This window comes from Sorex araneus, chromosome 2 (genome assembly GCF_027595985.1).
Source record: "Sorex araneus isolate mSorAra2 chromosome 2, mSorAra2.pri, whole genome shotgun sequence".
NCBI classification, from domain to species: Eukaryota; Metazoa; Chordata; class Mammalia; order Eulipotyphla; family Soricidae; genus Sorex; species Sorex araneus.
Window position 1 is genome coordinate 309,494,927 of NC_073303.1, and position 72,089 is coordinate 309,567,015.

A 72,089-nucleotide genomic window follows, 5' to 3' on the forward strand; every position below is an offset into this window, starting at 1 on the left:
TCTGCAATTGAAATCTTGAAACAATCAGGGAATGGTTGCTTATTAAATTATATCAATACTTTCCACAAAATCTTGTCATTTCTATTGCTGAAAGAAAACTGCAACAGAATTCTCTTATCAAACAAAATCCATCCTGCGTTTGAAATAACTGCAGCAAATATTATGCTTCCTTCACAAAACTGGTTGGATTAGTTGTAAAAATGTCAAGGAACAGGTTGATAGTTTAGCAAAACATCTGCCTGACCCACAAAAAAGGCATTGACATTTATACACTTTTAAAGGCATTGTTAGTGTTTTCAGTGTTGTTAGAGCAGGTGAATGAATTTCTAGTTTCTAATTCAGGCAGCTGATAACATAGCTAACCTAGGAAGAAGTATTTTTTCTTTTTGCTTTTTGAGTCACACCCGGCTATGCTCAGGGGTTACTCCTGGCTCTGCACTGAGAAATTACTCCTGGTGGTGCTCGGGGGATCATATGGTATGCTGGGAATCGAACCCGGGTCGACTGCATGCAAGGCAAACACCCTACCTGCTGTACTATCGCTCCAGCCCCAGGAAGAAAATTTGAGACATAACATACACCTAAATTTTATCTTTATTTTATTGTGCAACACATCTTTTAAATTAACTGAGGTGGTCTACAACATTATGAGATAAATATTTAGAGTTGCTAACTCAGAGAATTTATGGACCCAGTTAGGTCAGAGAGAAACAGCAGAAGGTCTTATGAACACAGAAGGAAAGTTGTTTCAACGCCATATGCTATGTACAAGTTGTAGGTTGTGCATCCTAGGTCAGAAGAGGTCTGTGCCCTTGGGGAAAATGAACTTATGGCCTTATTTCTCACAGTTCTTGGTATAACTTCCCCAGGCTCTTGGATCCATGAGTGGAAGACTGGGTGAGATGACCGTTGTAGGAGAATTGAACAATTTACATGAAAGTATGATTGCTTCACCATTATACAAGGTCATGGGGAATACTAAGTGAGATGCTCTGAATTTAGCGTTGGTACACTTAGCGTATAGAGGCAGAACAAAAGAAGGCACATTCATTGTCAAAGTGGTCGCAAGGAAAGAAATGGCCCCTCTCCAGAGTCAGGTGGGTGAAACTTCCAAGAATACAGAGATTCTTTTAGTGATCAAAACTCTTTGGAGATGAGTTTGGTTGTCTAGGAAAATATTGAGAGCATGAAACCTGGATTTAGGAGACTAGTGATATGATTCTACCAGGAGGATTGACTGGGAAGGGGAGAAGACACAAACAAGGCATGGTTGATAGTCTACCAGGTGCCCCTGGGAACGGTGCCTAGGGTGATCTTCCATGATCCGTTAACTGCCATGGCTATGAGCAACTAGACAGTAGACTGGGTTATATCTGCCTTGATTCTCCTTCTTATGGTTCTCCTCCTTGTTCACAGCTTCCTTCCCGGGGTACTTTGGGTCAGACTCTGGATAGATTTGGAGGCAAATAACTTATACATTCTAGGAATCAGGTCACAACAACCAGTGTTACTCATGAGTGGCACAGGCTTGATTTCTAAAATGGCATTCAGGGACCCAGTGAGAATCATTTTTTGTAAAAACATCGAGTGGCAGGACTGGGCCATGGATGGGGATGAAGAACATGTTCACTGGCCCAGAAGCATACAAGCTGGCAGCTGATCTCTTTTTTTTTTTAAATTTTTTTTCTTTTTGGGTCACACCCAGCGATGCTCAGGGGTTACTCCTGGCTTTGCACTCAGGAATTACTCCTGGCGGTGCTTGGGGGACTATATGGGATGCTGAGGATCGAACCCGGGTTGGCCGCGTGCAAGGCGAACGCCCTACCCGCTGTGCCATTGCTCCGGCCCCCTGGCAGCTGATCTCTTGAAAGAAGATACACTCTGTGTGTGTGTGTGTGTGTGTGTGTGTGTGTGTGTGCACTATGTGATGGGTATGTGCAGTGTGGTGTGTGTGTTTGTGTGTGTGGTTGGTATGTGTAGACTCTCTCCCTGCTGCCGTTGCTGTGCTCTGTGCCAGAAGCTGTGCCACAGCCACACTTGGCCTGCATGGCACGTCCTGAGGAGATTCTGACCCTTGTGGGCTTAGATGCTTGTTACAGCCTCCTTACCCCAAGTGCTCTCAGAGGCCTCCTTCATCTGCCCCTGGGTCCAGCCTCTAGGCAGTTAGGCAGCTAGAAAGCTGGGCTCCTGGAGAAGCTGGTGGCAGATGAAAGCTCAGCTAACTGCCCGGCAACAGGAAGGTAATTGTGCAGTTCTCTCCAGCCCTGTCATGCTCCTCATTGACTGCAGCCATCCCCTTGCTTGATCGGGTGGCCACTAAGGGTGAGGCAGATTGCTTCTAAATGGACGCATCCAGGTTTAGCCTCCCTGGCTGCAATCAGCGAGGGCCTCCGTTTCAGGTTGCAGAACATCCCACCAACGTCTCTGCATGCCCGAAACTCTGAGAGAAACGTGATAATACCCGAGGATGCAACTTTCAAATGACGTGTGTGCCAGGCACCAGGTTAGTGACTTTATGCCGGGTTACCATCATTATCTCTTCATGAATATCCATGATCTTTGCTGGAGGGAGAGCACAAGAGGCAGCTGCTGGCCGAGCGGCAGAAGCGCATCGAGGAGCAGAAGGAGCAGCGCCGGCGGCTGGAGGAGGTGAGGGCGCTCACGGTGCCTGCGCGCCCGGGGCTCGGCCACCTCCGCCCACGGGCACACGGCCCCGCACCCGACGCTGCAACGGAGGGAGGTTGAGGCCCCGATGCCCCCCCCCCCCCCCGAGCGAAGGCCTTCCGGGCCCCAGTGGTGTGGCGTGGGCCGGTGACTGGGAAACACGGGTGCAGGCCGGGGTGGTCCAGGCCGGGCAGGTTCTCTCGGCCAGGCCGCCTGAGCCGGGCACGGACACCCGCACCTTCCCGCAGCGTCCCCGGCCTGCGCTCCTCGCCGCTCTGCGCCTTTCGCTCCCTGCCCGCGGCAGTCTCTCCCCGCTGGTCAGGGGTGACCTCCGGTGGAAGGGAGTTTACAAGCCCCGAGGATGCCAGGGCAGGCCGTGGTGCTGGGGACCGCCAAGGCCACACCCAGCAGTGCTCAGGGGCCTCAAGGGCTGGCAATGCCCAAGAGGCCGTGCGGTTGGGGACGGGGACTTTGCATGCACCCCAGCCCTTTCCGAGGCCCTGGAAGATGGGCAGGGTTGCCCTTTAACCCAGTGTAGCCCAAGTGCCTGGAAGAGAACCTAGCACACAGCAATGCCTCAGGCACCTGCAGGCACGAAGGAGAGAGCAGGACAGTGAGCCTCAGTGAAGGAGAGGCGCGAACTGGGCCAAGAGCCTGAGTGACCGGGCTGGTAAGTGAAATGCCAGGTATAGAAAACGTGTCTTCTTTGTGACACCTTATACCCTGAGGAAAGCATTACCCAAGTTCTACCTCAGCTGGTGTGTGTGTGTGGGGTGGGGGCGGGGGGGAACGGCAGTTTTCTGAAAGCATACTCTTAAAAGGGAGTTGATTTGGAGCATTATTAAAAAGTAGAATTTTTAGGTTTTCATAACAACTGTTTTATCATCTTTTCTGTAACCTTCTCATTCTTTGTGAAATGTAATTGACTATTTTCTATATTCAACTGTAAGAGTTCAATTGTGGGAAAAAAAAAGGGGGGCAGATACCTGTTTATTCCTTCCAGAGAAAAAGCACTGCAGGGCATTTAATACTGCCAATTAACTTTCAGATATCAAAGAACCCAAGAACGTTGCAAGAGGACAGTTAGTAAATGGACTGATGAAGCTGTTATGGACTAAAAGTTTGTATCCTCTGAAATTCACATGTTGAAATTCTAATCCACAATGATAGCATTAAGGGGTTGGATTTGGGGAGAGGTGATGAGGTGGGGCCAGTGGTTCAGAAAGAGAATAAGAGCTTATTCTGGCTTTCTGCCTTGTGAGACACAGTGAGAAGTCAGCAGTCTTCAACCTGGAAGAGACCCACATCGGAATCTGACCACGTGGCTCTCTAATTTCAGCTCACACTCCTCCAGAACCGGGAGAAACAGGTTTCTGTTGTTTATAGGCCACCTAATCTATGACATTTTGTGATAGTAGACAAAATGGACCAAGACAAAAGGTGGTAAGACTCTTTTTGGAATGTAATACATTGTTTTTCTAGACCCTTGCCTTCATTGTTTAATTTTATGAAAATAACTTCTTAGCAAAATTAAAGAAATAACCCTTTAACGCAGTTTAACTTTCAGTTAGTAAAGGTGTTTTTTGTTTTTGTTTTTTGTAATTCTAGATTGCTAAATAAAATTGCTTTTAAGAGAAAGAGATGAAGTACGTGGTGGTGGTAAAATCTTTTGTATATGCAGTTTTTAAAAATGTGCAGAGTCTAAATGTATTTAGATTCTCTTTTTCAAATTGGCCATCAGTGCTGTTTAAACTTCCTGGTGAAAGTAACTTCTCACAGCTGAACAATGACATTTTGTGACTTTTAGCAGATATATTAAAGACCCTGGATCTTGTGTTGTCAGATATTAAGATAAATTAATTTTCCAGAGTTAACTTGGACAATTACAGTAAATTTATTACAACTCACTATAAAACAGATCTTTGTTATAACTATAATAAAATAGCAGCACATATTTTTACCCTAGAAAGAACTATATTTGTGGGGCTGGAGAGATAGCACAGCGGATAGAGCATTTGCCTTGCATGCGGTCGACCCGGGCTCAATTCCCAGCATCCCATATTGTCCCCTGAGCACCGCCAAAAGTGATTCCTGAGTGCATGAGCCAAGGGTAACCCCTGTGCATCGCCAGGTGTGACCCAAAAAGCGAAAGAAAAAAAAAACCCTATATTTGTGTGAAATATTGTACTGGTATCAATGGCAAGAATAAAATGCATCTCATTAATTTTAAGCAGTAAATACCTATTTTTGAATGTTCTATTTTATTAAAGAAAAATTTGAGTATACATAAATGATATATGATTATGCCTTAGTAAGTAGCATTTAAAAACTTTTGCTATGGGGCTGGAGTGATGGCACAGCCGGTAGGGCGTTTGCCTTGCATGCGGCCGACCCGGGTTCGATTCCCAGCATCCCATATGGTCCCCTGAGCACCGCAAGGGGTAATTCCTGAGCTAGTGCAGAGCCAGGAGTGACCCCTGTGCACCGCTGGGTGTGACCCAAAAAGCAAAAAAAATAATAATAATAATAAAAAAAACTTTTGCTATGAAGAATTTTCATATTTTCAAATATACTAAGCAATATAGTGAACCTTATGTACATATACAAATCCAGCCACATGTACCAACTCAGGGCCAAACTTGTTCGCCTATATTCCCACTGACTTACCTATACTGTCCTCTAATAGATTTCTTTTTTCTTTGTTTTTAATTATTTTTCTAATTTTATTGAATCACCATGAGAGAGTTACAAGCTTTCATGTTTGGGTTACAATCACACAATGATCAAACATCCATTAATAATGTAGGAATACTGCTATTTGTTCAGCCATTGATTAAGCTGATTGAATTGGACAAGAACTCCACATTACTTTTTTTTTTTTTTTGGTTTTTATTTATTTTATTTTATTTTTTATAATTTATTTATTTTTAATTAGAGAATCACCGTGAGGGTACAGTTACAGATTTATACACTTTTGTGCTTATACTTCCCTCATACAAAGTTCGGGAACCCATCCCTTCACCAGTGCCCATTCTCCACCACCCGTAAACCCGGCGTCCCTCCCACCCTCCCCACTCCCATCTCCCCCCCACCCCACCCTGCCACTGTGGCAGGGCATTCCCTTCTGTTCTCTCTCTCTAATTAGCTGTTGTGGTTTGCAATAAAGGTGTTGAGTGGCCGCTGTGCTCAGTCTCTAGCCCTCATTCAGCCCGCAACTCCCTTCCCCCACATGGCCTTCAACTACAATGTAGTTGGTGATCGCTTCTCTGAGTTGCCCTTTCCCCGGAACGTGAGGCCAGCCGCGAAGCCATGGGGTCAACCTCCTGGTACTTATTTCTACGGTTCTTGGGTATTAGTCTCCCACTCTGATATTCTATATACCATAGATGAGTGCAGTCTTTCTATGTCTGTCTCTCTCTTTCTGACTCATTTCACTCAGCATGAAACTTTTCATGCCCATCCACTTAACTACAAAATTCTTGACTTCCTTTTTTCTAACAGCTGCATAGTATTCCATTGTATAGATGTACCAAAGTTTCCTCAACCAGTCATCCGTTTTGGGGCATTCGGGTTTTTTCAAGATTCTGGCTATTGTAAACAGTGCTGCGATGAACATACATCCATTACTTTTTTTTTAAATTGTATCGCCACAGGATAGAGTTGCAAAGCTTTCATGTTTGAGATTCAGCCATACAATGACGGAACACTCATCCCTCCACCAGTGCACATTTTCCACCACGCACATCCAAGTCCTCACCCTGACTCTACGGGCAGACAATTTCCCCAATACTCTCTCTCTAATTTTGTGCATTATGTTTTGCTCAAAATTTCCCACCACCATTCAAGCCTACCTGCCAGGGGCAGATGCTAGGTAATTTATTTTCCATTGTTCATTTTGAGTATCAAGAGAGCTCACATGGCTGCAATTGTAAATGTAAATTTCTAGATTGTAAATGGCTGGGTTCCAGAGACATCTCTATATGGCACTAATACACTTTGGGATTCAATTGGGAGTTGCTGGGCCAGGGCTGTTAGTGTGCTAAGATGGTGCCCGGAGGCAAACTATGGGTGTGACAGCCATTCTCCTGGGTAGGCAGCGACCTGGAGAGGGAAAACCCGAGTCCCCTGCCACCATGCAGCCTGGAGATTCAGTCCTGGAACCCGCATACCTGGGCCTTGCTTGTGGAAGCTCTTGGTCACTGGGATTCCATCTAGAGTAGGTGGGGAGGGCAAGCTTGCTCCATCTGGGGTGCCCCAGTAAGATTGGCCCGGTATGGGGCCTGGAGAGATCTGTGGTGTTGTGGTGTCGTCCAGGACTTGCTGGTGTGTCTCTGGGTCAGGGCTGTTGGTGCAGTAAGATCCACATTACAAAATTTTCAGCAGATTATATTTTCATGAGGTCCATCCTGAGACAGTGCAGTCAGGCTGGGGGTATGGCAGCAATTTTGAATTGTGGAAGCAAGTGGCTGCGCGGGGCTCTCCTTGGTGGGCACAGGCCAACCCACCCCCCTCCAATTTATCCCAGTCTGTTCAGCTACGCATGGGTCTGAGCTTTTCTGTGGCTTTTGATCTCTTTTGAGATTTATTTAGGGGTCTCTGAAGCAAGGCCCAGAAGCTGGCAGTAGAGCTTACAGGGTGGCATTAGAGTTGGCTCGTGGGGGTGACTGTCAGTACTTCCATGTGTATTGGGAAGTGGGGGGAGGTAGCCCATCCCGACTCTGAGAAATTCTGGAGATTTCAGTCACAGAATCCGCATACCCGAATTTTCAGCAGATTATGTCTTGCTGAGGTCCGTCCTGACATGGTGGAGTCAAGCTGGGGATATAGCAGAGATTTTGGATTATGGAAGCAAGAGGCTGCTGGGGCTCTGCTGGGTGGGCACAGGCCAACCCGCCCCTCTCCGATTTAGCCTAGTCTGTTCAGCCATATGTGGGTCTGAGATTAACTGCGGCTTTTGATCTCTTTCGAGTTTTATCTATGGGTCTCTGAAATAAGGCTGATAAATGAGCTTGTATAGCTGAACCAAAGGTGGTTTGTGGGTGTGGCTCCCACATACCTAACTTTTGGCCATTTAATTTTTTGATAAACGTGGCCCCAAGTTGTTGAGGTCTGGCTAAAAGCACAGCAGCAATTCTGGGGTATCTGGAAGTCTAAAGACACCATCAGGGTGCTGATGCACTCGCCCCGCAGGTACAGGTTGACCTGCTGGTGGCACCATACCCCCAATATATTTCTTTTGGAGAGCACAACTGGCAGTGCTCAGGGATCATTCCTGAAGATGCTCAGAGGTCTATATGTGATGCCAAGGATCTTACTTGTGTTGGTACAAGGCAAGCGTCTTACCCATTGTGCAATCTTTTCGGCCATTTAATGGATTTTTTAAATCAAATCCAAGTCATGGTACTTGGAAACACTCTTCTTTGGCCTCTTTTGTTCCTACAGATATGCTGGGTGGACCAACACTACAAAGTTGGCCCTGCCTTTTTTTTTTCACAAGGGCCACTCACGGTTGTTTATGTACATGGTAACCTGAAAAAGTGAGATAATATTTTCTCCTCAGTCCTTCACATTTCAGCTCTGGACAAGGGGCAGGCTTGCAATAAGGTACATTCTGTGGGGTTATGGAGCCACCAGCAGATCAACCTGTGCCTGTGGGGTGAGTGCATCAGCAGCCTCATGGTGCCTTTAGGCTTCCTGATACCCCCAAATTGCCATTGTGCCTTTGGATGGACCCCAACAACTTGGGGCCAAGTTTACCAAGAAATTAAATGACCAAAAGTTTGGCATGTGGGAGCCACATCCACACACCACCTCCAGCTCAGCTATACAAGCTCATCTACTGGCCTTATTTCAAAAGAGATCAAATGCCACAGTCATGGGGCTGGAGTGATAGTACAGCGGGTAGGGCGTTTGCCTTGCATGCGGCTGACCCGGGTTTGATTCCCACCATCCCATATGGTCCCCCAAGCACTGCCAGGAGTGATTCCTGAGTTCAGAGCCAGGAGTAATCCCTGTGCATTGCCAGGTGTGACCCGGAAAAGCAAAAAAAAAAGAAGCCGCAGTCAGGGCCAGCAGAGCTGCACCCTACTGGCGAGTGGGCGCGCCTTGCAGGGCATATGCCAATAGTTTATTTCTCTGGAAAAGATGGAAACAAGGGCCATGATCCAAAGGCACACAACATAATCTCTGAACTGAGCAGCTTTCTGCAGAGATGCCCCTGGATTTTAAGCCAGGCCAACTTCACTGGGGTGCCTCAGATGGGGGCAGGCATCATCCCACCACCTGCCCCCTTTTTAGCCCCTGGCAACGCTAACTTTTAGGACCCAATGAGAAGTGCAGGTACTCAGGCTCAGTAACAGCAAATTCCAGGCTGCAAGGGATAGGGGATGGGCCGATCTCTCTCATCCCCCTGTCCCATGGGACCCTGGAGGTCACGCCCACAAACTCCTTCAGCTGCTACTTTAGCTCCTTAATGGCCATGACCCAGAGACACACAAAAGGATCTCTGAACCGAGCAGCTCGATGCAGAGAGGCCTCCAGACTTTAAGCCAGGTCGACTACACTGGGGAGCCTCAGACAGGGGCAGGCCTTGTCTCTCCACCTGCCCCCCAAAAAACCCCACCAGTTGTCAACTTTCAGAATCTCCAAACTGAACAGCTCGCTGCAGAGATTTCTCCACACCCAAATTATCTAAAATTTTAGAATTCCAGGAGCATTCAGCTGCTCTTGCAGCCATGCGACATCTTATGCTATTCATAGCAAGCAATACAAAAGAGAGTATGGGGGAGACTGTCTGCCATAGAGGCAGGGGAGGGATGGAATGGGGGGATGCTGGGGACATTGGTGGTGGAGGATGTGCACTGGTGGAGGGTTGGGTGTCCAATTATTGTATGACTGAAACTCAAGCAGTGAAGCTTTGTAACTGTATCTCACGGTTATTCACTAAAATAGTAATAAAAATAATAAAAATAAGTAATGTGGAGCTGATGCCCAATTCAATCAGTTCAACCAATGGCTAAATAAATAACAGAATACTCCTACATTTAAAAATTAAAAAGTACATTCTGTGAACACAGTGTTCATCATCTGTGAAGAAACCTCTGCTGGTATGGTCATTCCATGGGCCTACCTTTCCCTCTGTAGCAAAGACTTACAGAGAAATCTAAGTTCCTGTTGGGATCATTTAGATGCCCATATGGCATTTGAGAGCAAAGGATACCACCAGGAATATTCTGAGGTTTGGGCTGATTCCTGAGTCATAAGTAACAAAGTCTTCTCTTACTCACCCAAGAGTTTCATAAAATAGTAGCTGGTTACATTTAATAGGTTTCAGATAAAATAAAACCAAATCTCAGACCCAACATGTATCACTTTTATTATTTCTTCTTCTTTACTTATTTCTGTATACAATTGTAAGGGATAATACATAGTACCTATTTCGAATGACATTTATATTGTACACTTAAAATACTCAGAGGGAAATTTTTATGTTATATGTTCTTACCACCCTGCCCTTGAGCCAGGCTGTCTTCACCAGGGCCCCCTCTGAGTGGGTGGGTTGAGTTTCCCTCCCCACCCCAAGCAGAGCCTGGCAACCAAAAACCTCCAGAATCCAGCCACAGCTATGCTCAAGGCCACTCTCCACATGCTCGGATGAGCCTCATGCATGAAGGAACTGGCAGAGGAACCCATGGCTGAGATCTCTAAGCCTGCTTGGATCGGGACTGGGCCTCCCCCACCCAGATCACCAGTTTTCTAGTAGCTTGGCAGTCACACCCACAAACTGCCCCCAGCGACATGTAATCTCATCAATGGCCAACAAAGCTCCCAGAAGAGGGCCATGAAGAATCTTGTACAGCAGAGCCTGGCAAGCTACCCTTGGCATATTCAATATGCCAAAAAAAGTAACCATAATAGGCCTCATTACCCTGACCCTGAATGCGACAGGGACAAATGGAGACATAATTAATTGGTGCCTGCTCGAGCAAATTGATGATAGTGGGACAACAGTGATACAGTGATGTTCTTACCACAATTTTAAAAAATCACAGTACTACTAGCACATCATCAAAAGATTGATTTTTTTGGTTTTGTTTTGGGCAACTGGTTGTGCTCAGTGGCTATTCTTGGGTCAGTGCTCAGGGTCACTCTTGAAGGTCTTGGAGGTATTCAGGTGTCAGGGATGTGCCAGAGATGGAACCCATGACTCCTGCATACCAAGCATGTGTCTGAGCCTGTTGACCTATCTTTTTCATCAAAAGATAATTTTAAAATAGCACTGAATACCCTTAGTTGTGTTCAAAATACCTTCATTGCTTCAGGATTTTTTTTCAGTGAATTAAAGTAGGATCTAAAGAGTTGTAATTGGTGATTTGAGATTTCTTTAAAAAATATTTGTTGTGGTAAAATACATACAGCAAACTTTAAAATTTCTGATTTTAACCAGTCTGAATTCTCTGGCATTGAATATATTCACAATGTTGTGTGACCATCACATGCACGGCATTTCCTTGAACGAGGTGATTTTGCTTTTATTTCAGTTTCACAAGGAGATGAAGACAACTAAAAACTAATTCAACATTTGCAGAAAATGTTCTCCTTTTCTCCAGCCCCCTTCTTCTTCTTTTCCCTCTTCCTTTTTTCCCCTCTCCTTGCCTTCCTTTCCACACCTGCTGGTGTTTAGGGCCTGTTCTTGTCTCTGGGTTCGAGGATTGCTCCTGGTAGTTCCCAGGGGCCCATGTGGTGTTGGAGATGGAACCTAGGCTCTCTGCTTTAAAGCATATGCACCATCCCACTGGGTGATATATATCTCTGGTCCTAAAAACCATTTCTGCATGTGAGTTTGCAAATTTCTGCATGTGAGTTTATAAATGTGAGTAAAAATTTCACTCTCCAAAATCATATCTTTGAGCATTTGGGATGTCATTTATTCATTTTGAATTGGAAGAACAAATTTTTTTTGCTTTTTGGGTCACACCTGGCAATGCACAGTTGTTACTCCTGACTCTGCATTCAGGAATTACTCCTGGAAGTCCTCAGGGGACCATAGGGGATGCTGGGAATCTAAACCGGGTTGGCTGCATGCAAGGCAAACGCCCTACCCGCTGTACTATTGCTCCAGCCATGGATGGACAATTTCAATTCCCCTTTCTTTCAAACAAGAGGACTAAAAATTAGGAGAGACTCCTTTGCTGGAGTTTTTGGGTTCTTATTTTAGGCTTGGATCCAAAGTGAAGTTTAGTGCTTTATTTTGTAAGTGTATATGCAATGGTGGCAAATTTGAACATTTCCCTAGATAACACTGAGACACATTTGTTCAAGAAAATCAAAAGTTACAAATTCAAGGGTCTCATTTAGCAAGATGAAGAATTTTAAAAGGCATCATATGGATTAAACCATATAATCCCACTTAAAAATATTAACTATGAAGAGAAGTTGCTGCTGTGTCGAATCTGTTCAGCCCTGTCTCTGAGTCCAGATTAGTGGAGCCTTCTCGGGATGGGGCAGGCCTGAGATCCTGCCCTGTTAGAGAGACCAATGCTCCACTCACCCCACCCAGCATTTGCTCATGTTTGGCCCCAGGGATGATGTCTGAGAAAAGCTGCAGCTGTGCTGAACCTGGGAGGGCAGGGGCGCCATGGCACTGGGCCATCCTAGTGGCAAGTGGCAGAGCCTGGGGCTGCCTGTTGGCAGCACCTCATCCTCAAAGTTCACAGGACCGACTGCCCAGTAGGGTGTGTCCCACTTCTGCCCCTTCCCCAAATTAAAAAAATAAATAAATAAAAGGTCAATTAAATGAACATGATTTTGGTTTCTGGTGGGGAGGGAAAAACATGCATGTTTAGTATCTCATTCCTGTTTCTAGGGAAGAGGAATCTAGGGGTAGCTTAGCTGGGGGCCCCTGGCTCAGCATTTCTCATGAGGCTGCCATTCAGCTAGGAACAGGCGCTGGATTGTCATCTTGTGGCTCAACAATGTCCCCCATGAGGTCGCTGACAGGCCTCAGATGGTCCATCACCAAGTTCAGTCTTGTGTCTTCTCCATGGGGCTGCATGGAGAAGTTGGCTTCTTCCAGAATGAGCAATGGAAAGTCAGAGAGAGAGTGTCTGCCTGAGACACGTCGTGGGTACAATAGCCAACACATCATGATTTCCATAATCGCATCATTGAAAAGTACCATGGAGTCATAGAAATATAAGGGGGATTACATAAGACCATGAATGCCAGGAAGTAGGGATCTTTGGGGGGACCTTAGAAGCTTCCTTTCACATTTTCTATTTTTTCCTTTTTTAAAATTTTATTTTTATAAAGTAGTTCACAATATTTGATTATATTTAATATTTGAACACAATCCCACCACCACAACACCTTCCCATCACCACATTTGGGATGCTCCCATTCCAAACCCCAACCCCTACCCCAAAGCAGAACCGAAATAATTCATTTTGTATTGTTTGTTATGAATGAAAGTGATCCAAGAAAGTTTCATTAGAGGAAAGTATGTGAATATTGTTGTATTTCACCCAGGAGCCATTAAGCCCTTCTATAGAGGTTACTAACATGTTGTTGAAGGTTGAGCCTTGTGAGTTATTATATAATATAAATACATATACTTTCCTCTAAGATTGGTTGCCTTCTACTTTAAACCCCACCAAATGTGGTGCACTACTCTTGGAATATTAGTGTTGTGAGGTATGACATGTTGCGTGACTGCAATGCCAACACAGGGTCCAGGAGACAGTTCACTCATGGGTGAGGCTCGGCCCAAGTGTGTGGAGAGTGGCCATGAGCCTGGCGGCAGTTGAGCTCTGAAGGTTTTTGGCTGCCAGGGCCGGGTCCCCTGGGGCAGGGAGGGGCCTCAGGGTGAAAGCCTGGCGTGGGTCTGGCAGCATGTCTATGGCAGTGCTGTTTTATGCTTTCTTCCAAGAGAGAAGGACCCTGAGTCTCTCCACAATTTCCTATTTTAAAACAAAGTTTCAAGATAAAAAAAATACATTTTGTAGTGAAAAATGCGAAGTATACAAGAGAGTATTTCTAAGTAGTCTCCCTCACATCTTTGTCCACTCCTGGAGAAAACTTATCAGTTTCTTGCATATTCTTACAGACACTTGCTGTTGAATGTCAAGTTGAAAGAGTTGCTTCAGAGGCCAGGAATAAAAAGTCATAATCTTCCCCATGCCACCTTGCCAAGGCAAACCTGTTCTGCACAGATAACTCCTTCCCACCCCTTGGGTAAAATCTGAAGTGAGTATTGCAACTTTTCCTGTCCTTCTCCGCAGATAATGAGTCTCCAGTTATTTTCACTCATAATTCAATTTCATATCAGAAATAAAATGCTGAGTAATAGTCAGGCTCCAAACTTTCGTGTTTACATTCTGTCTTTCTCTAGCCTCCTTCGGGAGGGAAACTTGCAGTGGGAAAGGCGGAGTTCTGAAGGAATCAATTCTATTTCTCTAGTTTATGTTTCCTCACTTCTCTTCTTCCTCCTCCTGCCTCCTCTGGGTTCTCTTTTTCACTTTATTTGATGGGGTTGGGAATATGAAATGAATGGGGGGCAAGAAACTCTGTGGTTTGGGTTTTTTTTCCATAATTGATTTTCTTTTGACTTCCTCCTAGAAATTTCCAACTGTAGTTCTCTTGATATTTGCAAATGATCTTCATTCAGCATTTGCTTCCCAGGACATACCCCCAGTCACTTCGTGCTAAGGTTATTTCAGGAAGTCTCTTTAACATGACCCCCTCAGCCTCCATCTGGTCCTAAAACCCCTCACACCCACTGCAGTGTATTCTAGACACTTTGGAAAGTAGTGTTAAGAGCTCCTGATATGGGGGTTAATTTCTCACACTATCTTGCTCAGTTCCTTTAGGAACTATTATATCCTGGGAACAAGGTAGGTCCAATGTATCACTCCAGGCATTAAAATCCAAAAGAGGGGATGAATCCACTGTTTGATCAAATTTTTGCTTTGTATGGGTAGGATGTGAACGACTTTTCCTGTAGAGCATACTCTCCACATGCTGAGATACCTTTGAAGAAAAAAGTCATTAAGTCTCTGAATTCCTAAATAACCCAGTGTATTGTGCTTAGCCTGACTGACAACAATTTGGCAGGACATGGAGCCAGTTTCTGTCGGAAGAAGAGTTTTGGACCATGATTTTAGGCTGTGGTGGTGGACAGGAGGGGGCATTTTTTAATTTTTGGAGGGGGCATCTAATAGTTAAATAGACATGAGACAGATAAAGATGAAGTGAATAATTTCCCCTATGTATGTATAATATACATGGGAAAGAATGTATAATTATATATATATGGGAAAGAATGAGCAATGCGTGAAGTTTTTACAGTTGGTAAACAAAGAAATAATAAATCTCTTAGGTATTGACATGGCAAAGCAATTTGCAATTTGGGCTCCAATGTGTGGAGGACTGAGGCAGGGTTCATGTTCACAGGCCAAACAGGGTCTGCATTGGGGGTGGACCAGTCCCTTATTTAGGCCATAGAGGTGTCTTTCTTTCCCCTAGGACAAGAGGATGAAGTCTTTGCCCAACGCTGGCCCCTCTGCTGTCTTTAAGCCATAATCAATAAGCTATAACCAGTAAGCCACCTCTGCACACCGTGGGCAGCTGCTCTGGGACGCAGGTCTTTGTTTCTCCAGAAATTTAATATTAGCTGCAGTAACACTGCAGCTCAAGCTGGAGCAACTTTCCCTTTCTGTTTCCTGCTTCTGCTGGACTTCATCTGCACCTGTGAGTGGCTATTTCACTGAGTTCTTCCCTTTCGAGGGGTCTTAGAAGAGTCCTACCAATATCCAGTCCCCCTCCACAAATACCTCACCAATCCTACTCCTGAGTCCTCCCAATTTTTCTTCTGGGATGTATAGCACTCATAATCTTAATTCTGAGCATCACCTGACCCCTTGGTTCTGACCCAAAAGACTTTAAAGCTGGATGTCTGCCACCCAGCTTCCACTCCAGTCCTGTCTGGTTCTGTGGATAGAAGGGCCTGGCGCAGTAGAGGTTGCAAGGAGACACCTACAAATATCCTATGGGAGCAGAAGAAATGTTAACCATCTTGTTTAATTGCATAAAGGCCTAGGCTTTGGCTCAAAGCCCTGAGTTTTATTCCCTTGTTCTGCATGGCAATCGAGTATAGCTCTGACTGACCTCTGCCCAACACCCCTCCTTACAGTTCCTCACCATATCCATCACTACCATATCCATCACTGCCTATTTATTTATTTGGGGGGGCCATAACTGGTGGAACTGATAGCTTACTCTTGACTTTGTGCTCAGGGATTACTGTGAAGTGCTCAAATAATTATATGCATTTCTGGGAATGGAACCTGAGTTAGTAAGGTTCTATATGCAAGAAAAGAACCATGACAGCCCTTTTGGAAAACAATATGGACGATTCTCAAAAAGTTAGAAATTGAGCTCCCATTTGACCCAGCAATACCACTCCTGGGAATATATCCCGGAGAGGCAAAAAGGTATAGTAGAGATGACATCTGCATTTCCATGTTCATTGCCGCTCTGTTTACAATAGCCACAATATGGAAAAAACCAGAGTGCCCGAAAACAGATGATTGGCTAAAGAAACTCTGCTATATTTACACAATGGAATACTACGTAGCTGTCAGAAAACATGAAGTCATGAAATTTGCATATAAGTGGATCAACATGGAAAGTATCATGCTGAGTGAAATGAGTCAGAAAGAAAGAGACAGACATAGAAAGATCACACTCATATGTGGAATATAAAGTAGCTGAGAGGTACAAGCTTACAATGTTGCGATTCCTGGCAGACATTTCTCTGGACTTAGTTACCAAAATTCTAAAATACAGAAATCCAAAACCATGCTGTTGCTAGTGCGGCCTCCTGACCTCATATCTCTTCATTCTCAGCAATGGAAAACAAATTACCAAATGCTTTCTTTTCAGCAGATCGACTTTAGGGGGGAGAAACTCCAAATCAATAATAGTGACTTTTTTTTTGTTTAAATATTGAATGTAATCAAAGTAAAGTGAAAGTAAAGTGAAATTTACCAGTTACACATGCGGGGTGGGGGGCTGGGGAGGTGGGGGGAAGGGGGGAGGTATATCTTGATTCTTGGTGGTGGAATATATGCACTGGTGAAGGGATGGGTGTTTGAGCATTGTATAACTGAGACTTTAACCTGAACGCTTTGTAACTTTCCACATGGTGAATTAATAAAAGAATTTAAAAAAAAAAGAACCATGAGTTGCATACAATCTGCTTGCTCACCTCAAGAAAGAAAGAAAGAAAGAAAGAAAGAAAGAAAGAAAGAAAGAAGGAAAGAAAGAAATAGAAAGAAAGAAAGAAAGAAAGAAAGAAAGAAAGAAAGAAAGAAAGAAAGAAAGAAAGAAAGAAAGAAAGAAGGAAACAAGGAAAGAAAGAAAGAAAGGAAGGAAGAAAGGAAGAAAGAAAGAAAGAAAGAAAGAAAGAAAGAAAGAAAGAAAGAAAGAAAGAAAGAAAGAAAGAAAAAGAAAAAGAAAGTTGTATAGAATAGGGACTTGCCTTGCATACGGCAGATCTGTGTTCAATCTCTTGCACCCCTTATGGTCCCGCCAAGCCCACTAGGTGTGATCCTTGAGTGTAGAGCCAGAAAGAAGCGCTGAGCACAGCTGGATGTGGACCCTTATCCCCCACCCCCCAAAGGAAAAAGGATTATATAAGGGAGTCATGCTAGTGAGGAAAAGATTAAGAATGACCCAGGACAGGGTAGGGCTATAGGTCAAAGGTCCAAAGCACATACTTTTCATGTGTGGGCCCTGAATTTCATTCCCAATACCACATGATCCTCTGAGCACCACTGGCATAGCTCTGGAGGCCCCCAGCATTGATGGGCCTGAGAGTCGTTGCTTGCTATGCTTGAGCACTGAGCCATCGGGCTGGTTGGCTAAGGACTGCTGGGCATGGCTCTCAGCCCTCCTCAACACTGCTGGTGAGCCCTCTCGGACCCTCCCTTCCCCACACCCTACCCCCACCAAAAAAGTGTGACTTAAGTTTGGTGAGGATTGTTTGAAAAATCCAAAGTGATAAATATAAAGAAAATTTGATCGGGGGAGGGGGAAAACATGGTGACATGAAGTATGTCAAAAGAGTCTCATTCACATAAGTTACTGATGCTCACTACTATAAGAAATATGTCAAAAAAATGTCCTCACTAACATAAAATAATTGGTTTAACTTAAAACCATATTGTTAATTTCTTATTTTTAGCAAATATGCCACTTTATGGAAGAGATTAACATTAGAAAAAGAGGAATGGACTCTATAAAGATAGAGCAACTTTTTTTGTATCAAAAAGTATTCCAAATGGAGCTGGGGAGATAGTACAGTGGGTGGGGCATTTGCCTTTCATGAAGCCACCCAGGGTTCAATCCCCAGCATCCCATAGAGTCCCATGAACACTGCCAGGAATGAGTCCTGAGTGTAGAGCCAGGAGCAACCCCTGAGCATAGTCAGATGTGGACCAAAACCAAAACTAAACAAACAAAACTTAATAAGAAACTGGAAAAAAAGAATACCAAAGAAAACAGTAATTTATTTTCATTAGGGTGAAAGAAATTCTTGGCAAATTTTAGGCTAACAAATGTTTTTTGAAGGACATTGTGAAATCTCAGTTCCTGGCATAAACATATATCATAAATAGGTGTGGTTCTGTGTAAATTCTGGGAAGAATTCATTGATGCTTCTTGGTTTCACTTTTAGGAAGCTCATTCAGCAAGTAATATTTTTGCCTAATATGGGCCTATTCTGAGGACACATCAGTCAAGAAAACAGACTGAGATGTTTGCTCTCATGGAGTTTATATTATAGTGGGCAGGGGAAATCAACAGTAAGCATAAACATAATGGACAAGTGAAATTTACATTGCATGATTGAAGATAATTGGCACAATGGTGGAAAGGGGAGAACAGAAAAAATTGTATTTAGTAGAATGCACGGGGGATATATATATATATATATATATATTTTTTTTTAATGTTTTGCAGTACTGGGGATTAAACTCATCCATATGATTGCAATGCGTGTGCTTTATTTTTGTGCCACATCCCCAGCTCCCTGTTTTATAATTTTATTTTATTTATTTTATTTTTTATTGCATCATTTTATTTATTTATTTTTCCTGTTGTGTAATTTTATTTATTTATTTATTTATTTTTGCTTTTTGGGTCACACCTGGTGATGCACAGGGGTTACTCCTGGCTCTGCACTCAGGAATTACCGCTGGCACTGCTCAGGAGACTATATGGGATGCTGGGAATCGAACCTGGGTTGGCCGCGTGCAAGGCAAACGCCCTACCCGCTTTGCTATGGCACCAGCCCTGTTGTGTAATTTTAAATAGCACTGCACTGTAGTATTGTCATCCTGTTGCTCATCGGTTTGCTCGAGCGGGCACCAATAATGTCTCCATTGTGAGACTTGTTGTTACTGTTTTTGGCATATCGAATATGCCATGGGTAGCTTGCCAGGCTCTGCCGTGTGGGCGAGATCCTCTTGGTAGCTTGCCAGGCTCTCCAAGAGGGACAGGGGAATCGAACCCAGGTCAGTCGCGTGCAAGCCAAACGCCCTACCCGCTGTGTTATAGCTTCAATCCAATTTTAAATAGGGTGATCATAAACAGCTTTGAGAAGGCTGGGAGTAGCAAGGATAAAGAGATGAGAGAGTGATGCGTGAGGGTGCCAGGGAAAGAGCACCCTGGGCAGCAGAGCATGGGTGTTTGGATGGAAATGTGCAAGCAGCACCCAGGAACAACTGGGGAAAAGTGATTGGGGAGAGGGAAATAGGTTAGGAAAGTCAGATTAGCCGTAGTGATGGGCTGGGAGGATTGTATGTAACAGAGAGACATAACTTTTAAATTGAAAGAAAAGGAAGTTATTGCAGACATGTTAGCCAAGTGTAATGATGTCTGAAGTATCAGAGGAGTCATTTTTTACTGTGTTTACTTTGCTCAGTCTCTGCCCGGGCAAAGGCTGAGCGGGCAGGACAGTTAAAAGGCTAATTAATGCACTGAAATGCAATGGTGCCTTAGTCTGGAAGGAAGCGGTTGAGATGGTGTTGAGGAAAGGGCTTTGGAACAGGCTTGTTCCACCTCTTGAAATCTTGTAAATTTTTATTACTCTTTAAATGCAGTAGTTAAACATGCCAGGATTAAAAATTAGAAGTATGTCAATTTACAATTAAATAAGTTATACTGAAAACTAAAGTGATGTATACTAAACCCCTCACTTCTTAAATACTTTAATATTATTGTTTATCAGTATCTCTGCTCTTTGAGGTCATTTATATCTAGTCTACTCATGTGGTAAAGATAATCTAAAATGGAGGTGCACATATATTTCTTCCCATTTCTGTATCAGCAACTTTATATTAGGTGGCATCTCATTTACAGGTATCAGCCATACTAAAATATTTACACTCTAACAATTGGCAAGTGCTACAAACCAGGTTACATCTTAGTTGCAGAGAGTTGTTTGTTACATATTTACCAACATCCCACTATTTTGGACCTTCCCAGTTCTCTTTAAAGGTCACCCCCCCCATTCACTGTTTTTTGGTGCACCCCCTTCTCTCATGTTCCTAGCCACGGAGATGAAACACTTAATTAAGAGTTTGAATGGGTATTATTCACACCACAGAAGAAAAAAGAAAAAGAAAGAAAGTGTTGTTTCTCTTGAACATCATAGCATGAGCACACATTTAGTTAAAGGTGCAGTACCTGTGACTGGATCTTCAGAGCCGGCCCCAGCTTTAATCCCATAATGCTCCGAAGATGCTCCTCCGTGAGCAAGGGCAAAGTCTCTCCATCTATCGCATGATCTTTAAATACCTTAATTAATACAGAAGGTGTTAGTTTTGTCTCAATGTTTTTTAATAATTTTCTCTTTCATATATAGATTTATGAGTTTTGGAGGAAATATTGAAATTGCTAGATGATAACACAAAAGTGGCTAAATTTTTTATTTTCAGTTGCCCTCTCTCCTGTGGACCACAGGACACTGTGTCTGCACTTTCCTGAACCCTGGATAATCACTGCAAGGTGTAATTATAGACCTCTATTCCAGCCAGTGAGAATTATCATTTGAGGGCAGCACTTGTCTTATTTACTCATGGACCCATATGCTGTGAGCAGCACTTTGTAGAAGCTATGTCATAAATGTTTCTGGAGAAATCGGTGAATGTGCACAAAGTCTGAGAAAAGAGTTTGTGACAGAAAAACCTCTACTCCGATTTACATGTGCAATGCCTTCTATCCATTGTTATACATAAATGGAGAGGGGAAGAAAATGCAAGAGAGAGCTATCACAGCAGGGGCATATTTGCTCTGATTAGAGATGTGACCTGCCTCCCTTTGTTCTAGAAATTAGAAATACTTCTGGTAGATGGAGCTTCCACAGACAGGTTAAGGAGGAAGCTGAGAGATGTCTCTGTGCTATAGAGTCTAATTTTAGGATGTTTTAAAGTCAGCAGTTGAACATGCCACCACATCAGGAGGCTTGGAGTCCCATCCCTGATATACCTGCATGAAACAACCATAATCTTGGCAGCTCGGCTCTATGTCTGGCAGCTTCATTCTCTGTGATTTTTGCTGTGTCCAGGTGTGTACACACTACCCACAAAAATAAGAAATCCCCAGCGAGCATCAAAATTAAAAGATATGTGGGCACACTGGTCAGAAGCACGACCTTGGTGAGCACGTGAATGAGCCCCACACCCACAGTGTTTGACCTGGTGAGCACCACAACCAAATGTGCCCATCAAATGTGCAGGTACTACAGCCAAGAAGGGTTGTGGCCCCAGCCTTGGCAGCAGCATCAACAGAGGGGAGGGAGATGTGACAAGCAAAACAATGGATTAAAAAAAAAAAAAAACAGGGCAAGTTGTCGGTGCCATAATTTCAAACCCCCACTCCCAACTAACAATCCTTTCATAGTTATTGATGAACTTTCCCCCTTTCATATTTGAAATTTTCTTCATGTTTCTCAAACTTTAGATCTCAGAGAATCCTCCCTCATCTTCAGACACACATAGAATGTCAAAATTAAACAAAAGAAAGAAGCCAGTAAACTTTTTTTCTAATGCAGGACAATGAACCTAAAAACATGTACTTCCTTATCCTGTTTAAATAGGGTGTCTGGGGGCGGGGGGGTTCTTCATATTTAAAGACGGTCTCTCCACCATGGCTCTGAGGCACTCTCATCTCTAGCCTCACTCAATACACAAAGCCCTGGTTGTCAGTCTCTCCTAGGCTGGTCTTTTCTCATCGACATTCAAGCAAGCCTGTGACTGATTTAAATGAAAATGAAAATACACAAGCCGGGCATGAGGGGTAACTCAAAAGGCTGAACATATGCTTTCCCAGCTTTGATCTTCAGCACCACATGAGCACTGCTAGGAGTGGCCCCCAAACCAAATAGAAAATGTAGAAAACAAAACTCTAGAACCCCTACATTGGCTGCTGCTGGTCTTGGGGTACTTCTGTCTCCATATAACTGGTTCCAAAAGGCCATGCTGAGGAGACTAAGGCAAAGCGGGAAGAAGATGAGACTGGGAAGACTCAGGTCGAAGGAGAAGGTTCAGTCTGTGGTGAGAGTCATTTCTGATCTTTCCTGCGTTGTGGCTCAGAGAAGGCACATGTTTCAGTGTTTGCACACCAGCTGTGGTGGGATGGTGTGATCAAACGTCTTAGTTGTGATATCCAGGCACATTCCAGTAGTTGCACAGCTCACATCTTGCTCTGGGGTCACACTCTTAGCCACAGTGTTTGGACATCTCTTTAGCTGTGATGCTCGCCCATGCTTGAGCCCTTTTCTTGGATCACACACGCCTGGATGCTGTGTGGGCAGAAATTACTCTTGGGTCTGTAGATCCCAGACAGCACTGCTAAGGACTGCGGTTGGCACAGGCAGCAGAATGTACTCAGGACCTCACACCTGTCAGGGGGCATTTTAGTGACAGAGCCCGCTCTTTCTTTCTTTCTTTCTTTCTTTCTTTCTTTCTTTCTTTCTTTCTTTCTTTCTTTCTTTCTTTCTTTCTTTCTTTCTTTCTTTCTTTCTTTCTTTCTTTCTTTCTTTCTTTCTTTCTTTCCTTCCTTCCTTCCTTCCTTCCTTCCTTCCTTCCTTCTCCTTCCTTCCTTCCTTTCTTTCTCTTCTTCTTTCTTTCTTTCTTTCTTTCTTTCTTTCTTTCTTTCTTTCTTTCTTTCTTTCTTTCTTTCTTTTCTTTCTTTCTTTCTTTCTGTCTTTCTTTCTTTCTTTCTTTCTGTCTGTCTTCCTTTCTTTCTCCTTCCTTCCTTCCTTCCTTCCTTCCTTCCTTCCTTCCTTCCTTCCTTCCTTCCTTCCTTCCTTCCTTCCTTCCTTCTTTCTTTCTTTCTTTCTTTCTTTCTTTCTTTCTTTCTTTCTTTCTTTCTTTCTTTCTTTCTTTCTCTGTCTTCCTTTCTTTCTCCTTCCTTCCTTCCTTCCTTCCTTCCTTCCTTCCTTCCTTCCTTCCTTCCTTCCTTCCTTCCTTCCTTCCTTCCTTCCTTCCTTCCTTTCTCCTTCCTTCCTTCCTTCCTTCCTTCCTTCCTTCCTTCCCTTCCTTCCTTCCTTCCTTCCTTCCTTCCTTCCTTCCTTCCTTCCTTCCTTCTTTCTTTCTTTCTTTCTTTCTTTCTTTCTTTCTTTCTTTTCTTTCTTTCTTTCTTTCTTTCTTTCTTTCTCTCTTTCTTATGTTGGCACCTATTTAAGCTGGTAGAAAGAATTCATCCTACACTGTATTATGAAGAGACTCTCAACTCACAATTGCACCTTCCGTGGTACCTTGACTCTCTTTCTTTTTGCAGTTGATGGCTTGAGCCAGTATCTCATGCATGCAATTCTCAAGCCTTACCATTGAGCCACATCTCTAGCCCCACCCTGACCTCTTCCTTCCACCCTCAGGGTCAATAAATGAGGAACAAGGATAACCAATAGCAGCAGTGCCGCTGGCCACTCCAGCTCTCCTCAGTTTACCCCCGGCCCTCAGTTTCTCCTGTCTGGAAAGGTCTCCACAGCCCCTGTGGGGTAGAAACTGATGCCATGGTGAAGGATATACCCCTTCCCCACTACTAAGGATATAGTTGGTTTGATTTTTGGGAGGAACTTGGGGAACATAACTAAAGCAGGCAAACAGGTAGATAGGGAAGGCCCCCTCCCTCAAGGCAACAGCAATGAATTTTCCTGGGAAGTAACTCCCTGGAGTTGCAAAACTCTAACTTTGTAGAATGCATGAATTAAGGCCTGATAAAACTTTTACCTGGCAGGCAACAGACCGAGAAGGCTGGACACCCGCCCCCCCCCCTTCCACATAGAAGCTCAGGCAGAAACAAAAGACCAGAAAAGGAATTTCAAAGAAGACCATGACCACTCCCAATCCTATGCCCCTTGGCAACCTCCTTAGCAGCAGACTTTTCCCTACGCAGAAGCTCCATGTGGGGGCAGGTTGGAAAAACCCTGTAAAAGCCACCTTGAACAAAGGAAGGGCACATATATGCTGCCTGAGCCCATGTGCTGCTTGTGCCCAGGAGGCCAAACACATATGCACCTGAGCACGTGTGTCATCAACACTCCTCCCCCTCTGGAGATGTGTACTTTCATGACTTCATATCTAATGCTGGGGTGTGTGTAGGGGCTCTCTCTGCCCTTGGAGAAGCCTGCACTCTCTCTTGAGCACTCTCCACCCTCTCCTGATTTCTCTCACTCATCCCCTCCAAAGACCTCCAATTAAAAATCTGGTTTTATTTCACTGCTCATTGACTCCTGCAATTATTTTCTGTGAGGTGAGACAAGAACCCAGAAACCCTGGGTTCCGGAGGCAGGGGCAGATTGGGAGAAAGTGACCATCTCTCTCCTCCCGTCTCACATAAGCCAGTCATGAGGCCCACTGACATCATAACCACAAGAGGAAAGGCAAGTGAGTTTTCCTGTTCCCAAGGAATGGGAGAGCTTCCTTAGCAGCTGAGAGAGGGAGAAGCAGCTCAGCTTCCACCATTGGTTGGGACTGTGGGATTCTGGCAGGAACACCTTTCTTCCTGTTAGCTATGCGTGTGAAGAAAAGCACCAGTGTGTCCTCTTGTATTATTAAAGGCAACCAATGACCAAGGCAATAGAACCTGAGAACTGGTCTTCAGAACTGAGTTTAGCTGGCATGGGGGCGGGGTGGGGTCGGTTGGGAGGACACTTTGGTGGAAGGTTCTCTGTTAGATTGAGGTCTGCAGGGAGCCTTACCATTAACAGAATGGTAAGTCATGGTGATACAGCAGGAGCTGACGTGTGGAGCACCAGGTTCAATCATCGCCAATCAGAGTAGATAATCAGAGTAGATTATGAAAACAAGTAGCCAATCAGAGTAGATAATGAAAACAGGTAGCCAATCAGAGTAGATAATGAGAACAGGTAGCCAATCAGAGTAGATAATGGGAAGGCACGGAGGTGGGATATGGCTCCAAGCCCTATCTCCAGCACTCTCCCTCTCCCTGAGCACCCACATCTGGACTCTCTCTCTCTTCCCAGAGCAGGTAGGACAGTGCATCCAGAAGCATGGCCCAGTACAGGATCACAGTATTTTGGGGGGGTGGAGGCAGGGAAGGGTAGAATATAGGCAGGGCTCAGATGCCAAGGCAGTGACAAGGTGCTGAGCACACAGGTCTCACCCATGGTCACGTGGCTGTGGCCAGAAACTAGGAAAGCCGGGAGAGGACAATAAGAACTGTGGGGGTACAGTTGGGAGGCCCAGTGGCAGGTCCAGGGCACAAGGATCTTCCCACCCACATGCAGCCTTGGCCAGAGAGTGAGGAGTGACACAAGGGCTAGAGAGCCACACAGGGACAGGACCTGGGGGCTGTTCACGGGAGCCAAGTAGGGACTTCCCAGGACAGGACAGGGAGATTGTTCACGGAACAGGGCAGTGTCCAGGCCAGAACCAGGGACACTGTTCACAGGTAACAGAGGGACTTGGACACCTGTGGAGGGACCTGCGCCCATCTGTTCTGCCTCTACAATAAACACTAACCCTTAATCTACCAAGTTTTGTATGCAAATCTTTCATACAATTATCAAGAACTCACCAGCACAGGAAAGTCCACTTTGGTGCTAATGATTGTGCCTGAATGGTGCACTTCCCCCAGACTTCCTGAGGAGTGCAGAGGCGACCAGGGCGATCCTAGACTGCAGGCCCGAGAGCAGCACCACATCCTCTGTCTCTCACATGGCCAACAACTCCCTCAGGAGCTCCCAGACCTCCTGAGCACTGCTTGGGAGCCCATCTCCCCCCCCACCACCCCACCACCCATGCCTCTCCAGGAGCCACCCCACTCCTCGGAGAGTGTTGACACCCCTACAGCCTTGGTTTTCCCTCTCAGTCATTCCTTAGACTCAGTCTGGTTTCAGCCCCACCTACCCCAGCCCCCCATCCACTCCCTTCTGGGTCCCTGGTGACTCTTATAATAAATATGTAGGTTTGGGGTTTTGTTCAATGCTCACATTTTGTTCAGTTTTGTTTTGTTTTATATGCTAAGCTGTCTTTGACATTGTCCTTGGTTCCTTCCTGGAAAATGCTCCTCCCTGACCTTCCTGAGACTTCTATCTTCCTGTGCACTCCTGCTGTTACTTTGTAGTCACTTCTGTGACACTGTTTGTCCTTCCTTTTTGGAGGCTTCACCCAGATGCTCAGGGATCTCTCCGGGCTCTGCAATCAGAAGTTATTCCTGGTGGTGCTCCAGGGACCATATGGGATATTGGAGATAGAACCCTGGTCAGCAGTGTGCAAGGTAAATGTGCCCTACCCTCTCTGGCCCCTGTTTTTTCCTTCCTTTAGCAATGAGCAGCCTCAGGTTTCTGATTCATCTTCATTCCCTTTAGGGCTTGAGTGATTGTTTCTACATGCTCACTTTTGCATAGTATGTAGAGTCTGAATATTCTCCCATCGCCTTCTTACCTATCCACCCCCTCTCACCTGAATCCAACACCATGCTCTCGCATCTGAGGAGAACCTCAGCCCCCCACGCCTCCCCCCCCCTAAAGCAATCTACATGACCTTTCTGAAATCAGAACTCATTGTGTCACTTCCCTACCAGATGAGACCCCAATTATTTAATGGGTCTTGAAAGTTCTTAGTGATCACTCCCTCCTCCCCCCTTCTCCTGCATTGCCATCCTCACCTTTCCCCACCCTGGCCCTGGTCCTTTAACCCAACTGGAAACAACTCACACAATCCCAGCCATGCTAGTTGTCTCTGGCTGCTGGTTCTTGCCTAGAAATTCTTCTTTTACGTTCTTTCCACATCTTATCACATGGGCTGGGGGATTTCTCATCAGCTCACTTTTGAGGGCTCCTTTGGGAGCCATGAGGCCCACGTAAGTGAGCCCACCAGGCAATGCCTCTTCTCTCTCAAAGCATTTCACGTGGCTCATGCCCTCTCTTCTGGATCCAAATTCTCAGGAGAAGAAGGTCATATTTGTCTATTTTTTGGGTAAGGAATGATGCAGATAGATGGGGGTTGTGTAGATGAGATATGATAAAACAAAGGTGGAATTTGAAAAAGTTCCTGTCACTAGCCCTAATGCAGCTAAAGGCATTATGCTGGACCCACTTTGTGGACACAGGAACTGAGATCTGACAAGACTCTAACTGATGTCAGCACAGGCCCAGAGAAGGCTGACTTTCCTCTGAAGAGAGCTCCAGCAGGAACAAAGGGTTGTGATAAGGACATGGAAGTAGACTACCAAAAGTTTGGAGCGCTTCTCCTTAACAATGCCATTGCAATGTACTCTTATCTAGGTATAAAGCTCCACGTGGGGGCAACTTGGGAGGAAACCTATAAAACCAACTCTGCATTGGCAAACAGGGAGGCTTCCCCACTCCGGGAGACCGTTCAGGGAGACCATCCCCATACCCGAGATGTGTACTTTCAGCAAGCTCTCTTTCCTTCCTTACCATCTCTAAACGAAACTTATACTTCACTATTCATCTCTTCCTGAGATTCTTTTCTGTGCAGGAGAGACAATGAACCCCCAAAACCGGGGTAAAATTTAGGACTGGCTTCCCTCTTTAACAAAAAGCAATGCCTCATGCCAATTTCCAGTCACGGCTCCTAAGAGAGTGGGTGGCAGGGATCACTTCCCATGCTGTACAGAACAAGTGGACTTCAGGTGCAGCTTGAGAGCTGCCACATGGGACTACAGAAACACCAGGTTTGTACTGTGCAGGGACTCATAGCAGACTTTTATCAGTCCTGATTTCCCCCAACCACTTCCTGGAGACTCCTGTGGGTAGAGACAAAGTGGTAGATTCCTCTCTTCCCTACTTCATCTAAGTCATCAACAACAGGGCCATCTCCCAAGCAATATTTAGAGCTCCCCCACCCTGCCAAACAATACTTGGTTAATGGGGCTATATAACTCAATGTGATGTCACTGCTCCAGCCCAGCAGAACTGGGGACTACCAGAGCCACCCTGACTTTGTTGGGGGACCTTCAGGGTTGCACCCAGTTGGCCTTGGTATATCAAGCAATGCTAAAGCTTAAACTTGGGTCCTTGCTTGTGCAATGAATGTTCTCCAGACCACTGAGTTAACTCTCCAGCTCACTATGTTGGTCTTGTTTCTCTTATAGATTCTGAAAAATGGAGTCTTCGAGGAAAATGCCTTTGCCTTTTAATTTTATATTCAAATAGATTTTAGTTACTTACAATCCATATTTATTAGAGACTTTCCATTTAAAATTAAGAACATTTCAGCATGACTACTATGAATTAACTTGGGCACAAGCAAAGTATGTTTGAGTTTGGGTTAGTCCAGCAGTTTATCTTTGGGAGCTCAATTCTTTCTACCAGGGCTTTCATTTTCTAAATATCAAGAATACTCAAGGAAGAATCACTTTGATAATCCTTGAAAACTCTTAGATGCCTGAGAATGTTTACCCAGAATTCAAATGGCTAATCACATAGTACAATTATAATGAAAAGAACTGGATTTGTAGCCACACATTCACCAAGCACTTGCTTTTTAGAGCCATCTTGATGCTCAGTATTACTTAGTTACAAAATAGGGTTATAATCTTTGTAGAATTATGGCCCAGAATATGATAAAAATGATGTAACTAGTACAGACGTGGCATGCTCAATAAATATTAGGCATTAATATTATGGGTTTTTTTTTTTTGTTTTGAAAGAGTAGGGCTTTCTCCCCAGCCATTCTCAGGGAACCCTTGGTTGTTTTATTTTTAATAAATGAAAGAATTAGCAAAGGAAAGGTTTAATGAATTGCCAAAGAGGTATAGCTATCAAGTTAGAGAACTTGTAGAAGAACTTAAGTTCTTGACTCAGAGCAAGGATTTCCCTAACTCAGTTTCACTGTTATTTTCAAAAGGGAGCTGATAAACAGTTTAGTCTATTGAACGTTGGAAACTCCATTTATTTGTCAGAAATCTTCACAAGATTTGAGTGAGCAGAGAAGGGATCATGAGTAAATGTTTAAAGGTGTTGAAACATTTGGGATAAAATTTCAAGCCAAGGTAGTTTGGCAGTTAGCACCTGGAGTGCATGAAAGCCTAACCTGTGGTCATGCAAAAAATGTCACTGTCACCTAGGTGTTCCTCACCCATTCTCATAACAGCACTTTGGGCAAGCGCATGAGAGCAGTGTGCACTTATTTTTAGTATTTTTGGCTATTTATAGAAAAAGATTATTTTATCTGCTGAGTTCCTTGAACCAGATATTTACTTAGAACAAACAAAATGTGTTGCAAGGTCTCCTGGGTCCCTATATGACTGAGGCACTCATGATCTCTTTAGAGCTTGAGGTTTGAGTTGCGGTGATTTCTCTCCCAACCCCCATGGATTTCTTTTCCCTCCCCCCAGGAAATGAGGAGTGGAAGGTGACTGAGCAGATAGAGGCAGAGGTGAGGAAGAAGAGGACAGAGGGTAGATCAGTATTTATGTTTTCTTTGTTGGTTTGTTTTGGGGGAGGGTGTTTGAGCCCCACACATTTGTAAATAGGGACTACTCCTGGCTCTGTGCTCAGGGATCACTCCTAGAGGTGCTCAGAAAGACCCATAAGCAATGCCAGGGACTGAACCAGGGTTGGGCACAAGCAATTCAAGTGCCTTTCCCCTATACTATCTCTCTGGCTCATTGGCCAGTACTTGTAACCTCAACTAGTTTCAGGAACTGTGAGTAAACGCTGATGGGACACTTGAAACAAAGGGCCTTGTTAGTTGGGCTCAGACAGTGCAGCTTCAGAGCTACTGAGGTCACTGACTGTATCCAGCACTGATGCCCTTTCCGCCGAGAGCACAGTTACTGAGCCTGGCTGAACTGTGCAGTTCAGTGGCGTTCTTGCTGTTTACACCAAAAGTGGTCATTATCAGGAAACAGACTTTAATGAGCAGGCAAGAGTAGGACTAGATTCTAATCACTTGTTGAGAAATACCTAGCAATGTATCTTTTACAGTATTTGGGATATGAATATGCCATGGGGAGTTTGCCAGGCTCTCCCGTGCGGGCAATAGACTCTCTGTAGCTTGTCAGGTTCTCCAAGAGGGAGAACAAGGCTATTAGATGTCATGAGGCCACACTGCAGCCGCGCACTCCCGGGAACTTGGTTTTATAGTCTCTGGATGGTCCGTTGATGGGATTGCACAGCACCAGGGGAAGTTGAGATTATTTTCTCCCTGAGAGCCATTGACATAATAATTAAATTAACATCCATTGGGTATTTTAAAAGATTCTAGGAACTCTAATGCTTAGAACAATACTTTGTGGATGAATTACTACTGTAATCCCCCTTTTTTTTGCAAAGAAAGAAACCTGAGGCATAGTTTTGAAGGCCACAGAGAAGAGAGTTAATTTGTCTTATTTCACATATGAGAAAATGGAAATACTAGAATTTGAAAGTGGAAAAACTAGGATTTGAACATTTTCTGACTTTATAAGTCATTGTCTTTATAACTACTCCATACGACTCTTCTATAAGTCCCATAAAAAATGAAAAAGGAAATGCTGGAGAATTGTACAGGGATGACCTGGGCTTGATCCCTAGAGCATTGTCATGAGTGATTCCTGAGTACACAGCCAGGAGTAAATCCTGAGCATTGCTGGGTATGGTCAATAAATAAATAAATAAGGAAAAGGAAAGGAAAGGAAAGAATAAACAGGATTATACAGGGAAGAAATATATTATCACAAAACTAAAATCTGCAAGGAATTATCACTGACACCAGCCACTTAGAACATAAATAAGGTCCTTTCCCCCCTTTCTTTTCTTTTAATATGAAACTTAAAGATTAGTATACCAGATTAAATAGTCACATTGCTGCTTAAATTTGAATTATTGCATCACTTGATAGACCATATGCATGAAAATGTGGCACTGACATAAAATCAAAGGAATATTCAATGGGCTCTGTTTGTGGCTTACTGGTAGTGCACTACCTCTGTGCACATCTGCATGAGGCTCTGGACTCATGCAGCACCAAAGGCCACTCAGGAACAACCAGGAGCAACCCTGAGCACTAAGCCCAGAGGAGCCAGTCAGCATGGCTGGGTATGGACCAAAAGAAAAAAGAAAAAACCCCAAAACTTGTTTATCACAATTTTTATCACCAAAGTTTTCATGCATGTGAAGTCAATCAGTTTTATTCCCCAATCATCCTAACAGTTCATTTAATTTTTAAAGTAGCATTGACTTACCAGGTTGAATTATATGGGTGCATGTATTTTATATATTGTTCCAGTATAACTATATACTTAAAATAATTTCCTATTTTTCAGATTTAATGCTGTTTTGTCCTTTTTAGAATGAAGAACACATTTCCATTATGTCTGATAAGTAACTTAAAACTAGTGCACAGAAGTAGTTGTCCTGAAAACTTTTGTTAGCTGCATCAGTAGGGAATGTGATAGATATTTCTCATTGATTTGGGATGTTTAGCAAATGAAAAGATTAATTTTGAGGGAAATTAAAACTTTAGGGAGTTTTGAGGGAACGGAAACTAAGTCAGACTCTCCTTTCCCAACCTTCCTTGTGACTGTGAAGGCGCGTGACTTAAGCTCCATCAATGAGAGATCTCTGTCCTTGGGGAGCCAGAAACATAAAAAGGAGGAGATTATTAGGAATCTTAGAATCATGATAAGAGAGATGCATTTCAAAACATTTTGCTTTTATGAAATTATCTACTATTAAGTCACCTGAGCATAGTCTGAACAGCCAGGAAGGCCACTAATGAAGTCGTATACATCACTCGCTGTCCATTTCTGAATATCTTCATCCAGAGACAAATTTGCACTGATTGTAACCGGTGCATGTGTACCTTTAAAGTAGAAAGGAAATTATTTTGTGGCATACAATTTCCAGGGGAAAAGGAGGAAGTTAAGAGAATAGTCTTATGCAAAAATACCTTACTTTACTCATTATATAAACCAATGTTTATATAATGCTCTTTTTTAAAAAATGGAGTGAATATGTGCTGAAAGTGGGTAAAAAACCAAGCATGATGGCCTTTCATTTTTGTACTAAAATATTCAGAAGAAAAGTACCTGCCATAGAGGTTGGCTTGGGGGGTGAGACGGAGTGTGATAGGAAGAATATGGGGAATATTGTGATGGTAAATGTACACTGGTGGAGGGATGGGTGTTAGAACACTGCATGACAAAATGTATCTCTATAAAAAAGATTAATTTAAAAACTGGAATGAGAGATGTTTTCTAAAATATAACTTTTTTCTTTTATCTGCTAAAGAATATTAAATGTTTGATAGTAATAGTCGTCAGTAAATAAATATATATGTATATTACGTTTTGCAGTTGCAAATTAATTGTCATATTGTAAAAAGTTCCCAAATTGCTCTAAATTCCCTCAGATATCAATAGAAGTGCCCCAAGACTTCCATTCTCCAGATTAACACTCATGTTCTATGACTATTCTATGCTTTATTACCACTCAATACTTTAATACCATGCAATATGTATGAATATAGCTAAATCTTCATGAACATGACTAATGAACATTTAGTAAAGAAAGCAGCTGGGTTGGTGGCTAGCTTAGGAACTGCCCCCTATCCCTGTATTTAAAATTGTATATATTTAAAGATGGCCTAGAAAAAAATTCAGTGTGCATTTTTTGGAAGGTAGTGCAGGTTAGGTTAGACAGTATTCTAGTAACCACTAACAGGGAATACTTCTGTTTAATTTTTCTACACTTAAGCACAAGAAAGATAAAATTAACAATTTTGAGCAAGAATTCCTACAATTTGTATTCAAGAAACTAGCAGCAAATTAAATATAACATTTCACAGAAAATGAAGGTAAGTTTCTATATCCTTTCTCATACCTTTCTTGATTTTTGCTAAAAATTCTTGATATAGGTAAGAACTAGTTTTATTTATTTTTAAATTTTTTAAATTTTATTGAATCACCGTGAGATAGTTACAAGCTTTCATATTTGGGTTACAATCTCACAATGATCAAACACCCATCCCTCCACCAGTGCACATTCCCCACCACCAATATCCCTGGTATACCCCCCCTTTCCCACCCTCCCCCTGCCTCTAAGGCAGACAATATTCCCCATACTCTCACTCTACTTTTGGGCATTGTGGCTTGCAACACAGACTCTGAGAGGTCATAATGTTTGATCCATTATCTACTTTCAGCATGCATCTCCCATCCCAACTGGTCCCTCCCCATCATTTTCTTAGTGATCCCTTCTCTATTCCGTCTGCCTTCTCCCCTCCGCTCATGAAGCAGGCTTCCAGCTATGGGGCAATCCTCCTGGCCATTGTATCTACTGTCCTTGGGTGTCAGCCTCATGTGATGTTATTTTATACTCCACAAATGAAAAACTAGTTTTATTGATATAAATCTTTGGAACTAACACAAGAATGACTTTCAGAAATAGAAATTCTAAATTTAATTAAAGAAGACAGATCACTATATAATTACCTCAAGACTTCACAAGGCATGGTTCATGAGACCCAATTAACCATCAGATACACACCTGGTAGAGAAGATGGACCTGGAGGACAAATTTCACTTCTCTCACTGCAGGTTGCTAAAATCTGCTCCGGAACCCTGTCTTTCCCACACGTCCAGGCCTTTGCTTCCAGCAGAGCATCACGAGGACCCCAAGGGTTTCTATGGGAAGACTCAGGTTTTCCACAAGTGTTGACACAAGGTACTGTTGATTTTTCATTAACTTCATTTGATTTCTGATTATTGAGAATTTCAAGCTCTATGCCTTTTGCATACTCATTCTCTTCATGGGGATTTGCATGTGCCTGGTCAAAAAGGCTATCTTCTGCTTGACTTTTGGAACTCTGAGAATCACCATATAGAACTTTCTGGTTTCCAGTGCCTTTCCTGAGACGACGACATTTCTGCCCCCAGCTCTCTAGATAGTTTGGGCCACTTGCTGCTAGCACAGGATTTCCCTGAAGGTTTCTCAGGGCGCTTCTGGGAAAATGCAGGTCACTGGTAGGGAGCATCATACTTCTGCAGGGGTAGACAGCTGGACCAGCGGGGATAGAGGAGCCATAAAATAGTGGTAACCCAAGGCCCCCTATTCTCTTGGAATTAACTTTCTCTGTTCTCCTTTTCTGGTAAATGGCATGCATTTCCATTTCCATCCTAAAAACACAACATAGTTATATTACCTAAAAAAATTAGAATTTAGTTTTAATGTAATTTATTTTAATATCCCCCAAATATAATGTCAATGCCCTCAGTCTTCCCTAAGATAGCACCTCTGCTTTTTGGTAAGAGTCCTCATACTACTTACCTGGTTTGTAAGGTAAGAGTCCTCATACTAGTCACCTGGTTTGTAAGGAAAGAGTCTTCATACTACTTACCTGGTTTACTCTTCCCCCAACCCAGAACTTGAAATGCAATTTGGGATGACTCACCGTGGAGGCCCACAGCCAGTCGTAAGAGCATAGTCAAACATGATGACCTCTCAGTGTCTGTACTGCAAGCCGTAATGCCCAAAAGTAGAGAGAGAAAGTATGGGGAATATTGTCTGCCACGGAGGCAGGGGGAGGATGGGAAGGGGGAGTATACCGGGGATATTGGTGGTGGGGAATGTGCACTGGTGGAGGGATGGGTGTTTGATCATTGTGACATTGTAACCCAAACATTAAAACTTGTAACTATCTCATGGTAATTTAATAAAATTTTAAAAAAAAGAGCATAGCCTCTCACAGATATGGCAACTTTAGTAAGAATGGGAAAATGTAGCACAGGGGTTTCTAGTCAAAGATTACTTCTCAAAGAAAGTAAAATTCTGAAAAGGTTGTTTGTTTGTTTATTTGTTTGTTTTTAAAACTTGCACTGAAATCTTAGTGGTACTCAAAGAAGGATAGAAGTCAATGCAAATCTCAACTATTAAAACTGATACAAATTAATGTAAGTGGAAGGGCTTGGTGAGTATTTAAGTTTACTTTATTGGCCATCACTGGGACCCAGTAGGGCCCAGGGATAGTAAAATTGACTCTGATGCCTTCTCTCATTCTAGGAAATTATATACTAATTTCTATTGCTGTATTTTATTTCTCTTGATTGCTATAGGTGGAAGCCAAGTTGGGATGATAGGAAGCTCCCTGGGCTCTGTTGCTAGAGGTTGAAGGGACTTTGGCAAACTTGGTGCCTATATTGGGGCAGAATCAGAGTTATTACAGAAAAATGGTCAGTATAAATTTCAAAGGAACACAGCTGGATATTTTCATTGTGAGACATTGGCAAACTATTATAATATGTGGACTTATCTCCTAAAAATATTTCTGATTTTATTTTATCCTTAACCAATGCCCCTTGTGTTTATACATTTCTTTTTGTAATATTTCTGAAAATGTTGCATAAGCATTAAGTGTACATGTAAACTATAAGTATTTATTTACATACTGTGTATTTTATAAAAATATATAGATTATAAATATATTACATAAATTTTATTCAGAGTGAATAAATTGTTAGCCTCAGAAAAGGAAATCAGATGGAAGCTATAGCTTAAAGGGCTAAAGTACATTCTTTGCAAGAGGGAGCCCTGGGTTTTACCCCTTGCACTACATGACCCTCTGAGCACTTCCAGAAGTGACCTCTGAGCACCAAACAAGGAGTAACATCAAAGCACCATCAGATATGACATCAAACCAAAACAAATAACAAATTAAGAAAAGGCAATAAATCAGCCTATCAAGCTAACAATGGCATTCATTCAGAAAAATATAAGAGAAGAAACTGGCAAAGAAAGTGTGTTCTTGGTGACAGCCATGTGCATTTTTGGCTTCTCTCATAGGGATCCTTCAAGACCTCGACACAAGCAAACAGTGACCAATGTACAGAATTATAGGTTCTGCTGTCTTTTGGTCTTCCCATGTACAGCATCTCTAGCTTCCTGACTCCATTTATGTAGGTTTCTAAGTATTAATGTCAACAATATATAGAATATAATAAAGTGTGCAAGTACGACAGTCTGCAAATATAATAAATGAGTGCACCTATTAAGACATCTATGCATATCAATATTTATCACCTATCAAAAAAAAAAAGCCTTTTTTGGCACCCAGCGGCTTCTTATAGAAATGCATCTAGATGGGCTGGAGCGATAGCACAGCGGGTAGGGCGTTTGCCTTGCATGCGGCCGACCTGGGTTCGATTCCCAGCATCCCATATGGTCCCCTGAGCACCGCCAGGGATAATTCCTGAGTGCAGAGCCAGGAGTAAACCCTGTGCAGAGCCAGTTGTGACCCAAAAAGCAAAAAAAAAAAAAAAAAGAAATGCATCTAGACTGTGAACTGAGCTACAACCCCATGCTGCCGGGGGAGGAGAAAGGACTTTCTCTCTCAACCCTCTCTTTCTACGGGGGAAATGGCAGCAGCGGTGCCCACGTGGCGTCTGCCATCTTCTAGAACTCAGAACTCAGAGGTACGAGTTTGCAGTGACGTGGCTCGCAGGAGATCATTGGGATGGGGGTGTTACTGGCACGCTCTCCACCCAGATGAGATCCGGAGCAGCTGTGCACAAAAACGGCCCCTCTGCTCCTTAAAGACTATGATCTGGGAGGTCTACTAACCCATTTTGGCACACAGCAGCTTCTAATAAAAATGCATCTACCAAGCATGGCTAGAAGCAACCTCTCTTCACTGAACCAGAAATAGTCCCTGAGCACCACTGCATGTGCCTTCCTCCCCCATAGCCCTCCAAAAAGTTAAATTACCCTGGAATATAGAAAACTTTTGTTCCTACTAGAAAAGTGGAAACTGAGGCCTCTACTAAGTGTTTTACAGAAGTATTTATAAAACTGATAACAATCACCACTTATCTGCCCTCAGCGAATGGATAAATAAATGGTGGTTATATCAACTATTAAAAAAATGCATCTAGACTGTGAACTGGGCTAAAATATCAGAAATCCAAAACTCATATAATCTTCATTCTCAGCAATGGAAAACAAATTATCAAATTTGTTTTGCCCCAACAGGTTTGACTGTTGGGGGAAAATTCCAAATAATAATAGTGAGTTCTCTGTTGAAATATTGAAAGTATTCAAAGTGTAGAGAGAATAAAGTGAAGATCATTAGCCACTCAGGTGGGGGTGTGTGGGAGGGGGAGTATATTGGGGTTCTTGGTGGTGGAACATGTGCACTGGTGAAGGGAAGTCATTATATGACTGAGACTTAAACCTGAAAGCTTTGTAACTTTTTTCACAGTGATTCAATAAAATAAAAAATTAAAACAAAAACAAAAACAAGCCCCAAACCAGAAAATCACTAAAACAACATGGTTACATTACCTGGCAGTGTGCTGCCTCTCAATCATTTCATTCCTCCTGGTCATTGCCTTTAAGGATTCAGGTGGTAAAACACCCCAACCTGAAAAAGAAAACAACAACCTCACCCCACAAATAAATTAACAGCACCCATCTAAAACAGCAAGTACCATAGCATGATTTAGAATCCTATTTTTTTTTAAAAAAAGAGTAGAACACAATTCTGGATACAATATCAGTTAATTGCTGCGCGTCTTAGTACAGCAATGGCATGATAAGCAAAGATAATTTTGGTTTCTGATGTTTTCCTGCCATAGCATGTAGCACAGTCACTGTCATCCTATTGTTCATTGATTTGCTTACGTGGGTACCAGTAACGTCTCCATTATGAGACTTGTTACTGTTTTTGGCATATCAAATATGCCATGGGTAGCTTGCCAGGCTGCCGAGCGGGCGGGATACTCTTGGTAGCTTGCCAAGCTCTCTGAGAAGGACGGAGGAATCAAACCCAGGTTGGCCGCATGCAAGGCAAATGCCCTACCCACTGTGATATCTCCTGCCATATTTCAAAAAAAAAATGAAATGAACTGTGGGTCACTCGATTTCTTTCTCTTAAATTAGAAATTGTAACTGTATTTCAATACAAGAAAGGTTCATTGATTTCCAAGAAAAATAAAGCAACTAAATGTTTCTTGGTGCATCAATATCCCTGCAGATAAATACAGTGAATAAAATAAGAAAATTTTTCTGCACTGTTTTGTGTATCTAAAGAAAAATACTTTTTCTGAAACAATTTCCATTTGCTTGGGCAGCAATTATATTCTTTGTTAGTATCAGTCTTTAAAATGTCTTGAAATAATAGCAGCAGCAGCAGAACTCAGAACTCAATTCTGCATGGTAACTTCATGCTACAGTAACTGGTTTTTTTTTTTAATTTCTCTGGACACTTCATACCCTTAGAGTCAACACTAATATTCCTCAAACCATCTATAGTGGAGGAACATTTTTTTTAAATGTTCACTTTATCATAGGGACCAGTACTTTTAAAAATGGAATAAAATAAATTTTTAGAAAATGGAAATGAAAACAAAGAGAAATATATGCATAATTACAAATGTATATTAGATTAACAGACTAAAAGTTCCCTAACAAGGTGTTATAAATTTTTAATGAATTTATTCACACAAATATTTTATAGAACAAGTCAGATCTATAGACCACATTGGCAATAATGAACTCATAAATTAAATATATCATTTTTTGTTGTTGTTCACTGACAGTTTTATATGTGTAAATGTGATCTACATAACAGAGGGTAGCTTAATGCTTAAGCATAGTCTTTTTTTTTTTTTTTTTGAAGAAGTAACCGCTGGCAATGATCAGGGCAACTCCTGGCTCTGCACTCAAGAATTACTTGTAGGGGGGCCCAGGGGTTCACAGGATCCCTGGGATTGAAACCTGGTTGTCTGAGTGAAAGGCAAGCACTCCTTCACTGTACTATTTCTCCAGCCATATAGGCATGAAGTCTTATGTTGTTCTATAAGCTTGAACAACAAACTCCTACTATCAACAAATCCTAAACATCACAGTATCACTGTCATCCCGTTGTTCATCAATTTACTCAAGTGGGCACCAGTAACATCTCCATTTGTCCCAGCCCTGAGATTTTTAGTAGCCTCTTTTTACTTGTCTTACTTGACAATTGGAGGCTCTGTCTTAATAAGATTTTTTGTCATTTGTGAAACTTAGAAGCTCAATGGGGTGACCTCTAAAAATCCTTCTAACTCTCAAGTGCTATATTTTTATAGTTCAGTAGCTTCAAGATATTATTTTTCAGACAGCCTGCACACACAAAACTAGCAACTCATGGCATACTGCCCAAGTTGAAGAAAATTTACCTAAAAAGTCCTGTGTAGAGGTCATAGCTTTAATTATCTTGATTTTGGGAACCTTTAAATATGGATTCACCAAACATATTCCAAATTTCTTTATCTTTCTGAAATAGGTGGAATCAAACTTAATGCTAGTTCAACTGTAATAATTTACCACCTACTCAATATTGCAATTTTGGAATGAGACATTCATTTTAATTTACATTTTGCAAACAGGCAGAGCCTGGCAAGACACCCGAGGCATACTTGATATGCCAAAAACAGTAACAACGACAGTCCTCATTCCCCTGATCCTGAAAGAGCCCCCAGTATGCCATCAGGCTACACTAGCACTTGACAGGGACTAATGGAGACGTTACTGGCACCTGCTCGAGCAAATCGATGAACAACAGGATGACAATGATATAGTGATACAGTGATTTTGTAAACGTATTTTGCTCATACATTCTATTGACCTGCGCCTCTAATTTCCCCTTTATTGATTATTCTTTTACATGTCAAACTGAGAAGAGAGAGTTGGCCTTTAGCCCTGGGAAAGGCTTACAGTAAAGCTGCCTGCTTGTAACCAGATGTTCGTAGTTTCTGAATTCTTCATCACTAGAGTGATTCAGTTAGCAACACAACATTCCCTGCTCTATTATCTGGTGCCTGTAACCCTGGACTATAAATTCACTGAGTTCCTCCTGCCAGATAAGGTTTGCATACAGGATCAGCTGTTGAAACTGTTCTCTTTGGTCTTTGTGTGTCTAGTTTTAAATCCGGCCCTAGCTCAGGCATTCAGTTCCACTGCATGGAACTGACCTGACACTAACCATAAATATTTTTGTGCAGGACTTTTTCTCACACTGTTCCTATCTAATGGGAACTAGAAAACTAGGGAACTGCTACAAGGAGAAACCCATGAATATAGTTTTGGGGCAGTGAGATGCATCAAGCGGATCTGCAATATCAAAAAGACATTCTCATGTCCTAGCTCTTAAGCACACTCCATTTTTTTTTTATTGAAACCTTATTGATACGGTTCTCCTTAAGATCACCAATGACCTCCATAGCTAAATTGAATTAGAAGTACTTGGTGCTAATTTACTTGGTCTGTGAGTGGCATACTGGATCAGTTGTTTACTTTCTTTTGGCACCTGTTTTCCAGGGCCTAGAGAGACAGCTCAGTGTGTTCACATCACATGGGAAGCCTTCGGGTCTCTCCCAGCACCGCCTGCTTCCCTGAGTACAACCTGGAAACAACCCCTGAGCCCTAAGCACTAACCGGTAGTAGCCCCTGACACTGCTGGGTGTGACTCAAAAACAAACAAAACCAAAGAAACAACACTTGGCTTCTAGGCCACCATATTTTGAATTTCCTTTCATATCAGTTGTTGCTTCCTAAATTTCTCCTTTGCTTATTCTTCCTCATCTACTGATTCCTGTTGTTTGAGCTAGGAATTATCCATTTAACTTCTATTAGCACTCACTGTCTTAATTTATTCTATCTTAATATATATATATTCTATCTAACATATGTTTTTTTGGCTGGAGCGATAGCACAGCGGTTGGGTGCTCACCTTTCACGCAGCCGACCCGAGTTCAATTCCTCTGCCCCTCTCGGAGAGCCCGGCAAGCTACTGAGAGTATGGAGCCCGCACGGCAGAGCCTGGCAAGCTACCCGTGCGTATTGGATATGCCAAAAACAGTAACAATAAGTCTCTCAATGAGAGACGTTACTGGTGGCCGCTCGAACAAATAGATGAGCAACAGGATGACAGTGACAGTGATATATTTTCTACCTTAATATATATTAAAATAAATTTAATGTATATAATATTATATGAAGTATAATACAATATATAATATTTAAAATATATAATATATTGTACGTGTAATATACAAAATATATTATCTATAATATAAAATTCTATCTTAATATATACATATGTTCTATCTTATATCTATCATATATATATGTTCACTGTCTTAATTTATTCTCTCTTAATATATATAAAAGTTCTTCCTGATTCTCCCCTTGATTATCTATTAAGCATCTAAGATATAAGCAAAATTGCGAAGGTATAATTTTCCTCCCTCCTGAAGAACTCTAGTCCACCAAAGCTCTTCCTAAAATTAGTGAACAGCAACTTCACAATTTTGATTGCTTAGACCAAATCTTTTTATATTATTCTTATCAGTCCGCTATCATTTGCAAACTATGAGAAAAATAAAAGATAGCATTTATTTTATTAAATTTTATTTGTTTTGGTGGCCACACCCAGTGGTTCTCAGAGCTTACTCCTGACACTGCACTCTGGGATCACTCCTTGGCAGACTCGAGGGACTACACAGGGTAGTGGGGATCAAACACAGCTCAGCCGCATGCAAGACAAGTGCCCTGCCCACTGTACTATCACTCCAGTCCCTAAATCTCTCCCTCTTTTTAACCTTCAAAGTTATTGAATTTTTAAAAGCCCTTCAAAATTGTTGAATTCAACCACTTCTTACTATTTCTATGCCACCTCCCAGGGCCAACCCATGATTTTCTTTGGCCTATTGTATTTTCCCATTAACTCCAGTAAGTTTATCCCTAGGACTTCGAGCCTATCAAGTTTGTCCCCAACACAAAAGACAGAGTTATCCTGATAAAATGTTAAATCACATCCTGTGACTTTTATATTCAAGTCCTCAAATTCTTCCCTTCTAATTTAGAGCATTGAGTAAATCTTTACTTATACTTTGTATACAATCCATCAGGTTTTAAATAAGCTATTCTAAGCCCCTTTATCTCTCATATCTCATCTTCTCCTGACTTCATCAATTTGTCACTTTGAAAAGAGAAACAGATAGTAATACTGCAGTCTGTAATGCTATTCACCAGTGCATTGAGAGTTAGGAGTATTAAACAACTTGGTCACACAGTGGTGGAACCATGATGGAGGCCTAGGAAGCAATAGCAGAAACTCTTTTTTTTTTTTATATACTTCATCTTCTTTATTTTTTTTAAGTTTTATTTTTTAATTTTTTTTTTAAATTTTTTATTGAGTCACCATGTGGAATGTTACAAAGTTTTCAGGTTTAAATCTCAGTTATACAATGCTCAAATACCCATCCCTTCACCAGTGCTCATATTCCACCACCAAGAATCCCAGTATAGCTCCACCCCGCCCCCTCACACCCCAACCCCCCCACGCCCCTAACCCCCCCCAAGCCCTCCCCCTGCCTGTGTAACTAATAAATTTCACTTTACTTTCACTTTGATTGCATACAATATTTCAACAAAACTCACTATTATTGTTTGGAGAGTCTCTCCCCTAAAGTCAGACCTGCTGAAAAGGAAGCATTAGATAATTTGTTTTCCATTGCTGAGGATGAAGAGGTATGAGGTCGAGTGACCACACTTAGCGGCCTCTCAGTTTTGGGTTTCTGTAATTTAGTATTTTAGTAACTAAGTCCAGAGAGATATCTGCCAGAAGTTGCATCGTTGCCAACTTGTACTTCTCAGTTACATTATATTCCACATGTGAGTGCAATCTTTCTATGTCTGTCTCTTTCTTTCTGACTCATTTCACTCAACATGATACTTTCCATGTTGATCCACTTATATGCAAATTTCATGACAATAGCAGAAACTCTTAATGAAACAATGATTATGCATGTGCTCCTTTGGTTGAAATATTATATTTGAAATACCTATTCCGAGGTAGAGTTTAAAATTATAAGGGATAATCAGAATCTTCTGCTTCCCTTGTCTGTTAGAAGGAATACCACCACTCTCAGTTTTGTCTTTTAAATTTATAGTTCACTTTACGGCTAGCTGAATGGAATGTGACCAGATTGACAGTGGCTCTGCAGACGAGCGTCATCGACATCTCGTACCTGAGTAGATGCGACTGGCCAGCACGTTGGGTACATTTGCATTTTGAGAAACAGAGGATCCAAATGGGGAAGGAAAACAAAACTGTCTTGGATCAGTTGGAACAGCAGTGGTGGACAACAGTAGATCTCTGGGGGGGGGGGAGGGAGGAAATATAGATAAAAGAGGCATGGAATTACACAAAATTTCCATTGCATACATAGTGAGATTTTTTTATTGTCATAGATGATTCTATTACTATAGTCCCAAAATAATGTATTAAATTCTGTTGGGTTAGGAGAAATATAATAAGAAAGATTAGGGAAGAAAGATAATTTCAGCTGACAATGGAGAAAGCAAAAAATAAAAAGTTTTAGGGATGTCTGTAAATTAAAAGATCTAATTTAATCAATGCCACTTTGATTTCCCATGACATAATACTGCAACCACATTTGTTTCTCCTTATTACTGCTGGAATGGGCAACCAAAATACTGATAATTTTGATTTCCCTGAAAAGAAAGAATTATTCTTTTACAAGTAATTCATGATAATTAATTGTTATAGACAGAACCATGTTATCTTCTCTCCTTTCCCTCAACCCGTACACTACCGCCCTACCCAAATTTAACTGTATTTCAAGATTGGGTATTTATGGGGTATAATTAAGGATAATCGAAGTCATAAGGGCAGAGTCGTAATCTGTTATGTAGGAAGAGGAAGAGACGTCAAATGTGCATGCACACAGAGAAAAGATCATGTGAGACACAGTGAGAAGATGGCCTTCTGATGGCAGTGAGGAAGACCTCACCAGAAATCAGTGCTGTGATGGACTTGAGGGACTACACGGGGTGGCGGGGATCAAACCCAGGTCAGCTGCATGCAAGGCAAGTGCCCTACTTAATGTAGGCTTTCAGACTCCAGAGTGTGAGAAATTAATTTTTGTTGTGTAAGCCACCCAGTCTATAGTAATTGGTTATAACAGCCCTAGCAAACCAATGTTCACACCTGCATGGTTCCTGTCATATAGAAAGTGCTGGTTAATGCATGCGTGATGCTGCCTTCAAAGGAGAGTTGAAGATGGGGATCAATAGAATCATTTGAGGTGAAGAATTGTACCACATTTCACTGAAATAACAGACAACAAACCATGCTGGTGTTAACATCATTCTAAAACTTTATGATAATCCCTTTCTCCTTTGGCTGGAATGTTTTATTAGGGACGAATACCTATCCGCAGATGGAGGCTCGAAGGGTGAGGGAACCAGTGGGATCTTCTGCTGTCCAGAGACTGTCATTAAAGGGTTCATGGCCATCATTTGGTTTATCATCAGTATCTCTTGCCACTGCTGGAGTTCTAAAAAAAAAAACCAGATATATACCTTGACAATAAAGAACAACTACACCAGAATGTTGGCTATAAAAAATATCTGATACTAATGTAGAACTCTAGGTTTTATCAAGGTGTCCTTGAATTTGTTGCAGAGTACTCACACTGAATAATAGAAAGAATAAAATGAAACAAGCTTTGCAAAATTCCAGAAATATTAGCATTTTTTCCTTATAATCTTTTGATTTCTATATTTTCAGCGGTATAAATTCATGTATTCTCCCCATAGTCAATCTTTGAAAAGATATTCCTGCTTAGCGATAAGAATAAAACAAAAGAAGGGGAAATTTTCTTAATGGCTGAAAGAAAATATTATTAGAGTGAATACATGCTGACTTTGTGACACCGTATTTAATTTGAATGAGCATCCAAGTTGTATCAAGCATACATAAGCAGAAGAATTTTAACTTATTTTCAGAAACCAGTTACATAAAGAGATTGTGAAAGGCATTTATCATTATAGGGATTATATTTTGCCTTATATATTCTTGTTAATGTAATTTAAATATTAATTTCTTTAATATTTAATTTTCAATGTTAACCAAGTACTAATTAATTCTCAACTTTCATATTAAAGATGTCTGAGATACTTACAGTTGTTCTTGAAAAACAAGAGAAATTGGGGAGAAATATTCCACTTTTCTATTCCTTCTTTTTCAAAGAAATATTTCTGAATATCATTCTTTAACTAATAAATATATTTATATGATTAAACTATAAAAAGATACTATTTAAAACAGCTTTCACTTTTTAGACCAAGTTTTACCAATCAAATTGGAAAATTCAAATACCTAGACCACCTTAATATTCATATATTTTTTTCACTTCTCTTCATGTATATGTTTTAAAGTTCTGTGTTTATGTGAAGGCAGTGAGAATGACCTTCTAGAGTTAAGTGGAACAGTTAAAATTATAATAAAAATATTGGGTTGGGCAGCTGATTGAAGTGACACAAAGAAAGCTGGCTGGGTACACATCAGGTGTGAGCTGGCAGCTCTGGTGGGGACGGTGCTCTGCAGTTTGAAATGTCCATTTGTCCCCAGGAGATCTGGTCCTATGTGACTTGTGTCATGAGCGATGGTCTCTGGCATAAGCTTGAGTGAGAGTCTTTGACATTATTAAATATTGTGTTTCTTTGCACTCCCTGTGATGCCCAAACAAACTAGACCAAAGGAGATGAGAAAAGGACAAAGACAACGAGGAGAGGTGCAAAGTCCCTCCAGAGTAAATACTCCCTAGGAAGCCAACCCTACCTCTTTCTCACACGTCACTGTAGGGATATGCTACGGTGATTAGCCACCATTAGACATGTCAGTGTCTTACTTTGAAATTCTTTCAATTTTTACAACAAGGATTTGAGTGCAGGCCATTTATTTGGGAGGTGAACCTAGGAAACTCATATGAGAGGGTGGAAAATGAAATCAGGAAGAGAGAAGACAAAAAGGAGTGAGTTAACATGTGACTTGCCACTGTGGAAACTGGGGCCCAATTCATCAATTTCTGTGGGCCATTGGTGTGGAGAAGTCCTCCCCTGACTCTGAGCTCTGCTTGAGTTTGAGTCAACAAACTTCCATGTGTGTGAGGAAGTCTTCAGACCCAAATCTCTGTAACTGTAGTGCATTAAGGAAGGGTCAAGAGGTGGTGATGGGGGAGGGGTGCATAGCAAAAGCATCTAGTGTTACTGAAGCAATGTAGTTACCTTCTAAAGTCATTCCACTAGACAGTTGGAACAGATGCCTTTCTTCTGTACTACCAAGCTCACCAGGCATGGATATGTTTCTATAAGGTTCTGTAGGGTTCATTGTCTGCAACAACACAGCAAGATATGTTTTTCACTCTAAGTCACACAACCAGTGAAGTAAGAGCAGAAATAGGCTATGCTATTGGACCAGTAAAGTTGCATAAAGGAAGCACCAGAGGCAAAATTTGTCTAATTACATTCCTTTGGGTGGGGGCGATCGAGGAATAAACTCAGAGTCTCAAACGTGTAAGACACGCTGGACGCGTCCCTGCCCCTCAGCTAATTCACTATTAAAGCCCTCTTGAGTACCATACCTGTGCTCAATGCCATGGTCTTTTTTTTTTTCTTCTTGGGTCACACCTGGCAATGCACAGGGGTTACTCCTGGCTCTGCACTCAGGAATCACCCCTGGCGGTGCTCAGAGGACCATATGAAATGCTGGGAATAGAACCCGGGTTGGCCTCGTGGAAGGCAAACGCCCTACCCACTGTACTATGCTCCAGCCCCAATGCCATGGTCTTGAGGTTTGGCTTTCTTATTCTTAAAGCACCAAGGGAATAAATGTAATGTATAAATTTTAATATAGCTTCTATTTTAAAACCATTTCCTGGTGAATGTTTGTGCCCATCCTTCCACCCATTCATGCATATGCTGAAATCTAATTGCTTTCCTTCTTTCCTTCCTTCCTTCCTTCCTTCCTTCCTTCCTTCCTTCCTTCCTTCCTTCCTTCCTTCCTTCCTTCCTTCCTTCCTTCCTTCTTCCTTCCTTCCTTCTTTCCATCCATCCTTCTTTCCTTCCTTTTTTCTCTCTTCTTCTCTCTTCTTTGATTCTTTTTCTTTCTTTCTTTCTTTCTTTCTTTCTTTCTTTCTTTCTTTCTTTCTTTCTTTCTTTCTTTCTTTCTTTCTTTCTTTCTTTTTCTTTCTTTCTTTTTCTTTCTTTCTTTTTCTTTCTTTCTTTCTTTCTTTCTTTCTTTCTTTCTTTCTTTCTTTCTTTCTTTCTTTCTTTTTTTCCTTCTTCCTTTCTTTCCTTCTTTCTTTCTGAATTGCACCTTTTTTATTTTTTAATTTTATTTTTAAAATTAGTATTAAAGAGCCATGATTTACAAAGTTACTGATAGTTGAGTTTTAGGTATACAATAATTCAACAACAATCCCTTCACCAGTGTTAACTTCCTTCCCTCAATGTTACCAGATTCCCTCCCCATCCCAACCCCCACTCAACCCTTGCCTATCAACCTGATAGGCACATCACAAAGTTTCAGTAATTGCCACTTAGATCTCACGTTTTCAGTTCTGTTGAACCTGTGTTTTGGGTATTTGGCTGTGCCCATCACTCAGATCACTGGGATAACTGAAGTCCTGATGCCTGTGAACCTATTACTTCCTCTACTTTTCTTCTCCCCTTGATTTCTCTCCTTCTCTGTCTATCTTCTGTCTCAATACTGGGGTCAAAGATGATCTAGGCATGTCCTTTTTACAATCCGTGAAATCTAATTTTCAAAGAGACATTATTCAGGGGAGGGAACTTAGTGAGGTGATTAGGTTGTGATTTTGTGATAGTGATAGCCCTCATAAGTGGTATTTGTATTCTAAAAAAAGAGACAGTGGAGGCTCCCTGATTCTTCTGCCATATGAAGACATAGGGAAAAAAACTGAAGCGTAAATCAAGATGCAGGTTCTATCCAGACACTAAACCTGTCAGTACTTTGATCTTAGACCTTTCTTTTCCACCTCCATAAACACAGAAATAAATAGCTGTATTTATGAAGCACCCTGGACATTCTATTATAGCAGCCTGAATGCATCAATACACTTCTCATGTTGTTATGCCTGTTACCTTTTGTATATCCCAAATTATACATGTTATATGATAATATGATCTTCTTTTGTTTTAGGGTCACAATCAGCTGTGTCCAGGACTTATTCCTGGCTTACAGATCATTCCTGGGGGAGCATATGGGGTACCCAGAATTGAATCTGGGTTGGCTGCATGCAAGCACTTTACTCACTATACAATCTCTCTAGCCCCATATTATAGTACAATTTTTAAAGATCTGTATATATTTCTTATTATTTTGAGAATTGAACCCAAACTTGATCCTAACACACACACACACACACTTTTAGTAGACTCCACCATTTTGTATTTTATTTATTTTTTATTTTGGAGGGAGAATGGGAGAATTTAAGCATTATCTGGCAGTGCTCAGGGCTACTCCTGGCTCTGTGTTTGAAGGTTGTTCCAAATAATCAAAGTAAGATTGGCCACATGCAAGATAAGTGCCTTACTTAATCCCCATACTATCTGTTTGGTACCCTAGATTTCATTTTTAAAAGCAATTTTAGTTTTATAGAAAACTTGATTATAACTAGAGCGATAGGAGAGTAGGTAGGGTGTTTTTCTTGTACACAGTTGACCTGGGTTTGATCCCTGGCACTACATTCAGCCCCCTTGAATACTGCCAGGAGTGATTACTAAGCACAAAGCGAAAAGAAGGCATGAGTACACTCAGGTATTTCCCACCCCAATCTGAATAGGCAGAGAGTTCCTCTAAATTCCTCTACCACCATGCATAGTTTCTCTTACTATCAACATCCTGTACCAGAGTGGAACATTTACAATTGATGACCCTACATTGACCCTTCATTATCATCCAAGTCTACAGTCTATTTTAGGGTTCATTCTTAGTGATGTAAATCCTATAGATTTTGAAAAATGTATAACAGATTATCTACTGTTATAATGTTTTACGGGATAGATCCATTGTCCTAACCCAAATTATATTTTAAAACAAATGTTATCAGTATTCTGCATAAGAAATATTCTAGAATTGACCAGATCTTTCTTTCCCTTCATCAGTCATGCGATTACTTGAAGCTCCAAATCTTTTCTACAAACTCACCATCTTGAGAGTGGGGAATACTGAGTCAGAAGATCAACCATCAGACTTTAGATATCCACTTCCACATATTTAGGGTAGACTCTTCTGTTTTAGAAACATGTGGACAAACTGTGAACCAAGGTCACTTTGCTATGACAGATAAAATGCTCTTCAGTCCCAGTGCAGGCCGGCTATCCACTTTCATGCAGTGTGTCTGTAAGCCCTAGTGCCTGCTGCTTAGGTCTGCATTCAGCCTGGATTTCCCTGACCCTGAGCCCTAATCCAGGATGCTCAGCACTTTAGGAGGATGAAGATTCCTTAATCTCTGCCTTCAGACGCTTACCCTCCACAACCCCTTCAGGCAGCACACAGACGATTTAGCCAGAGCTAATTCTGTACTCAGGGCATGAGTACAAGGCATGAACTCCATGAACTAAAGCCCTTGCCGAATCAGCAAATATTTACACAGTGGCCAGGCTGCCAAGTAATTAAATTATATTCAGTATCTCATATATATACATATATATACACATATATATTACAGATGTGTATATATGTATGCATATTATCACTACCCATTATAGTCAGTACACTTTGAGTTTGGATTACCCTAAAATTGTGCATTTATATAGAGAATATCTGCTGCATGTATGGTTCATGAATTCTGTGATTATAGTCCTTAAGTTAAAAAAGCTGCTGTATTTGGTAAGTTTTTACATTTGAATGGTAGACTAATATAATTAAATATTTCTACAATTATAAGAAAAGTAAATACAAATTCTTAAAATTGGAGGGACCTTGGTCCTTAAAGTACTTTTATTTAAGGTATAAAATGATTCTTAGTGGCTCTACATGAGCATTATTCTGGGTTCCCTGCATAAATGTGGGTTCTGAAAAGCATATTAATGTTAAAACATAACTCATACTTTCTTAGCATATTTTCAGTTTTTAAAGATAACAAATAGTAAATCCCTTTAAAGTTAGGAAGGGCAAGAGAGCTGTCCCAAGTATTTCAATAGCAAATATTTCTAGCAGGAAAAGTAGCCATAGTGATAGAGATGTGATAATGTCTCAGTTATGATTAGAGTGTGAAAAACATTTTTTATCCAGTAAGAAGTATTTTTAAAAGTTATATGCAATATTGTATAGCATAAAGCAATTATGTGACTTTCAAAATACATTTGTTCAAAGAAGCAATGGGTGAACAGGCATCAGGACTTCGGTTATACCAGTGATACGAGTGAGGGGTGTAGCCATATATCTAAAAACAGACCCAACAAACTGAAATCATGAGGCCTAAACAGCAACCACTGAAACTTTGTAATGTGCCTGCCAAGTTGACAGGCAGGGGTGGAATGGAGATTGGGTTGGGAAGGGAATTTTGGAACACTGCGGAGGAAAGTTGACTCTGATGGAGGGATTGTTGTCTAACTATTGCATACTTAAAACTCAACTATCAGTAACTCTGTAAATCATGACTTTTTAATGAAAGTTTAAAAAAATTAAGTAAATGCATTTGTTTATTGAAATAAGGGTTAAAGACTAGATGAAAATATTGGCATAAAATATTTGACATTTCTAATTATAAAGATACATAATTCCTTGAAATGATTACAAGAAAATTCTATGATTATCCTACCACTTATTTTAAGTCAAACACACTGTTACAGTTAAAACATATATTTTGTTTTTTTCAAGGGGGGTGCACACCCCCGTACTCCTGACTCTGTGCTCAGAGATCACTCCTGGCGGGCCTTAAGTTACCATATCAGGTGCCAAGATTGGATAGGGGTGGGCTGGGTATAAGGCAAGCCCTTTACCCAGTGTACTATCTCCCTGGCCCATATTTAAAATATCTTACTCAGGTACACTGCAAGTTGAGGAACTGTAAGGGAGAGGAAATCTCTCACACCTTTGAGAGGTAGGTCCTGCTGCCAATAGATGTTAATCTTAAAGCACTAGACAGTAGCTCTAAAATGTATCTTACTTTACTCAAGATCTTTACTTTACTTTAGACCTCCGAGGTGCATCACAAGGCAGCACATGCCCAGATGTGCATCATGGTAATATATATTATATGAGTGATGTCGTCCTCTGAAACCTGAATGACTGAAGTAACCTTCATTTCCCAGCCCACACCTCTGCAAGGTTTCTATTACTGGGATTTCATCCTCATGTGGGGCTTGCTCCTGACTTTATGCTTTTATGAGACTCCCCACCCACTACACACGTCTCGTCCTGGAGCTGTCCCCTCTCTGCTCTACACAGTAGGAATATTGTCCCTTTCCATGAATATCCATATGAAACCACAGCCAGTGGGAAGGGCATGAAAGTTGTCAAAAACAATTTTCAACTGTACATAGAGAGAAGTCTTTCTCTACCATGAAATCTTCTTTTGGGGATTCTGACAATTCAAGCTCCATTTCATGTTTTTTAGGGGATGGGGGTCAGCTCATTCTGTTCAGGAGCCACGTCTAGCTTTGCATTCAGTTTGGCTTCTTATTCTTTTCCTTGACTTCTCAGCACGTAGGACAACTCCAAACCTGTCACTCCCACTTGGTTTTGCTGAAGATCTTGGACCCTTCTCAGGAACCCATTTCAAAGCTTTCCTTGGGGGTCCTTTGGTTCTCCGCATGTCTTCATCCTTCCCATTTTTGCCAAGGAGAGAGAAGTGCTCATTTTTTTTTCTCTCGGGTTGAATGATGCCACTAATACCCTACCTTGGAAAGCAGTTAGACTTCACTTTGGTTTTAAACACCAGTAAGCACTTTCCCTGTTACTCAGGTACACTGTAAGTTGAGGACCTGTAAGGGAGAGGAAATCTCTCACACCTTTGAGAGGTAGGTCCTGCTGCCAATAGATGTTAATCTTAAAGCACTAGACAGTAGCTCTAAAATGTATCTTACTTTACTCAAGGCATATACTTTAGACCTCCGAGGTGCATCACAAGGCAGCACGTGCCCAGAAGAGTGTAGACGAAGATGCTGGCAGTGCCTCCTTCCCACCATGGAAGGTCTCTTTAGAATTCTTCCTTACCATGTTAAAATGTAGCATTCTAGATAATCTGCAAATATTGTAATGGAAAGGGAATAACCTTTGTCATCATTGTGTATATATTAATTTTTTCCTCTACTTGAATTTATGCTATTATGATTTGTAAATATTATGTTCACTCTTTTCAAAAGAAAGCAGTGCCCACTACATATAAGTTTGTGTATGTGAATTTCAACTAAGGTGAAATTTTAGCAGTACAAAGACATTGGACTGAACCTTAGACATTTTAAATTACTTTAAAGAATGAACTAGGAAACATTAGCATAAAAGATTTTCCCTCATTATTGCTGTGTGCTCTTCAATGTCTTTTTTCCTGAAATTTCTACTGTGATATTTAATAGTCAATACATAGTAGCATTTAAAAAAATCTTGTTTTTAGGAGTAATGGGAAGCCATCAGAATAATAATGCATAGTAACATTATAGAAGTAGCAACAGAGACAGATGATTAAATTATTTGAAGACAAAACATTTTACAAAATATACTGTGTCTATATACAATTTTGTGCTGAATTTCTGTTAATCTCCCTTTCACATTAACTTAAAAACTAAGGTGAGGCAGTATTTACTGAATCATTTATATGGCAAGAACAGTATATTCTTTTTAGTAACTAGTCAAACAAGAATTCATTGACTAACAGACTACTAATAAATGGTTCAATGTAACTTTAGCAAAAATGGTTAAGTCTAAGTATTTCTTTATAAAATTGTTTTCAAAGTGTAAGGTATTTTATTATAATTTTTATGTACTTGGTCATGTAAAAAATTTAGTGTGTGGTATTTATATAAGATTATTTCCTTACTTTCACATTTTTCATTAGACTTATAAAGACCCACATGCATAATTGTTCTTTTATTTTATGTGTGCAAACATTTTAATAAGAACAACTAGTCTCAATCAATATGGATATGGTATACTTACATTCTCTGTCAACTCTTCTTGGTTTCAACATTGCTCATGAAAGAATCATCCAGTCAAAGACGTCTTTCAGTTGTAGAAGTTTTTTCTGAATTCAGTTTGAAAATCACATCTGACATCAGTCTTAGAAACTGTCTTAATTAACTCACCTTGCCTTATATATAAATTTGACTAAGTTGATTAGTCCTGTTTCATGAATAGAAACATTATGTCTGATATTCTGTACAGATAAGAGAAAGAGCACTAAACCCCAGGCAAGTGTGCTACTGTGTACATAAACCTGTCTCAGAGTTTAGTATTTAGTTTAATCCTTTCTTAGCCTTTAAGGTGCTTTGTGGGCATTCACTTAATGCTACTCTTCAATTTGACACTAAAGGTAAATACTATGTGAATAAGGAATAAGCTTCCCATGTTAAAAATGTAACTTATTTTATATTTCTGACAGGGTTGAATGGAAAAATTATGATGTTGTCCACCGGGTTGCAAAAAAAATGAATACAAGATGGCAGTTTATTTAGGGGAAGAAGCTCCTGGAATTAACAACTACATTTTATACTTAGAGAAGGCAAGAAAATACTATAGGTCTGTGTAGAACTGTGGTCAATACAAAAAAGAAAAAAGAAAATAAAGAATTTTGAACTGGGACCTGTTTGTTAGAGAAATATTTGTATCTTTGGTAAAGAACATACACTTTAATTTCTAGTAAGTTAGTGAGTGCAAGGTACAAAATTAAGGATTTAGTATAAAATATTAAAGCTATGTTCAAAGTAATGGTTTTAAGCTTCTAGTTTGAAAGCAACCTACTCTTTTGTTGATTCACATTTTCTATCACTATTAGCTGACATTATTATAAGAAATACTATGTGGACTATTTTGATTTTGCTCTACAGTTACTTCTCATAGAGCAATTGTCAACAACAGGGAATTAAATGACTAGCAGACCCAGTTAAGCTTCAGTTAAGTCCAAGTTGGGTAGGTCACACAACTCATAAATCACCCATTTATGAGATGTATAACCTACAAAGTTATTGAATCTCTCTGAGCCTGTTCCCTCATTTCAGTAAAGCCTTATAGGGGTTTTCTTAGAGCAACTATGACGAGAATATGCTTGAATATGTCCCATCAAGTACTCACCAATATGTTAAACGTTATATGAGGATGTCTGTTGGGAATTGTTCTTAGCCAGAGGCACTAATAATAATTGGAATTTTTCCGAAAATCTGGCTAAAGCAAAACCTCAGGAATCATGTAATTAGTGAATTACTTTCTGTTCACTGGCTATTGGGGAGGTTAGGGTCATATTTGTAGTTTTCCCTTAAGCATTTGTCTTTTAACTAGAAAATATTCAGCCTTCACTTTGTTTTCTGTAACACTTCCCCGTTGGCATCGTTTCTTTGCTAACCTCTTTCTTATTTTATTATAGGTATGCTTTGAAGATTCTGTGTTGGTGGACCTCAAACTACAAGAGCTCATATTGGACATGGATGAAACTAGGTGGGGGTCATGTTAAGCAAAAGGGAAAGTTAGTGAGAAAGACAGATAGGTGATCTAGCTCATAATGTGGATATAAAGAAACAAAGGAAGGAATAGATCAAATCAAACTAAAACAAATCTGTAAATTATGGATTGAGATTTCAAAGGAGGATGAGGGTGGTAGGGGATTAAGGATTAACATTTCTAAGGTTCTCAAGAATGCAGGGGCTACAATGAACTGTGGTAGAGGATATTGGTGCTTTGGTGTTGGCTGTGGTGTGAAAGAAGAAATTTGAAGAAGTGTGAAACTATATTCCTAAAACACATACAGTTCTTTAAACCAGTGTTATCTCAATAAAAGTAAAAGCATATATCTGAGAAACTTGTTTATATATTATTCAATGTAAATTTAAATACACATCATTTTCATGCAAGCAATATCCTCAAAGATAGTAAGGGTCCTGGCAGTCCATAAGTTCCTATATAACAGTGACAGTAGAACTCATTTGAATAGAGCCAACAATTGTGTTTCTGACTGTTTTGAAGTGTCATTACAGTACCTTTGGGATTCATGAATAACACAATCTGACAGCATACAAACCAATATTTTGTAAAAAGATAATAAAGAAAATGCCACACATCAGTGATAGATTGGTTAAACTCCTGTAGGCAATGGAGAGATAAAATAAAGTTCAAGTTTAGTTATTGCATAGCTGTTTATATACTGGAGAGTGTATGTCTATGTCTCTGTAGAGCAGGCTCTTCTAACCAAGCTGGCTCTCAGCCAGCTTAATCCTTTGATGCTTGGACAAGTATCTAGCAGGTGTGGGCACAGACTGGGTACACAAGGTAGACTTGCTCTGAGGATTGTTACTCCAGAGATTGTTGTTGAATTTGTCTACAATATACAAAGAACAGCCTCCCCAAAGCAGAAGTATCCATTCCTTCTCTTCCTGAGATTGCTGGTTAATTTATCTCACTGCGGACCAAGATTATAGGTGGGTCCTTGCAGGAGCAAGTTCCTCAAGATCTTCAGAAAACTATTTAGACCAACAAAGAGTAGCCTTGCCCAGACCTGGTGCTCTTGAGTTTTTGGCTTTTATTTTTTTTTATTTTTTTTTTTTTAATAATATTTATTTATAGGTTTCTAGTTTGACATACTTTAGTATTGACAGAAACAAAGCTTTCAGAAGAATTTACCTTGGCGTAGAAGATTGGATGCACTGTTAACTAAGTTTGAAATTGATGGTTAGGGAGGTAGTTCAGAGGTTAAAGTTCATGACTTGCCTACACCTAACCTGGGTCCATCCTTAGCACTGCATGGATTTCCAAGTATCACTGTGAGTAAAGATGTAATATGCTGCAGGGTATGGAAAGCATTGCCCGGTATGGTCTGAAAGATCCCAGAGCATGACTAATGTGAGTCTGGTGGCCCTGGTGGCACCCGGCATTGCATGATCCTACCAAGAAGCACTGCATCCTCCTATTCTAGCACTGAGTTACAAATCTCATCTGCAGAGTATCTCCCAGACCTCTTGAACGGCATCTAGGAACCTACCCTGATGTATATATTTGAAAGTGCTTGAAAATATTCAGCGTTTTCCATTTTTTATTTTATTTTACTTAGGAGATAGTTTGTAGCCTATCTACTGCTACTCAGAAGCTACTCCCATCTGTGATCAGGTCTTGCTCCAGGTAGTACTCATAAAACCATGTGACGATGGATATTATACATAGGTACCCTGGTCTTGGTTGGACATAGAGATTTAAAGTTCTATTAGCATTTGCAGTAGTGTGCGTTCATGCTGTAGAAAGGAAGTGACATAGTTTGAGGCCAGAACTCTAAGGGACTTTTCTTAAAGACTGACTGGTATAGAAAATATTTGTTAGAAAACCTCAGAAGTAGTCAAGCAAATAAAGACCATCTGCAAGAGAGAACTGATAGAAAAGCCAAAGAAGAAAATCAGTTTCAATACATACAGAATTAAAACATTGTAAATGCAGACATGAAAACAAAGAAAGGTCAATTAAATCGAGTAAATCATCTTTAACCTGATTATTATGATTAGAGGAATACATAGACACATCTGATAAATTTGTGTACTCATTTAAGAAAAAATTAAAACATGAATAAATAATGTAACAGATATATAAAATTCAATAATTTTGAGATATAATTATTTAAAACATTTTAACATCTCTAAAATTTTATTTTATAATCGCAGGCAGATTTTGAGCATTGCTGGCCTGGATTGAATTTGCATTTTTCTAGACAGAATCTTTTTTTTTTTTTTTTCTTTGTTTTTTTTTAGTTTTTGGCTTTTAAAGTATAAAAGTTCATCACACCATGAACACCACTGCTGTTCAAATGTCAAAGACATTCTTGTCCTCTTTACCCTGTATAAGGGAACTTGAAGAATTCCTAATATACAGGTTTAAAACAATTTCATCCTATCTTAAACTAAGAAGCTTCTGTACCTCAAAAGAAACAGTGACCAGAATACAAAGACAGCCTACAGAACAGGAAAGGATATTCACCCAATATTCATCTGATAAAGGGTTAATCAAGGATACATAAAGATACAAAAGGCATGAAAACATCCAATCCCATCAGAAAATGGAGCAATGAAATGAACAGAAACTTTCTCAAAGAAGAAATACAAATGGCCAAAAGGCACATGAAAAAATGTTCTTAATCATGAATCATCAGGGAGATGCAGATCAAAACAGCTATGAGATACCATCTCACACCACATCCAAAAGAACAAAAACAACTGGTGTAGGGGGGATGTGGGGAAAAGGGGACTCTCCTTCACTGCTAGTGGGAATGCTAACTGGTTCAGCCCTTTTGGAAAACAATATGGACGTTTCTCAAAAAATTAGAAGTTGAGCTTCCATTTGATCCATCAGCACTACTTCTGGGAATATATCCAGGAAATGCAAAAAAGTATGGTAGAAATGATATCTGCACTTGTATGTTTATTGCAGCACTATTTACAGTAGCCAGAATCTGGAAAAAACCCAAGTGCTGGAGAACAGATGACTGATTAAAGAAACTTTAGTACATCTACACAATGGAAAACCATGCAGCTGTTAGAAAAGATGAAGTCATGAAATTTGCTTATAAGTGGATGAACATGGAAAGTATCATGTTAAGTGAAATGAGTCAGAAAGAGAGGGACAGATATAGAATGACTGCACTCATTTGTGGAATATAAAATAACGTTATATGAGACTAACACCCAAGGACAGTAGAGACAAGGGCCAGGAAGATTGTTCCATGGTTGGAAGCCTGCCTTGTGAGCTGGAGGAGAAGGCAGCTAGAATAGAGAAGGGATCACTAAGACAATTATGGTTGGATGGATGGCTCGGGATGGGAGATGTGTGCTGAAAGTAGATAAAGGATCAAACATGATGGCCTTTCATTATCTGTATTGCAAACCATAATGCCCGTAAGTAGAGGGTAAGAGGGAAATTGTCTGCCATAGAGGCAAGGGGTTGAGTGGGATGGGAGGTGGGAATACTGGATACATTGGTGGTGGAGAATGGGCACTGGTGGACGAATGAGTACTCAACCATTGTATGACTGAAACGTAATAATAAAAGTGTATAAGTCTGTAATTGTATCTCACAGTGTTTAATTTAAAAAATAAATAATATTTTAAAAAGATTCAAGAATGATGGTGGTGAGCGTGCAAATTAGCACAAAACTTTTTTTTTTTGCTATTTGGGTCACACCCAGCAATGCACAGGGATCACTCCTGGCTCAGGCACTCAGGACTCACCCCTGGCGGTGCTCAGGGGACCATATGGGCTGCTGGGATTTGAACCCAGGTCGGCCACGTGCAAGGTAAATGCCCTACCCGCTGTGCTATCACTCCAGCCCCTAGCACAAAACTTTTGACTAAAGCTCTTAAAACCCGAAAAAGAAATATTTTCATCATTTTGTTGTCTAGAAATTTTACTATATTTTACTATACAAAATCTAGAAACATTTTGTTGTCTAGAAATTTTACTATAGTAACACTATGTAGTATTAATGATATATATAAATATATTCATTAAGGATTACAAATAAATAAAATAGCACTGTAGCATTGTCATTCCATTTGTTCATTGATTTGCTTGACCAGACACCAGTAACGCTTCTATTGTGAGACTTGTTGTTACTGTTTTTGGCATATAGAATATGCCACAGGGAGCTTGCCAGGCTCTGCCATGTGGGTGGGATACTCTTGGTAGCTTGCAGGACTCTCTGAGAGGGACGGAAGAATCAAACCCAAGTCAGCTGTGTGCAAGGCAAGCGCTCTACCCTCTGTGCTATTGCCCCAGTTCAAATAAAGAAGATAAAAAAATAAAACAATGTCATCAAAACAAGTTATTTAAGACAAATTCAAACCATAAACAATTTTGTCTAAAACAAACTTTTAAAGCAGCTTATACGTCAGAACAAGTCAGAACACAATAAAAAGGTAGAGACTTCTGGCGTTCAGCCAATACATGGCAATCTGAGGTGGCTAATTGCTGACATACAATTCTCCTGGTTAGAAAAGATCCACTTCCCTGGGTTCCCAAGTATCTCGAACCCCTCCCTCACTTCAGCACCTCACCTAAGAAGCTCTTACATAACAATACACTATCTGAAGACTTAACTCCTAAAATCAGAAGATTCTGCAGGCCTCTACCCCCGTACCTGACCGGCATCCAATCAGACGAGCAGTACTGGAAATGACTGAATGGGAAGGAAATCATTGTGAAGAAGAAAAACTTGTGAACAATGCTGTAATTAACAAATAAACAGGTGCAGATGTCATTTCTACTGTACTTTTTTGCACCCTTGGCATCTATCCCCAAACGTGGTATTGCTGGGTCATATGGAAGCTCAATTTCTCGTTTTTTAAGGATGCCCATATTGTTTTCCAGAAAGGTTGGATCAGTTGGCATTCCCACCAATGATGAAAGAGAGTCCCTTTCTCCCCACATCTGTGCCAGCACTGGTTGTTCTTGTTCTTTTTGATATGTGCCAGTCTCTGTGGTGTGAGATGATATTTCATTGTTATTATTATATTGAGGAGCCATACACTGCCCTTGGGCTCCCCTGGGGCTGCTTTGGGTTGTAGGATCTGCTAAATCCCCATAATCAATCATTTCAGAGGCTGGCAGGAGAAAGGTCCTATGCCGCCAACCCTTTCTACCCTTTGGCAGTCTTCCCTATAGCCCTTGACCACAGAGTTATTTTTGCCCTGGCATAGGTGACCCACTCTAGAAAGCTTCCCAGAGTCTCTGCTACTTCTATATCACCTAAAGGCATGCACCTATTTCTAGGTCTTTCCTCCCAAAAAAAGTCAGTCAGGAAACAACTCAATCTCTCCCTCTGCTTGGCCTGTTGACAATCCTAGTTTTTTTTCTTTTTCTTTTAGAGAAGAGCACTTTACTAGAAGCTTTTCTCTCAGGAAACCACAGGAGACATGATCTTACAGACGCTCTGTCCTTAGCTTTCCCTTACGTCTATCGAACACAACAAATGGACTTCAGTGCCTGGGGAAACAAAAGGTAGATCCCCTTTCCATCTGACTTGGCTGAGACTTTCCTAATATAGACTTGTGAGTAGGTTCTCAAGTTCAGACCATTGCTATGCTACCCAACAGAGATGACCTGAAATTAAGTAATCTATTTTATTTCCATAAAGCCTACTTTTAAGGACAAATGTCTAAACTAAGAAGGTGAAAAAAAGAAAGTATTGAATCAAAAGTTCCACGCCCCAGCTTCTTTGATGATGGGCACTCTTACCTTTCACCTCTTGTTACTATAAGACTTCTTATCTGAACTGTATTAAGAAGTGGTTGCTGGGCCTGAGATATGGCTCAGTGGCTGAATACTCAAGGTTCTTGGCTCTATCCGCAGCACTACAAAACAAACAAATGAACAAACACAATACTTGTTGGAAGAAGTAGCTACTGACTTAGGATCTTTGCATTCTCTCTAACAACCCAATGTTAGTTTTTGAATTTTCTTTATCTTTTAAGATCTTACTGACTTACCATCACTTATTTCTCTAAATGTGTTAAGATACACTTAAATCTTTAAATGTGTTAAGGATCGATTCTAATATCTTAACTGAGAAGTTAGGATGGTATTAGAATCTAGACCAGAGAAGTAGTATACCACTTGCCTTGCACAAGGTTGACCCTGGTGCAATTCCTGAAGCCCCATATGGTATGCTGAGTCTGCCAGAAGTGACCACTGGTTGTAGAGGTGGGAGAAAACCTAAGCACCACTGGGTGTGCCCTCCCACCAAACAAACAAAAAAACAATAGATAATCTTAGAATGAATAACCCCATTTTTGATGGGTTATTATCTTTGCATAGATTCAAGAGACCCAAAGAACATCAAGAAAAAGAGACTTGAATAGAACAATGCTAGGTATACTAAAATCAATAGGGGTAAAAACAGAGCAAGAAAGACTACTCAAAGCATTGAGTGAAGAACTACAATAGAAGGGGAATAACAAGAACCACAAAAGATCTCCAGCACAAAAAACAAAAAGAGTTGGGGGTTTCAGAACCATGGCACAGTGGGTAAAGGATTTACCTTCCACACAGCCAGTTGAGGTTCCATCTCTAGTACCATGCATGGTTCCCTGGGCTTGCCAGAACTGATCCCTGACCACAAAGTCGGGAGTAAAGCCTTGAACATCGCCCAATACGGCCCCAAACCTTAAAAATAAAAGAGTGGAATTGACATAATCAAAGTATTGAATAAACAAATCTTCCCATCTAAATTTCACTAACCTGCAAAGCTATAATTTACACCTGAAGGAGGGATAAAAACATTGTCAGACAAATAAGAACTTGCTATAACTAAACCAACTGTGCAAGAATTACTGAAAGTGAAGTGGAACAAGGAAAGCCTCTTCAACAAGTAGTGCTTGGAAAACTGAACAGTTACCTGCACAAAAAATGAACTCTGATCTCTGTCTAATGCCAGGCACAAAAGTCAGGTCAAAGTGAATTAAAGACCCGAATATCAGACCTAAATCCATAAGGTACATGGGGGAAAATGTAGGCAGAACCCTCCATGACATTGAAGCTAAAAGCACCTTTAAGGATGAAACACCACTGACGAAGCAAGTGGAAATAAGCATAAAGAAATGGGATTACATTAAACTAAGAAGCTTCTGAACCTCAAAAACAAAGTGACCAAAATACAGAAAGAGCCCATGGAATGGGAAACATTATTTACCCAATGAGTAAATAATGGGTACAATACTTATCGGGTTAATATCCAGGATATACAGGACATTAGTAGAATCATACAAGAAAAAAAACTCAACCCCATCAAAAAATGGAGAGAAAAAATGAACAGAAACTTCCTCAAACAAACACAAATGGCCAAAAGTCACATGAAAAAATACTCTACATCACTAATCATCAGGGAGATGCAAGTCAAAACAACAATGAGATATCATCTCATACCACAGAGACTGGCACATATAAAAAAGAACAATAACTACCAGCTGGCACAGATGTGGGGAGAAAGGAAGAAAGGGACTCTCTTTCATCATTGGTGGGAATGCCGACTGATCCAACCTTTCTGGAAAGCAAAATGGGCATCCTTAAAAAACTAGGAATTGAGCTTTCATATGACCCAGCAATACCACTTTTGGGGATAGATGCCGGGGTGCAAAGAAAGCACAGTAGAAATGACATCTGCACTTGTATGTTTATTGCAGCATTGTTCACAATAGAATATGGAAACAACCCATGTTCCTGAGAAGAGATGACTGGTTAAAGAAACCTTGGTACATCTACACAATGGAATACTATGCAGCTGTTAGAAAAGATGAAGTCATGAAATTTGCTTATAAGTGGATGGTCATGGAGAGTATCATGCTAAATGAAATGCTAAATGAGTCAGAAAGAGAGGGACATATATAGAATGACTGCACTCGTTTGTGAAATATAAAATAGCGCAATATGAGACTAACACCCAAGGACAGTAGAGACAAGGGCCAGGAAGATTGCTCCATAGTTGGAAGCCTGCCTCATAAGCTGGAGGAGAAGGCAGCTGGGAGAGAAGACAACACTAAGTCAATGATGGTTGGAGGGATCACTTGGGATGAGAGATGTGTGCTGAAAGAAGGACCAAACACGATGGCCTCTCATTATCTGTATTGCAAACCACAAATGCCCATAAATAGACAGAGAAAGAGGAAAATTGTCTGATATAGAGGAAGGGGGAAGGATGGAATGGAGGAAGGATACTGAGGACATTGGTGGTGGAAAATGTACACTGTTGGAGGGATGGGTGTTTGACCATTGTATGACTGAAAATCAAATACGAAAGCTTTGTTACTGTATCTCACAGTGATTCAATTAAAAAATTTAAAAAAATATTGAAAGATTGCATAAAAAAGCAACTGACCAATTAAAAAAACAATTAATCCCAAACAGAAAAATGGGCACACAGACCTATATCAAATGATTTTTTATATATAAATTTATTTCTTGAATCATTATAAGAACAGTTACAAAGCTTTTGGGTTTAAGTCTCGGTCCATGATGATGAAACACCCATCCCTTCACCAGTGCACATTTTCCACCACCGAAAGACCCCAGTATACCCCCCAATCCCACACTCTCCCCCTACTTGTGTGGCAGATGATTTCCACATTACTCTCTCTCTACTTTGATTACATTCAATATTTCAACACCAGACCCACCATTTTTATTTGGGATTTTCCCCCAACACTCAGAGCTGCCAAAAAAGGTAACATTAGACAATTTGTTTTCTGTTGCTGATTATGAATAGCATATGATGTCGCACAGCCGCTATTGCGGCTGCTGGTTTTGGAATTCTGAAATTTTGATAAATAAATCTGGAGGAATTTCTTCCCAAAGCTGCTGGATTCCAGGATTTGTTCGTGTGTATCTGGGATCATGGCCATTAGGCAGTTTGATCAGTAGCCAGAGGGACCATTCATGGGCAGCGACTTGGGGTGTCTCTGGGGCAGGGGAGAACAAGGACTGGCTCCACCCCCATCCCATGAGACCCTGCGTGTCTCGTCACTGCTGGCCCATACCTGACTGTCTAGTGGCCTCTGGAAGATGGTGGCCACTGAGCCACCAGGGGGAATAGGTGGAGGGACGACACCTTTTCCCACCTGGGGTGTCCCGGCACCAGTAACCTAATGCAAAGTCTAATGCCAAAAGCCTTTGGGTTCCAAGATTCGTTTGTGTGTTTCTGGGATCATGGCCATTAAGCAGCTTAATCCTCAATGATCTTTCTCAATGTCAATGCACAAAACTCCCATCAAAAGGCATAGAGCAACTGGATGGATCAGGAAACAAAATCCATCTATTTTCTTTTTATAGAAAACACACCTAAGTTCACAGAATGAATTCAGGCTCATAGTGAGAGGATAAAAATCAATCATACAAGCCAATGGTATACCAGAAAAAAAATCTGGGACAGCCATACTTATATCAGAGCAAACAGCATTAAAGTAAAAAAGAGTAGTTAGAGATAATGATGGACACTCCTTATTGGTTAAAAGAATAATAGATAGACAAGTATTATTATTAATATATATGCATTAAATGAAAGGTCAGAAAGTTATAAGCACCTTCTCACAGACATAAAAAATACATTAATGGAAATACAATAGAAAAAGTTCAACACTCTGTTTTCACCTTTAGTAAATCAACCAGACAGAGTATCAGTAAAAATATGAGTCCTAAATGAGGCATTAGAAAGACTGGGATCAATAGGCATATCCATGGCCCTCCAATCTCAAAAAAGCTGAGCATAAAGATTTAATGAAACCAAGATCAGGTTCTTTGATGGAATAAGCAAAACAGACAATCTGTTGACTAGACTCATGAGGACAAAAAACGAAAATTCCTGGGGCTAGGGGCGTGGGGGGGTTTGGGGTGTGAGGGGGCGGGGTGGAGCTATACTGGGATTCTTGGTTCTGGAATATGAGCACTGGTGAAGGGATGGGTATTCGAGCATTGTATAACTGAGATTTAAACCTGAAAACTTTGTAACTTTCCACATGGTGACTCAATAAAAAATAAAAAAAAAAAGAAAATTCCCAAATGAATCAGATCAGAAATGAAAGGAGAAAAATTACAACAGACCTCTCAGAAATTCAGTTGGTATTCACTTTATGCTGTTAAGCAGAAGAACCTAGAAGAAATGAAGAATCAAGTAATCTCCAAAAACTGAGTGAAGAGGAAATAGAAAACCCAAACAGGACAATCCCGAACAAGGAAATTGAAACAGTAAATAAGCACTGATGCAGATAGGTTCTCTGGTAAGTTCTATCAAAATTTCAAAGAAGACTTACTGCCTTTACCCTTTAAGGTGTTTCAAAATATAGGAGAAATATGAATTCTCCCTAACAGCTTCTATGAAGCCAACATTACACTAATATCTAAAGCAGACAGAGATATTGCCACAGAGAAAAGAAAATTTCAGACCAATATCTCTGATAAATGCTGACGCAAAAATCCTCAACAAATCTTTATGAATTGTATTCAATTGCATATCAAAAATATTATACACTGCGATCAAGTGGAATTCATCCGAGATGGTTTAGCATATAAAAATCAATTAACATAATATACCACATCAATCAAAAGAATTATAAAGATCATACTATCATATCATTTGATGCACAGAAGTCTTTCAACAAGATCCAACCTCATAGATGGTAATAACCATCAGTAGGACTGGAGCAATAGCACAGCGGTAGGGCGTTTGCCTAGCATGTGGCTGACTCAGGTTCGATTCTGAGCATCCTATATGGTTCCCTGAGCACCACCAAGGTAATTCCTGAGTGCAGAGCCAGGAGTAACCCCTGTGCATCGCCAGGTGTGACCCAAAAAGAAAAAAAAGAAAGAAAAGAAAACCCTCAATAAAAAGGAATGGGAGGAGCCTTCTTTGAGAGTGTAGTGGCCAGTATTCTTCTTTTTTATTTAAAATTAATTTTATTTTTATAAAGTTGTTCACAATAATTCATTACATTTAATATTCAAACACCAATCCCATCACCATGCACCTTCCTATCACTGTAAGAGAAAGTGTGTAAAGATTGTTGTATCTCTTCCTGGCACCATTGAAGCTCTTATTTAAGAGATTATAAGCATGTATGTTAAACCCAAAAAAATGTGTGCTACTTTTGGTACATCAGTGGGCTAGAGTATGAGAGGTTGCATGTCCACATTTGCTACAGGAATTCTGAAATTTAGAATATGATTACAGAGCAGATTCACTCATGGGTAAGGCCTATGTCGGCCTCTTCTTGGCCTTTGATGAGATTTATGGCGCCAGGGGCAGTTTGTGGGTGTGACCGTCAAGCTACTGGAAGACTTGGGAGCTGAGGGGAGAAGCCCAGTCCTGCTCCGAGTGAGTTTGGAGATTTCAGTCACGTGTCCTGTGTACCTGAGTTTTTCTGCAGGTTCTCTAATCCAAGCCCACAGAGAGCAGCCTTGAGCATGGCTGCGGTTGAGTTGTGGAGGTTTTCGGCTGCTAGAGTTCTGCTGGGGCGGGGAGAAAAATTCAACCTGCTCCCCTCCAAGTTGTTCCAGTGAAGACAGCCTGGTGTGGAGTCAGGGTGTTCTATGTCTGCCAGTATTATTTTCTTTAAAAAATTTTTTTTTTTGCTTTTTGGGTCACACCTGGTGATGCACAGGGGTTACTCCTGGCTCTGCACTCAGGAATTACTCCTGGCGGTGCTCAGGGGACCATATGGGATGCTGGGGATTGAACCCGGGTTGGCCACATTCAAGGCAAATGCCTACCTGCTGTGCTATTGCTCCAGCCCCTAAAATTTTTTTTATAAAGTAATTCAACAATATTTGGTTACATTTAATATTCAAACACCAATCCCACCACCATATTTTGGGTGTTTGCATCCTGAACCCCAATTCTGCCTCAAAGCAGAACTGAAATAATATATTTTGTGTTGTTTGTCATGAAAAACTGCTGAAAATACTACCAAAAAGAATTATTAGAGGAAAGAGTGTGAAGATTGTTGTATTTCACGCAGGGACCATTAAGCCCTTCTGTAAGAGATCACTAACATGTTGAGCCTTATGTGCTTTTTATATATGTCATCATCATCATCATCATCCCATTGATCATCGATAAAAATCTAACGAGTCCACTAAAATGCTCTTAAAAACAAACTAGTACCCAACCTTAAACTTTACTACAAAGCGGAAACAATTAAAACTGCATGGTACTGGAACAAAAGCAGAGCCGCAGAACAATGGAACAGAGTGAAATATCCCTGCACACAACCCCAAATGTATGATCATCTCATCTTTGATAAGGGGGAAAGAAATGTGAAGTGGAGCAAGGAAAGCCTCTTCAACAAATGGTGCTGGCATAACTGGACAACCACATGCAAAAGAATGGGCATAGACCTCGACTTGACACCATGCATAAAAATCAAATCAAAATGGATTAAAGACCTTAACATCAGACCACAATCCATAAGGTACATCAAAAACAAGGTTGGCAAAACCCTTCACAATATTGAAGCTAAAGGTATCTTCAAAGATGACACGGAACTAAGCAATCAAGTAGAAACAGAGATAAACAAATGGGACTGTATTAAACTAAGAAGCTTCTGCACCGCAAACGACACAGTGACTAGAACACAAAGGCAATCTAGAGAATGGGAAATAAACATCCGATAAGGGATTGATATCAAGGGTATATAAAGCCTGGTTGAACCTCATAAGAAGAAAACATCCAACCCCATCAGAAAATGGGCCGAAGAAATGAACAGAAACTTTTCCAAGAAAGAGATATGAATGGCTAAAAGGTACATGAAAAAATGCTCTGCATCACTAATCATCAGGGAGATGCAGATCAAAACAACCATGAGATACCACCTCACACCACAGAGAATGGCATATATTCAAAAGAACAAAAGCAACCGCTGTTGGAGAGGATATGGAGAGAAAGGGACCCTTCTACACTGCTGGTGAGAATGCCGACTGCTCTAGCCCCTTTGGAAAACAATATGGACACTTCTCAAAAAATTAGAAATTGAGCTCCCATTTGACCCAGCAATACCACTTCTGGGAATATATCCCAGAGAAACAAAAAAGTATAGTTGAAATGACATCTGCACTTATATGTTCATCGAGGCACTGTTTACAATAGCCAGAATGTGGAAAACACCCGAGTGCCCGAGAGCAGATGACTGGTTAAAGAAACTTTGGTACATCTATACAATGGAATACTATGCAGCTGTTAGAAAAGATGAAGTCATGAACTTTGCATGTAAGTGGATCAACATGGAAAGTATCATGCAAAGTGAAATGAACCAGAAAGAGAAGGACAGACATAGAAAGATTGCACTCATCTGTGGAATGTAAAATAACAGGGCAGGAGATTAATACCCAAGAATAGTAGTATATAATACCAGGAGGTTGGCTCCATAGCTTGGAGGCTGGCCTCACACGCTGGGGGAAAGTCATCCCAGATAGAGAAGAGAACACCAAGTAAAATGTGATAGGATATCCCACGCGGGGAGGGAGATGCGTGCTGAAAGTAGATTAGAGACTGAAAATGATGGCCACTCAATACCCCTACTGCAAACCAGAACACCCAAAAGGAGAGAGAGAGAACAAACTGAAATGCCCTGCCACAGAAGCGGGGTGGGGTAGGGGGGATGGGATTGGAGGGTGAGAGGGATACTGGTTTCATTGGTGGTGGAGAATGAACACCGGTGGAGGGATGGGCTCTAGAACATTGCATGAGGGAAAAAGAAGCATGAAAATGTGTGAATCTGTAACTGTGCCTCACTGTGACTCACTAATTAAAAAATTTTAAAAAAATTAAAAAAAAATTTATTTTTTAAAAAAAGAGTCTCTTGCCCGAATGCCTGGCTGTCTTCCCCAGGGCCCCTCGGAGAGGATGGGCTCCAGCTTCCCTCCCCACCCCGAGCAGAGCTCCCGGTGGCCGAAAACCACCGGACCCTAGCTACAGCCATGCTGGAGGCCCCTCTCCACACGTTCGGACAGGCCTCATGCATGAAGGTACCGGCAGAGGAACCCAGGTGTGTGTAATCCCATCAACGGCCAACATCCAGAGAGAGACTTAAAAGCAAGCTCTCAGAAGCGCGCGGCCAAAAAGCCGTATCTTTAAGGCTTTATCTTTAGCCTTCTTCTCCCTTTGGGAGAAACTGGCAATCTTCTGAGAGTTTCCTGCCCACATGGGACAGCCTTGCAAGCTTCCCATGGTGTATTCACATGCAAAATCCAGTAACAAGCTGGATCTCATTCCCCTGACCCTGAAGAGCCCCCAGTGCAACATCATTAGGAGGGCCAAGTCGAAATAGACTTCTAAGATCTCAGGGAAAGGACGAAATGAGATGTTACTGAGCCTGCCCGAGAAATCAGTGAATAACGGGATTTCATGATTTGTGACTCGTGAAAAAAAAAAAAAACAGTAGAGCAAAATATCAGCTACAAAGTCAATGTACAGAAATTTGTTGCATTTTATATGCAAATAATGAACTAGAAGAGAGAGAGACCAGGCTATTCCATTAAAAACAGCATTCAAAAGTATCAAGTACCTAGGAATCAACTTAGAAAATAATATAAAAGATCTATACCTTGAAAACTGAAAGTCACTAAAGAAAAGGATATGAAAGGCCCACACCACAGCTCCTTCTTGACCTTCCTCATGCTGCTCCACTACTCCAGGTGGGCTTGCCTCAGGCTGACATCACTGTGCCTGCTTTAGAGCGAGAGGGAGAGCCCATTCCTTTCTGGCAAGGTTCCATAATGCTCCATAACTGACCGAGGCCCACATTGCAATTCCTGAAGTGTGTGGCCACTTATGCAGATCTACTGAACAAGTTATACCACAGTTATGCTTCCTGCCTTTTGGTAAAGATGAGCAGAGAAGACAGAGCAATCACCAGTCTAATACTTCAGCATATTCTAGGGCGTCTAACTACAAAGACTCACTCCAAGCACAGCAATAACACTAGAACACAAAAACACAATTAGGAAAATCATATATAGCCACCAAGTTCAATGAACAAAAACAATATCACCAAAGACAAACAACACCGACCAGCTCAGTAAATCCTCAGATATTGTCTTTAGTGATACAATGGCATGGGCAGTCAGCAAAGCACAAGAACTATGAATCAAAATGGAAAAAATAAAACATTACAATCAGAAATGACAGAGATAATAAGCATGGGAGATGATATATTAAAAAAAACTCAATAGAAGCTCTGAATGGTAGGATGAAAGTTGAGCAAAGATCAAAAAGCTCCAAGATGAGGGGGAGGAAATGTCTAGGAAGCAACACAATGTGGGAAATTGTCTAAAAAGAAGTGAACAGCACACCAGAGAATTAAGGGATAAATTCAAGAGGAACAATATAAGAATCATTAGAATTCCTAAAGAACAGGAAGGCAAATGTGAGAAAGAAACAACAAAAAAATAATCAATAAGGGAGTATGGTGCTGCCATCAGATCAACCTGTACCTGCGGGGTGAGTGCATCAACAGTCCAGTGGTGCCTTCAGGCTTCCCATACCCCAAAATTGCCACTGTGCCTATGGCCAGACCCCAACAACTTGGGGCCAAGTTTACTAAGAAATTTTTTTTCTTTATGTTCTCTTATTTATTTTATTTATTTATTTATTTATTTTGGGACCACATGAGGTGGTGCTCAGGGCTTACTCCTGACTGTGTTCAGAGATCACTATTGGCAGGCTAAGAAGACCAAATGGAACTCTGGGGATCAATTCTGAAGGCAAGCTCCATGCCCCCCTGCTATCGCTTCAGCCCCTAACTTTGTTAAGTTCGTTATGATTATTTGTGCATTAACTCTTTCCATTTTGTGTTTGTATGTTTTTCTCCTTAAGACTTATCATTTTCTTTTTCTTCTTTTTTCTTTTTTTTCCTTCTAGTCACACCTGGCGATGCACAGGGGTTACTCCTGGCTCTGTGCACAGGAATTACTCCTGGCGGTGCTCAGGGGATCATATGGGATGCTGGGAATCGAACCCGGGTCGGCCGCGTGCAAAGCAAATGCCCTACCCTCTGTGCTATCGCTCCAGCCCCTACCAAGAAATTAAATAGCCAAAAGTTAGGTATGTGGGACCCACACACACACAAACCATCTCCAGCTCATCTATACAAGCTCATTTATTGGCCTAATTTCAGAGACCCATGAATCTCGAAAGAGATCAAAAACCCACAATTCTGGAGTTCCAGGAGTACATGGCTGCTTTTGCTGCTGTGTGACATCTTATGCTATTCATAACAAGCAATACAAAAGAGAGTATGGGGGATATTGTCTCTCATAGAGGCAGGGGAGGGGTGGGATGGGGGTCATACTGGGGTTCTTGGTTGTGGAAGATGTGCACTGGTGGAGGGTTGGGTGATCGATCATTGTATGACTGAAACTCAAGCAGTGAAGTTTTGTAACTGTGTCTCACGGTGATTTAAATGAATAATAAAATAATAATAATAATAATAAAGAAATATCATCATCATCACTGTTATCTTGTTGTTCGTTGATTTACTCGAGTGGGCACCAGTAATGTCTCTATTACACTCAGCCCTGAGATTTTAGCAGCCTCTCCTTACTCGTCTTTCCAATGGTTGGAGGCTCTTTCAGGGTCAGGGGAGTGAGACCTATCATTACAGTTTTTGGGATATTGAATATGACACGGGTAGCTTGCCAGGCTCTGCCATGTAGGCAGGATACTCTTGGTAGCTTGCCGGGCTCTCCAAGAGGTATGTATATATCTTTTACTGGATTTGAGATATGAATATGCCATGGGGAGCTTGAAAGGCTCTCCCGTGGGGGCAAATAGATTCTTGGTAGCTTGTCAGGTTCTCCAAGAGGGAGAACAAGTCTATTAGATGTCGCACAGCTGCTTTAAAGAAATAATCAATAATAATTTCCCACAGTTGAGGAATATAGGCACTGAGATCTAAGAGGCATGAAGGGTCCCAGAAAAAATAGATCCAACTTAGGAAGACTCTAAGACATACTATACTCAGAGTGACAACATCCAAAGATAGAGATGAATATTCAAAACAGCAATGTCACAAAAGGAACTTACATACAAAGGAGATCTATGAAATGAGCCAGTATAGAATGATACAGTACAAAACTCAATAAAATGAACACTTACCTCACCACGAATACTCTATACTCTATCCAGCTAGATTACTATCTAGATTTGAGGCATGATACAGAGCTTCACAGAGAGGCAACAGTTTAGGGAATTCATAGCCTTGAAATCAGTTTGCAAAAAGCATTAAAAGGTTCTGTGAGAGAGAAAGAGACAGACAGAAAGACAGACAGACAGACTGACAGACAGAGAATAAAAGTGCCTGCCATAGAGGCAGCCAGAGGGGCAGGAGGGAAACTGGGTGTACTTGTGGT

At 41.1% G+C, this 72,089-nt stretch overlaps 1 protein-coding gene across 1 annotated transcript; it reads right to left on the reverse strand.

The window, feature by feature from the left end:
- Positions 1-14,496: 14,496 nt before the first annotated feature.
- Positions 14,497-44,503, reverse strand: SAMD7 (sterile alpha motif domain containing 7). Its single transcript, XM_004618881.2, has 7 exons — positions 44,418-44,503; positions 43,213-43,340; positions 37,484-37,562; positions 33,695-34,323; positions 31,888-32,009; positions 20,413-20,523; positions 14,497-14,691 (listed from the first exon to the last, which is right to left on the reverse strand). The coding sequence occupies exons 1-7, from the start codon at positions 44,501-44,503 to the stop codon at positions 14,497-14,499; spliced, it is 1,350 nt and encodes a 449-aa protein (XP_004618938.2).
- Positions 44,504-72,089: the final 27,586 nt, after the last annotated feature.

Coding starts and splice junctions, on each gene's coding strand:
- SAMD7 (XM_004618881.2), bottom strand. CDS start 44,503: ATGGCCATGAACCCTTTAATGACAGTCTCTGGACAGCAGAAGATCCCA. Junction 37,563..43,212: donor GGCCAGTCGCATCTACTCAG/GTACGAGATGTC, acceptor TTTCTTTTTCAG/GTTGGGGTGTTTTACCACCT. Junction 20,524..31,887: donor GCTGTTCAGACTATGCTCAG/GTGACTTAATAG, acceptor GTATTAATTAAG/GTATTTAAAGATCATGCGAT.